Source organism: Raphanus sativus, chromosome 2 (assembly GCF_000801105.2).
Source record: "Raphanus sativus cultivar WK10039 chromosome 2, ASM80110v3, whole genome shotgun sequence".
Classification (NCBI taxonomy): Eukaryota; Viridiplantae; Streptophyta; class Magnoliopsida; order Brassicales; family Brassicaceae; genus Raphanus; species Raphanus sativus.
The window spans coordinates 8,382,065-8,453,028 of record NC_079512.1 but is presented as its reverse complement, the minus strand read 5'-3'; the positions used below and the strand labels follow the sequence as shown (position 1 = coordinate 8,453,028).

Sequence of the window (70,964 nt, the reverse complement as noted above, 5' to 3'; positions counted from 1 at the left end):
TTACGAATATAGCTCCGAAAAAATCGCCTGAGTCTTCTGAGATAATGTAAGTCGTCTAGACGACCTCCAGGGAAGTCTTCTAACATAGTTGATCTTAAAAATAATTTATAAATTTTGTAAAAAATATTTTGATAAGTAAAAACTTAAATTCATGTAATTATTAACAATTTTAAGTGATATAAATTAAGATATAATAAAATTGAATTATTTTCAATGTTGATAAGTAAAAGTGTGAATCATAATATTTTTTGGTTTAGAGTTTGACAACATATGTTGTAGTATTGTATTAGGGTTAGATTTTAGAAAGCTAAATTTTTTTTGAAAAATTAATTTTTTACCTATATGTGTTTATTTCTGTGTATAGTACACACTTTTTTAAATTTAAATTGATTTAATGAAGTGTTTTAATTAGTTAATTTAGTTAAGGAGTTATGTTTAGGGTCTAGAAGACTTACATGGAAGTCGTCTGGTGAATAATTTAAACTAGACAACTTACAAGAAAGCCATTTGGTGAATAATTTAAACTAGACGACTTACAGGGAAGTCGTTCATACATGACCGAACCTTTAATTTAACTAATGTACTTTTAAACCGAACCGGATCATTTACCGGACATATAAATACGATTTTTACTTTTTTCACGACTTCACGAAACCCTAGCGCCGTTTCTCTCCAAGGTCGATTTCGAAGGAGAGTTTCTAATTTCTTCTGTCGTTATCACCGCCGGTAATCTCTCCTCTTACGACGAATCTTGTTTCTCCTTCATGTCGTCAAGTATTTTAGTAGTTTAAACTGACCCTCCGCTTCCTTTTTCAGATCTGAAATCGCATCTCGTTGATCTCCGCTGCCGCTAAGTTATTTCTCTTGTCTTAAGGCGTCTAGCCGCCGAAAAATCCATAAAATTGTAGTCTTGATTCTTCTTTTCCCATAGATTTTTTCAGAACTGCAACCGCTGGTGTCGTTGGCGACCATATCTTTTCCGACTGTAAGTCATCCATCTTTTCTTTAAAAGATGGGTTTTCTATTTATTCATATCTGCATGATTTTGAGATCTGTAAGAGGTCGGTTTTAGTAATGTTCTACTAGGAAGACTTTCCGGTGCACTCCTCTAGGAAATTTTCCAGTAGAAGATTACTAAAACCGACCTCTTACAGATTTCAAAATCTTGTTACGCCTACAGTTGTGACGATTGTTGTAGTGTTCTACTAAAAGAGTACTCAGAAGACTTCCTGGAAGTCTTCCAGAGTGTAAGACTTCGTAGAAGACTTCTTGGAAGTCGTCTGAGTAGTCTTCTCACTAAAATTTACATGAAAGTCTTCCAGTATTTGTATTTAGAATAGTGCGCTTGTTATGTGTTTGAGATGCTTGTTTGTGATTGTTTTGCAGACCGGAAAATGGATTTACCAGAACTCCCGCTAAGGATATATACATTAGGGGAAGAGCCCCCTACAGCCAAGAGCAATTCGTATCATACTCATGACTCGAAGTTGTTTACTGCTTTAAGGAAAGCTCTACATGTTGACGAATATGAGAAGCTGAAGGAGTCGAAGTTGGGAGTGTTCATCAAGTTCAAGGAGCTAAATTTTGGTTGGATTCAAGGCTGGTTCATTATATGCTCGGTATTTAGCTTAACATTAAGAAGAAGTATGAGCTTTGGAGTCTTGTTGGTCCACAACCGCTGAGGTTTTCGCTGATAGTGTTTGAACACCTCACTGGTCTGAAGCGAGGACCTGGAAAATCCAAGGTGTGAGGTTACGAAGGAGATTGCTGATTTCTGGGAGATGATTGGTGTTGATGTCGATGTTGAGCCAACTACTGAACAGATAACAACAACATGTGAGAGATGCCAAGAGTGGTCTCGGGATGATCGCATGCGGCTGAGATACCTTGCCATCTTCACTGGATTCATTAAAAGGAGAAAGTATACTCAACCACTACACAGGCTAATCTTGCAAGGCTAGTGATGGATTTAGAAAAAAAATTGAGAATTATCCAACGGGAGAGTGGCGTTTAAGGTGCTGATGGAATCTGAAAGGAAAAGATTTTGACTTCAGGTTATACTGTTGATAGGTTTATACAAGTTCTCCAGGTGTGAGTGTACTATGCTCTGCCAGAATTGGGTGCTAATTATGGGAAACCCATACCAAACAAACCATCTCCACTGTTGCTGGCTTACAAGGGTGGCAAAGAACGCAAATTTTCTAAAGAGGCTATCTGCAGACAGGTAGTTAAACTTCACTCCCTAAGGATTCACAGACGACTTATAGTTAAGACTTCCAGAAGACTTAACTATAAGTCGTCTGTGAAGTCTTTTCTGGAATTCTTTCATCTTTGTTAATCCGTCAAATATCTTAGTTTATATCTTTTATTTATTGCATACTAGCATGATCAACTTTGTTCAGAAGGACTTTCGTGAAATGTTTCCACAATGAAACTTTGATGTAGAGGACCCGGCCGCAAATAACATAATTAAACTCATGTATAGTGCGGAACCTAAATGGAAGTGGACCATGGATTGCTGGGAAGTAACCGGTACTAACACCGTTGTGAAGAGAGTGCAGCGAAGACAGAGAGCTTTGTGAATGAAGACAGTGGAAGATCTCGGAAGAAAACTTGTAAAGAGGCTTGTTAGGCACTTGCGGAGGCTTATAAAGTGCCTCCTACAAAAGCTCGTTCAGAGGCCTCTACGACTGTTGGTGGGATAACAATATAGCAGATTAAAAAAAGCTTCAGGGACATAGCTGGTGCCATGAGGGATGTGTTTGGGATGTATCTTAGGGAGATCAAGTTGCTGGGGGATAAGATGAAAGTTGTGGAGAAGAAGATGAGAATCACCAAAAAGGGATTGCATCTAATGATCTTCCAATCACAACTTCAAGTTCGCCAAAATGTGTGCACGATCCCGGGGTTAGTGTCAAAATCTCTCTCAAAATCACAGAGAAGAGAATCACTAGGCAAAGTGTTAGGAATCAGAACTGATGTGCTTTGTTTCTTGTGTGTACTTGAATGAACCATTGTATGTCAGAATATGTGTGCTTTGTTTCTAGTGTGCTTGGATCTTTGCTTACGTATGGATTTTGTTTAATGTGTAAATTTAATCTTTGGTTAATATTTTAAACTCATCTTGTATCAAAATTGCAGAGTGAAAGTGTGAATGGAGCGAAAACAGGACATAACGACGGCCAAGAACTGAGTGAGTCCATAGAAGCGAATTCCTCGAAAGAGTTGAGTTTTGTGAAAGCTCCAGAACCGATTTGTGAACCTAGCGTTCTTATATTGGAAAAACAAGTATTTATTGTTTCAGATTTACAGCAGGGGCAAACTATAAGGCATACAAAGAAAGATGCTTCTATGGTAGATGTTCATGGAAAGAGTGAGGCAGCAAGTTTCCTTGCTCTGACTGGTTATCTTACAGCAATCTCCTTTTAAGGGAAATATCATTGCCAAACTGATCATTCCAAACAAAAAGGTTGGCCCATGCTATGATCCTTTTGCACCCGTTGACAAGAAGATGTCGAAGGTGCTCACTGACTGGCTGAAACTTGATCCATAAGTAATGTCCCATAATAGCTTTCTTTAGTCTACAAAAATTGATTGCTTATCTACATTTTGTGTTTGGAGTTATTATAATACACCTCTGGACAAAAAATCACGTAGATGTCCAAGTCGGTTTTATCACGTCCTCCGAATCCCCTTAGCAGGGCTGATCGACTCTGTAAGTCTTTTGCTATTTTCTTACCAGTAAGCCTTCTCTTATGTCTTCAAGAGCAGACCTAAGAGAAGACTTACTGGTAATTCTTCTAACTTGTATTATTTTATATGCAGCATATGAATGCTTTTATTAATTTACTAAGGCAACTGTACCAAAATAATCCACAACATATCAGGAGCGAGAGAATGTGTTTCCTTGATCATGTGTTTTCTTGATCATGTGTTTTCTCGGTAGTGGACGGCCAAGTACCCGAATTTTAAGAGCTCTGAGGGAGATCACAAGATAAGCAAGGTTTGACAAGAATCTCAGAATAAAATTTTGGACGACTTTCGTGTAAGTCGTCGGACGGAAGACTTCCATGTAAGTTGTCTAGAGTAAATTAAATATTTAAGTTTTAGTTTTCAATTGCAAAACTAACCTGAAGCGACTTATATGGAAGTCGTCTAGTTTTAATGAAATATTGATTTTTTAATTTTCTACTTGACGACTTATGTCTAACTCGTCCAGGAAAAATCAAATTTCTGACACAATCCGTCAAATACAAAACTAATATGTTTATCCTAGACGACTTACATGGAAGTCTTCTATAATTTTCTCGAGATCTTTTTAAAAACAAAAATGGACGACTTCCATATAAGTCATCTCTAAAATACATTAAAAAGTCAATTGCAAAACTAACATTTGCATTGACCAGAAGACTTCCATATAAGTCTTCTACAGCTAGAAGACTTACCCGGAAGTCTTCTTGGGCGAATAGATCTGGAAAAAAATATTGATTTCATACTATAAATTAGTGAGATAACTTTCTTAGCACACATAAGTCTTCTCCAAGCACACAAAAGGTCAAATGAAAGTGACCCACCAAGAGTCGTAAGCTTCAATGGCTCTATGAACCATAAAAAACTTAGAATCAAAATCTTGGTTTTTTTATGAATATGGAGAGAAAATGAAAGAGATGTTGTTTTTAGTTCATAAGAATTGAGAAAGAAGGAGAGTAAATCAATTTTAAGTGTATTAAGAGTTTCAAATTGGTTGTTCATGGTGGTTGGTGTATTGATGACAATAACAATCTTGTAGATATTTGAAAATGATTAAGATAAGAGAGTAAAAATGTCATTTTCAGAAAAAAAATTAATGATATTTTCGTGAATAATATGAACTTGTATGGTGAATAAGGCAAATGAAATTTCCAAAAAAAATCATAGGTTAGTTTTGAGTCAATTTTGCAAATATGCCAAGTTTTTTTTCATCAAACTATTATTTTATTTTATTTTTTTTTTGAATTATACAGAGGTATTATGGTCCCACATAAGTGGTCGAGACTACTCACATGTTGCCACATATCGGTCTTCTGTACTTAGCGATACCGAAATGTTAATTTTCCAGTATCCAGGACTCGAACTCTGGTTGCTACATCGTATTGGATTTTTGCCCTCAAATTAATCACCACCAAACTATTATTTCATTACTTAAACTTAAAATATTCTTGCTAAATAAACCGAAACAAACTTTCCATGATTTGTGAATTTTCACTAAAAATCTGCGGCTGATTTACTCTTCCCAAAAATATGGAAGATATAGAAATTCTAAAAGTTCCCCATTGATCTCGATATTTTTATATATTATAGATATTCCACAGAAAAAAAATTATGTCAATTTTCTATAATATGTTGATTCAGCCACGGAATTTTCGGTGGTTATATATTTATTATATACATTATATTATCATATTTGTATGTAGTGTGTATATTTAAACAGTTCGTACATAAATAATAATTTTAGCATTTTTGAGCTGATAGAGGTGGATATCTCGGAAGCCACTTAAGTTCTCTAGGAAAGTTGAATAAGAAGGAGACGAGGTTACGATTGAGATCAAGTATGAATTTTTGTTTAAACATTGCACCTTATGTGGAATGTTAACTCATGAGAAGGGGTATTACCCAACCATGGATATCAAAAATCGGCTTCAAATCCCTGAGACTCGGTCTGGTGTATTCTCGAGGGTACAAGATCTTTATGCGCTGTCGGGTTCACTAACCATAGGCCGACAAAAAAAATCAGATGCCTCATCCTATCATCAGTACTCACGGGCTCTGCCTGAAACTCGACAAGGCCTTCAGGTCACTCGGGATACGATGGAGCGACATCCACGAGTTGGAGAGCACGAGAGGAAAAGTTTTAGCCATCGTTCATGGGAGGATAATAGGCATGGGGGGAGACATACTGATAGGATAATAAGAACCAAGGATAACTACTCGAGGAGTAATAGATATGGAGGAGCTAGAGTTCGTGCTGGTCCATATGATCGCAGAACCGAACAAGCTTGGAGAGAAAAACAGAGACCTGAGCGGGTACTTAATGTACACAATGCTGGAGAGGTGGGTGCTCGACGCGGTGGGCGTTGGAACCGTGAAGATCATAGGCAAGAAACTTCTAAGGAGGAGGATATAAGGAGAGATGTTCGTGTTTCGCAAGAAAAAGAGACGGACATTCAGTTAGTGAAACAGAGTGATGTTGCTTCATATGAGCAACGTCAGGCCTCATCCCGAGCCGCGGAAGTGAGCTCAGAGAAACACATGGTGACGAAGTCTGCATCTTCCCGGAAGCTCGCAAGCGCGATTATTACACCTACACGCCTTGATTTCTCCATGGAGGATAACGTAACTGTGCGGGGGAGAGAAGATGCTATGGCGCTTACTTTTGACAAGGAACCTATGTCTGTTGATGACCAGATTATAGGGGCTCTGGATGATATGGAGATCGTGGAACCACAGGATGGTGATATGCTGGCTGTTGAGGATGATGATGACGATCTCCTGGGCACTGATCTCATGGAGTTGGAGGCCAAGCAAGGGGACAATAGATTGTCAGAGAGGAAGGATTCGAAGCCGGCTTCTAAGGTGATGAAGAATAGGAAAAGTGGCATAAAAAAGAATTCCTCATTGGGTTTTCCAAGCCGTAAATTTGAGATCATCCGTAGGGGATCTCCAAGTCGCCACACGGCCTCATCTGGGTCGCAGGCGCTAGCTGGGAAAGGCAAGTCAAGGCGACAAACTGGTGTAAAGAAGACACTTGAAGGTTCGTCAAAGAATGATGGTTTGATGAGTTCCAAATACTCATCACACAATCATCCATGAGGACACTCAGTTGGAACTGTCGAGGTATTGGGAGCGACCTCACAGTTCGACGCCTTACGGAGATGTGTCAGAAGCATCGCCCAGGACTTGTGTTCCTTTCTGAAACGAAGAATAAGAAGCCGGTGTTGCAAAATATCCAGGCTGATTTAGGATTTGATCGCTTGTTTACCGTTGAGCCACTTGGTCTCAGCGGAGGTTTAGCTTTTTTTTTTTATGGATGAGTTTCAAGTTAATGTTTTATTTTCAAATAACAGAATGATTGACATTGAGGCAGTCATTGATGGAATAAAAGTCTTTATGACGTTTGTTTATGGAGACCCTGTATTAGAACGTAGAGATCAAGTTTGGGAACGTCTTACGCGTTTTTCAACAACAAGAAACGGACCTTGGTTTATGATAGGTGATTTCAATGAGATAACTGATCATAATGAAAAAGAAGGAGGTAATCAACGTACTGATAGCTCCTTTCTACCCTTCAAGCAAATGTTAAGTGATTGTGGGATGTTAGAATTTCCATATACTGGAGATATGCTATCATGGGTTGGTAAAAGAGCAGGGAGAGTAACTGTTAGATGCCGGCTGGACAGAGCAGTAGGAAATGCCGACTGGCATGAAAAGTTCCCTCATTCGAAGATGAAGTATATGAGGTTATGGGGTTGGGATCATCGTCCGATACTTGCTGATATCCTCAAAAAACCATCCAGGAGATCGAGGAAATTTAAGTTTGATAAAAGATGGTTGGATAATGAGGAACTGCGTCAAGTTATTTTGGAGGGATGGAAATCACCTGATCTTCCTCTTAATGCTTCTATAATGGATCATATTTCCAGCTGTAGGAAAGCATTGAGCGAGTGGAGGAGACAAAATAATATAAACTCTGCGAAACTGGTGGAAGAGCTTAAGGAAAAAGTGGAAGGGTTATATGCTGATGATAATGCCACAACTGAAGAGATTGCAGCGGCTTTGAAGGAGCTTTCTGATGCTCTTAAGGTAGAAGAAATGTTCTGGAAACAAAAGAGTCGTGTATTTTGGCTAAGGGAGGGAGATCGCAATACGAAATTTTTTCATGCCTTAACGAAACAAAGGAGAGCAAGGAACAAGATCACTCAGTTACTGGATGAAAATGGAAATATTGTGGACGATGAAGAAGGATTAGTAGCCATTGCTACTAGCTATTTTAGACATACATTTGAGTCGTCTAATCCACATGATATTGAAGAAGCTCTATCTGAAGTCCCTACGACAATTACGGAGCCAATGAATGAAAGTCTTACAGCACCGGTAACAGAGTGGGAGGTTAAATTAGCTCTTTTTGCTATGCATCCAGAAAAAGCTCCGGGACCAGATGGGATGACTGCGCTTTTCTATCAGAAGTTTTGGGATATAGTTAAGGACGATTTAACTCATATGGTTAATAAGTTCCTTACTGAAGGGATAATGCCTGATGGTCTAAATGAAACTAATATTTGCCTCATCCCAAAGACAACAAAACCTAATGATATGGCACAGTTTCGGCCTATTAGTTTGTGTAACGTAAGTTACAAGATTGTCTCTAAGGTCCTATGCCAGAGACTTAAGAAAGTGTTACCAGGCTTGATATCGGAAACCCAGTCAACCTTTGTTGCTGGAAGACAAATTTCTGATAATATAATGATTGCTCAAGAGATGTTCCACGCTCTCAGAACAAAGCCAAGCGGGCGTAACAAAAGAATGGCTATTAAGACAGATATGAGTAAAGCCTATGATAGGATGGAGTGGTCATTTATTGAAGCTGTGATGAGGAAGATGGGTTTTTCAGAAATATGGATCACATGGATAATGAGATGCATCACATCAGTTCAATACAAAGTCCTCATGAATGGGCAACCGAGAGGAAACATTATTCCAGGAAGAGGCCTACGCCAAGGAGATCCTTTGTCTCCTTTCATTTTTATTCTATGCACGGAAGCGCTCGTTAGCCTTCTCAATCACGCAGAGAACCAGGGAAAGATAACAGGGATGCGCGTTACCCGCGCGTGTCCCTCGGTATCCCACCTACTATTTGCTGATGATAGCCTTTTCTTCTGTAAGGCGGAGCCCCGTGAATGTGAAGAAGTAATGAAAGTGATCAGGATCTATGGTAAAGCCTCAGGACAATGTATTAACTTTGACAAATCATCCTTACTCTTTGGTAAGAGGATTAACGCAACCACAAGACAAGAGATCAAAGATGTACTTGGAATACAGAAGGATGGAGGGATGGGGACTTATTTGGGTATCCCAGAAGATATTAGTGGTTCTAAATGCAAGCTCTTTGCCTTCTTAAAAGATAAACTAATGCATAGAGTGAATGGTTGGACAGGGCGCTGGCTCTCGAAAGGAGGAAAGGAGGTTTTGATAAAGTCCATTCTACTTGCTCTCCCGACGTATGTTATGTCTACTTTTCTGCTCCCATTGGAGATTTGTGAAAACCTTGCTAGTGCTATTGCTCAATTCTGGTGGAGCTCGAATCCTCCTAAGAGAGGAATACACTGGTCGAAATGGGAGAAAGTCTGCTTACCAAGAGAAGAAGGAGGGATTGGATTTCGCTTGATTCATGAGTTCAACTTGGCACTACTGGCGAAACAATTATGGAGGCTAACACAAAACCTGGATTCGCTTGTCGCCCGTGTCTTAAGAGGAAGATATTACAGACTAAGCTCGCCCTTGCGAGTAAATTCTATAAGCAGCCCTTCTTATGTTTGGACTAGTATTGCTGCTGCGAGGGAGCTTTTGTTGCTGGGGATAAGGCAGAAAATACACTCTGGTTATGAGGCTAAGGTATGGGAAGACCCCTGGATTCCATTGAATCCTGCTAGGCCAGCTATACCTATAGCGCCAGTTATGCATCCAAATATGAGAGTAAGTGATCTCATTAATCAAGAGTTGAAGGAATGGGATGTTAATCTGTTGGAACAGTATGTCAGCCCTGATGACATACCCCGCATAAGGTGTCTAACCACAAGCACAACTCATAAACCTGACACGTTTTGCTGGAATTTCACAAGACATGAACAATACACGGTCAAGTCTGGATACTGGGTTGCTCAAAACTTACTGAAGGATGCAGACGAAAAGCAAATGTTATAGCCAAGTATTACAAAGCTCCAAGCCTTTGCTTGGAAGATAAAGGCGTCAAAGAAAATTTGTCATCTTATATGGCAATTGTTAACTGGTCATGTGGCAGTAACGAGAAATTTAGTAAGGCGAAATATGAGATGTGACAATTACTGTCCGAGATGTGGAGAACCGGAGGAATCAGTAACACATGCTATATTCGAGTGTCCACCTGCGTTACAAGTTTGGTTACATTCATCGACTCCAACTAAACCTGGTGTTTTTCCAGCTTCAAGTATCTACACGAATATGAACTACCTCTTCTGGGAAAAAGATGGTTCACTTGAACCAGAGCTAGACATGGATCCTTATCCTTGGCTAATTTGGTACATTTGGAAGGCTAGAAATGACAAACTCTTTAGGGGAATAGACAGAGATCCTCTGGAACTAGTCCGATATGCTGAGAGTGAGTGTCAAGCTTGGTTTAATGCAAATGAGATGATACCACGAGTAGTACAAGAGGGAAATGCAATGGAACCCCAAGTCCTAAGCTTGGGAAGTATTTGTTTACTGAATGGATCATGGACAGAGTTTGCTCAATTTAGTGGATGTGGATGGGTCTGGTTGGACAGTGGAGGGAAGACGCAACTTATGGAATCACAAAACCTACCCAGAAGAGAATCAGCTCTACACTCAGAGGTGGAAGCACTGCGATGGGCGATGGAGAACATGCTTCAGCATTCAACATGTCAGAACTTCGGAACAGACTGCAAGAAATTGATTGCGATAATTAAGGAACCTCATGCCTGGCCAAGTTTTTCTACGGAACTGGAGCGGATAGAGATACTACTCATATGCTTCCCGGATTTCAAGATTTCTTACGTTCCAAGAGCGCTTAATCAGATTTCAGATTTCTTAGCTAAGACAGCTAGATCCTTCCATAGGAAGTTACTTTTTGTTGGTTGTTCTATTTCGGTCTGGTTACCCAGACCACCTCAAGTTTGAGCAATAGAATAGCCGTTTGCCGTCAAAAAAAAAAAAAAATTTTTTAGCATTTTTCAAATAATAACTAAAGACTCTAATGGTATACACTTTTTTTTAGAAGTGTGGAATCAACCTTTTTTAATATAAACGCATTTCCCTACATTCAATAAAAATTTAACAACATAATTTTTTAAAAAATACTTTAACATTATTGTTTTACATAGGGTTGGGCAAATAAACTGAATCTGAAAATCCGTACTGAACCCGATGGGATAAAAATGAATCCAAACCGAACCGAAAATATCGAATGGATCTTATTTTATGGTATTTTGGGTTATGAGTATTATCCTAACCGAAATCGAATCTAAATAGATATCCGATAGAATCCAAAACATTTAAAACCTCAAAAATGTCTTGTACCATATTATTTCAACTCCTAATATGTATCCAAAATACACTAAGATATATTGAACATCTAAAATAATTATCTATTAGATGAAAGTTGGTGGTTATATTTCATGAAGGTTGATGATGGATGGTTGAAGGTATCAGTTGAAGTTTGAAGTCTTTAGTTTTGGTTTTATTTTCATTGAATAATGTTTCTCATTTCATGAGAACTTAATTTTTGTTTAGACTTTCATTTATTTGCTTTTATTTCTATCAACAAATATGTTTACTTTTCGTCTAATTTTGAAATAATCACAATTGATGTTCCTTTCTTGTTTTTGAATCGATTTTTACTTATATTTTGGTTACAAAAATATGTACAAATTAGAAATTTTAAAACCGAAAAACTGATTTTACTTATGTTTTGGTTACAAAATAAGTACAAATAAAGTACTTTTAAATCGAAGAACCGATCGGGTTGCGGACCGGAAAGTACATCGAGTTATACCGGTTCTTTGAAGATTTACTAACCCCGACCCGAACTTGAACCGATACCAAACCGTACTTTCGTATTATCCGAATGAGACTGATTTGTACATATTTTGTAACCAAAACATAATGTTAGTTTTGTAACCAATGTTAGTTTTTTTCTTCATTTTTACCCAATTGGACAAAATTAGAAGAAAAAAAAAAATATATATATATATATATATTTTGGTTAAAATATATTAAATAAATTTGTATAAAAAAAGAGAAAAAATTTGATATAAAATTAAATAATTATTAAAAATAAAATAAATAGTATTTCTAAAATTTAGATATCAAAAAGAAATTAGTGGTATTATGACTAAAATCTACAATTATTTTTTCAAAATACATAATTTTTTTTGAGTAACTTGTTAACAATGAAACTGTATAATTATAAAAATTAGAATTAAGTAATGTTTTGAAATTGGTAAAATATTGTTATAATCCTATCATTATATTATTTAATATTATATTTGATTGTATTTACTTATAATCTAATTGTCCATATCACAACTAAACATAAATTATGTCATAATTATTAGTGTGTCATGTTATTTTTAGTGAAAATGACAAATAAGAAAAAATTGAAAACTTATTTTTCAAATAATGTCTAGTCGATTATTAATATGTATAAACTAATAAGATTAGTAGCGTTTCAGTTCTGTAAACATATTTATAAAAGTAATCAAATCTAGTGTTGATATATAAAAATTCATTTTTGAACGCTATCAGAATGTGTTATGTTAGATATACAAATATCAAATGCAAAATACTGTCCTAATAATCTGTTTATACGGCAAATTGAGTTCAGACTAAACGATGCTTAAACAATTTTATTTTAAATTAGTCTAGATATCCACCTAATCAATAATTATATATAAATCTTATAACTATTGCCAACTGATTTTTTAAACATCACAAAATATCAAAGCAAATATAAAAAATGCTGCAATTTTTGGAAAATGGCAAATATAAAAAATGCTGCAAAAATTGGAAAATGGGTGGCCACCATAAATTAGGGTGACAAACATTGCATACGACGAAAAAAAGTCAAAAGACCATTTTGCATTCTATTAAAACTAAAATAAAATACTTACTAAAAGTACTTACATCAGACCCAAACCAGAGACATGGACAACACCACGAATTTTGTTAATTTTGTACTTTTATATATAATTGAATAATGCCTCTGTTCAATAGTCAAATATGTAAAGATATTAAAAATTGTTTATGGTTTTGTTCTGGATAAAAACTATTTTTAGTCTTTTAGATCAGCCACCGGACATGAAAGTTAATAAATGGAGACGATCAATTACAACAAGCTGATGGCTTGATTACTCTGGTTAATTGATTTGGCGTTAAATATAGTTAAAAACACATTACTAAATTAAAAGATTTGAGACTTGTTGAGGTAAGAAAATTTCAACAAAATTAAAGAAAGAAAGAAAACTCGTTGCTAACAAAAAGCAGTAATTTTTAAACTGGACCGGTTATCGAATCAGAAATATTTTGACTCATGGGTTATTTGTAGTTTGATCGGGTTCGAAATAGATTTGATCGGGTTTGATTGAATTAAATTAAATTTAATGATATTCTGTAAATAATATGTATATTCTTACAAAAATATATCATATCAAATAAAATGTTTCAATAGCCAATTTTCGAGCCCCGCTGTTGTCTGCTACACAATCCAATTAAGTCCGTAGCGTCTACCAATTCCGCCATATCCCCCTTTTTGCTTTGAGATTAGGATCTCATTATGATGTCTTTCCACTTTTTCTTATGCCGAAACCTTGGAATTCATTACATAAATAACAACGAAAATGTAACAAAAGTAATAAAATAAATTAATATTTAAATCTAAAATCAATACGAAAATCACATTTAAACTTTAGTCTCCAGATTTTTATCATTCCAAATATGAATCACTTTTTAAAAAAAATTATCTACACATTAGGGAAAATTATATTTAAAATAGAACAAGTGTTTTGTCCTTTTATAAATGAAACAAATTTCACAAACGTAAATGTTTCAATTATTAAATTCTTCTATAAAAGTGATCACGAAATAAATTTGAACAATATGAGAAGAAGACAAAAAAATATTATGATACAAAAATTAAACATTGTGAATCTTCTAATTTGTGAGTTTAGGGACGCTAAAAGAAAAAGACGAGAGTGATATTGTATTAATTTTTCATAAATTCTATTTTTACTTTTAAAAAAAAAGAAATACTAATTTTTTATTAACAAATTTTTGGTTTATATAAACCATGGTTTTGCTGATTTGTTGGATCGCTGGTTCCCGGATTTTTTACGGTTAGATATAGATTTTTATCGGTTTTACTTTACTTAGATTCTGGTATTAATTCAATCTGGATTATTATCTGGTTCATGATTCAATCCGGTCTGATCGTCGGTCTGATTCGAGTTTAAAAACACTGTTAAAAAGTAAACATTTATCGGATAGACGAGAAGACGTAAAATCAAAAGGTTTGGAAAATAAAAGACAAGTGGGGGACAATCCATCTTTCTCCCTGAAGCGAACAATTAATCTTGTCTGCAATCGAACTTTCTCTAACACAAGAAATTCTTTCGGTTCTTATGTAAATTAAATTTAGTGCAATTTATTTTCTACAGGTACTGAATGCAATGTACATGCATGACTTCTGTATCATTTCAGTTTGTATAATATTGCTAAAGTTGTAACCAAACAGAATAATATTATCGAGATATTCATTCTACAGATTAAAAAACAAATATATGCTACATGCCATGGTTCAATTCTTTTATATATTAGAAATATAAGCTCAATATTATGTGAACTTGATAAATTAAAATTGTAAATATAGTGTACCAATAATATAATACTACTATGAAATATTTCAAAACCTGCTATTTCAATACCAGGAACGCATAAAATCAATACACACGCGTCACTAAATAAACCCCTCAATTGTTGGGTTATGGTTATGAATTCATCTTCGAGGAGGTCAATATATGCTCTAATTAGTGGCAATGGACCAATATCAATATCTATCTATATATTAAAACCAAAATCTCCCAAATTAGCAAGTTTGTTCATAGACGCATGTATCACCTGGTGAGAACAAATGGATGGTCGATATTTCACAATTTATAGATATCAAATTTCAGAAGTAGGCATCAGCTTTTAACTTTTAGTAGTTAAAATAATTAACAGTATTGAATAATGATTTTATTTACAAGTGTTCTCAGTTTATTGGTTTCAATGCTAGATTGACATATGATATATTTATTCTTTCTATCTCAAGTCACCTCACAGATAAATATGCCAGATGTGTGTCTGCTATTGGAACTTGGTATTAATAGTTAAGAAGTTCACGGAAACAACTTGGAATTAAGAACACCAAATCACATTTTACAACTTGCTTCTCTCGCTATAAGTCACTGTATGTAACGATTAGTCCATGATATTGGTTATAAACAAACAATCAATTAAAACATGATATCACTGAGAACCTTTTCTAGTCATTAGTACATTATATTGGTCTGTCTACACCATCAGAAGTTCTCTTCCGTAACATCAACAAACTAGTCAAGAACAGGGTAATGTCGCTGACCTCTCCTCATGATAAGAGATTCACTACGGCGTTTTAAACATGGATTGGAGCAGTGAGTTAGTTTAGCAACTGTTTTCATATTTTTGTGAGAAAATAAAATCATGAAAAAGTGGTTTTTGCTGTAAAAAAGTATATATTCTTTTGAATCAAATTTAACATTTTATTCAAAAATAACAATCAAACAAACAAAATTATAACATGAATGCTACACCTAAGCCCTTTTAAATCGTTAGCTAGCAGTTTCTATATACTACCTCCGTTTCCGAAAGTAGGATTTTCTAGATTTAATTTTTGGTTCACAAAGATAGATTTTCTATATTTTTAAGGTACTTTTGTATACTTTTAAGAAACATTAATTGTGAATATTTGAATTGATTAAATTTCACTGGTGGATAGTTATTAGAAAATGTATAAAAATAAATAGTAAATTAAAAAGTAAATATTTATTATGTTCTTAATAAACGTGAAAACTCTAAAAAATCCTACTTTCGGGAACAGAGGTAGTATTATATTCATATTCTCGATCACATATATATTTTACCAAATAAATGGCTTACGTGTAATTTTACTATTATTTAATACCATTGAAATGACCAATATATCTATATACTATTAAAACATATTAAAAAAAGATATTTCGCCACTACATGTTATATTACTGAGAATGTTTTAACATAATATTAATTCATTAAAGATACTTAACACAATATATATTTAAATACAAAATCATGTAATAAATCTTATATTAGTTATTAAAAATTCCTTATATTAATATATATATATATATATATATATATTTCCTCTTTATATTTATCTTTTATTTTAATAACCAGAATAATTACATACTGCATATAATAAAATCTAAATTACGAAACAATTATGAATAAGAAACCATAAGTAAAAATATGACTTAACTGGCATTCAAATTTAAAATATTTGTCGATTTTCAAATTATATAAATGTGAGACAAATTGAATATGGATTTACAGAAAAAAACATTACAAACATAGGTCACCTATGAGATGAGTTAATTAAACATGCGGCCGACCTAATATATAATTACAAACTTCCAATTCTCAAAAAAAATAATAATATACTAAATATATTTATATATAGTAGATAAAAATTATTATAAAAACATTGAACATAAATATAGATTTCCCAATACTATAACATATATTGTTCCACATAAAAATACAATATTGGTTCATTTATATCACATATATTTTACAATGGTTATTTTATTAAAATTAAGTATCATTATATTATTTTAAAATTATGATCACGGATCCGAACCAAGCTGGGTAATACTTCATACTTTTGTTGGGTGTATTTGCACTGATTTTATTTGCACTACTGATTTGCGAAAATAACATACTAGCAAGTATATCGTCGAGAGAGGTCTTTTTCTTTTAGGTTACAAGTCAGAGAGGTAGTTAGTCGAAGGAAATGAATCAAATATTATTAGCTTACCTAGTGGGTGAGATAAATTTGGAATATTATCAGTCTAGCTATTAGAGTGGTGGCTTTGGACGAATACCACAAACATAAAAAAAAAAAAAAGAGAAATATGAAATAAGAAATAAGAAGACAATATGTGATGCACATAGAATCAGTTTTAGATTCTCGTACATCACTATAGACACGACAAATATTGTGGTGATGAGTTCACCTACCCGTGCTAATTCAACTCCCAAGACACTATATATATCACTTACAAGTAGAGGGTTAGTTCATAAGATACGAAGAATAAGAAACAATTAAATCAGAAACCTCCTGTTTGTTTTAGATCAAAGATGTCTCTAAGTAATAGAGATCCTCTTGTGGTAGGGAGAGTTGTAGGAGACGTTCTTGAGTGTTTTACAAGATCAATCGATCTAAAGGTTACTTATGGCCAACGAGAGGTGACAAATGGGTTGGATCTAAGGCCTTCTCAAGTTCTGAACAAGCCAAGAGTTGAGATTGGTGGAGAAGACCTAAGGAACTTCTACACTTTGGTTCTTACATTTAAACTCTCTTTTCTCTCATTTCTTCGTTATTCTTCTCTTTCTACCAATATACCCCGGCCATGCAGACCCACCAGGAGACTTTTAGATAAATATTTCCCTTGTTCACGTTTCTTACGATTTATTGGTTGAACTTCTAGATACCCATGTTAAGAAGTATTTATTTTTCCCTTTTTACCATGAGATGATTCCATGAATCATTTCATCAAATACCAAACTAAATGTAAACAATTATATTCTTTAACAATTCTTTTCTTTCTACTTCTTCTTGTTAGCAAAAAAAAAACAATTTTTTTCTTTCTTTGTCTTATCCGAATCGCAGATGTTTTCCTTATGAACCTTTTGCATACTTATTCTTTTATATTGGGTAATAATCTTGGTTTTCTCTTTGTTCGTCCAAAAATTTAGATTGTATCTTTATTTTTTATTTTTAATTCTTCGATGCTTTGACAAAATATCTGGGTTCGTAATAATAATAATAACAATAACAATAATAATAATAATAATAATAATAATAATAATAATAATAATAATACTAATAATAATAAAGAAACAGAATGGTCATTTACATAAATATATAATGTTGATTTTTTATCCCTATTGTATGACTGTTTGAATAGGTACGTACATTAAAGCCAGTCTTTAAGATACCTGCTATACATAGACATGTAGCTAGGAGCTACCTTTTTCTATTCATCTTTTTTTTTTGTGTTCTCATTTCTCAAACTTCAAAAAAAATATTTTCTGCTTTCTTGATAAGTTTGAGAATGATATTCTTATATTTTCATTCTTCTTCGGCTTATTTGTAACGTATTTTAGTGGTCATGGGTTTAATGTAGGTTATGGTGGATCCAGATGTTCCAAGTCCTAGCAACCCTCACCTCCGAGAATATCTTCACTGGTTTGTGCACTAATTTACCACTTTTATTCAATTTTAGTTTATCCTCAAACATGTTTGATATGTATATCAATCGGAGACTTCGAAAATTTGTAAATCACTGATAATAAAAGTCAAACGTTTTCCGTTTGTTAGTAGACCAGGACGTGTATAATCAGCTTTAAGAAAGCGGTTTATCACTTTGTTTCCGAACAAAGCCCATACACCAATGATAAACTCAAGAGACTTCAAAAGCTTTAGATGTCCATATAAGATATGTATAAATGTTTTTTTTAACAGAGCTACACAATGATTCTGTTGAAATATGGGGCGTGACTAATACTAAGATTCGGTTTTTCACTTTAAAGTTATATGTACGAACATTCTTAGCCTGATGACATATCTTTGTGAATCGAAGGGGCTAGGACTAGCCGACTAGGTTTTCTGTTATATCACAGCTATTACACACACACACACACACATATATATAGTATCGTCTCACTTTTATATATGCATGCACAATGTAAAACTTTCAGAGACTCGATTTGAATGTTTTGGAGTCACTTACACCGACAATCTATTGGTTGGAAATTACAATAAAACCATGGATCTCATTAGCACCAATAGTCTATTGGTTACGTTATTATCATCTAAAAATAGTTCTTATGTTTAAGTGCAATATCTTAAAATTTTATATGGGTACTCTTATTACAGGTTGGTGACTGATATCCCAGCGACAACTGGAACAAACTTTGGTGAGTTTTATTCTATAGATTGATTGCTAGACAGTCGATAGAACGAATTTTGATGCGTTTCATGTTGTATTGCAGGAAATGAGATTGTGTCTTACGAGAGTCCAAGGCCCAACTCGGGTATTCATCGCATCGTGCTGGTATTGTTCCGACAGCTCGGTAGGCAGACAGTGTATGAACCCGGGTGGCGCCAACAATTCAACACTCGTGAGTTTGCTTCCCTATACAATCTCGGCCTTCCCGTGGCTGCGGTTTTCTACAATTGTCAGAGGGAGAGTGGCTGCGGAGGACGAAGAAGTTAGATGAGCCTCTTCTTTTAATAACCATGATTGCACACTCATAATGAGATTTATGCATCTACAGTCTTATAAGAAGCCTTTTACTATACGAGCAATGAACGGTGATAATAAATATAGTAGTTTTATATGTATTAAATAAATCCGAGGGGGAGTGTTTTTATTTATATGGTATGTGATGCAATATTTTATATCATTCTACATGAAATAAAAGTGTTATATATAGCATGTTACGTATGTTTTACTCATTTTGATGCAACAGTATCTTAACATTCGGAAAGAGGGACTATGAGTACAGTAGTGGCATTGGAATCTGCTTTTTGTTATACTTTTGAGTTCATCATATGATGTCACATAATACACATTTTAGCTAGTCAATCATCATATTTATAACAATAAACTTGTTGGAGAATATTTCTTTGTTTCTAAGTCAAGGCTCAAAAGATTAGTATGGGCTTAATCCAAATATATGCTATTTACAAAATGTTACATTTTTATTTGAGAAAGAAAACGAAAGGTGAAAAATATTATTTAATCTAAAATTATAGTAAAATATATCTTAACATGCTTTATTTCAAAGTTATTTATTTTTAAAAATTAAAAATTTAAATAAGGACTTTTTGTTTAATGATAACAAATTATAATCATTTAAATATTAACTAATTCTTGATAAGGAAGTAAATAATAAAGAACATATTCTAAAACTTAATTAGTAGCATCAATTTGGAAACTTGTATGGTTTACTTAATCTTGTAACACAATAACAAATAAAGATTCATTAATCTATTCTATTATTTAAGAGGTGAATTTTCTGTTTGTCATGTTTCCCATAATTTTAAGCTTAGTAATATTTTATGTTCAATTATTAATTTTAATAAATAATTTTAATTATTTAGCTAATAATTTATCACATCTTGAGAGTAATTACAAAATGTAAAGATAATATCATAATTAAATTTATATTATATTTACTTTCATAATATTAATATTATATATATATATCTCTATAATATTATTTGAGAAGTCAGTTTCATATGTGTCGCGCTTACATTGATTCTCACAGTGGTTGATTACACGAATACCCTTAATGAATTAATTTTAGTTATACATAATTATCTTTACTAAAAAATTGTTTAGTTTCCTTTTTGTTAATGAAGCTTTAGTTATCTTTATTTATTATAGTTTATTTATTTCATAAACCCATATATAATAAAAAGGAAATATCTATAAAATATATAGATTTTGTATATACAAAAAACGGATTTATTTTTTCTTACTTTATATTTTCCCTAAAAACACAAATAAAAAGTGAATATTGAATAATTTTCAAAATATATAGGTTTATATATATAATTTACAAAAGAAAATAGTTAAGATAAATTTTAAGAAAACATATTTTATAATAATTATATTTTTGATTAAATGATTTAAATAAAATTAATTTCAAACAACATAAAGTGATCATTTAATATCATTAAGAAAAATTATAAATTAAAATTAAAATTTTACCTAATTTTCATTGATAAAATTATAAAATGTATTCACAATTCTAAAGAAGTGATGATTTACAAATTATTAGGATTTAGTTGTTTTATAAATATTCAGATATGTACATGAATTTTAAAATATTATAAATTATGTTCATGAATGCAACTACAGTGTGTTTCTATCTTTTTAAAAATAAACTTACCAAATTTTATAATATTTATAAAATATGTTTCGAAATATAAAAGGATGAACTGAACTAAGTTAAGCTAAAAGTAGTAATCCAATTTTAATCTTATTAAAGTAAAAAAAATAGTTGTTCAATTTGAAATAATAGATGGGAAAACATACCTAACAATAAACACTTGAACTGTCTAAAATATTATGTTTGAAATAAGATACCTAATTAAGATGAAAACATACATATAAATACAACCTTTTGAATTTCTGGATGTAACTACCTTATGAATTCGAAATTAATCAATGAAGTTTTGAAATATTTCTGAACTGGTTTACTTATTCAATTATCAATCTCCTAGCACATTAATTTATTTTATATAATTTTATCCAAAATAACATATATTAAATTTTTAAAATATTAGAAGTATTTATTAATGCAATTCCACCTTTATATTTCTTTTTCTCAGAAAACATATATAAAATTATAAAAACTTGGATAAATATATTTACAAATCTAATAAAATGAACCAAACTAAATGAAATTAAAATAACAATTTAATTTTAAACTAATGAAAAATTGTTGTTTATTTTGAAACCAAATATGGAGCTCAACAATACCATACATGAATTGATCCAAATTACTGTATATGGAATCACATATCTAATTAAGATGAAAACATATTGATACTTAATATTTTTTTCATGATATAAATTAAGATAACTTAAAAGTTATGAACAAATGTATAGATATTTATATTCATATAATGATACTTAATACAATTCCTTTTTTCATCATATATATAAGTTATAAAATTATTTGAAAGTTATAAAAACATATGTAAATGTTTAACAATTATTATGTTTTGATTATTTTATAAGTATTTGTTCCCGTGCATGAGCACGGGAGAATCACCTAGTATTTATGTTATATTTGGTTTAGTAATATTAAACTGACTTTCTTTTAAGAGATTTTTTAATATACATGCATATATATATGATAAAATGAATCATCTCTCTTGTAAGATAAATTTTTTAAGGCAATCAAAATTACTCATTGTGAATTTGTTTTTGAAAAAATTGGAAAATAATTCAAAAATATTTATATTATTATTTACCGATTGATTTTTTCTCTCTCACTTTAAAATTTAGAGCGTTTAAAGTCTTTATTATCATTAATAAAAAATAGATTATATTTGTTACTAATATATAATTATCTATTAACTAAAAATAAAATTCATTAATTTGATAATCATCATTATTTAAAAAGATTATACAGTATATTATCTTATCCAAATATATTTCTCATCATAATATTTTAAAAATAAAAATAAATCTCTGTATATAGAGTTTTATGTATATATGAATGATTTCAAGTTTATTTTACGTAATAAAAGCTATATTATTAAAATAAAGAAAATTATTGTATATAAAAATAATATTTAATTAATTATTAAGTATTTCAGAAGCATGAAAATAAATTTAATGATTTTAATTGATAATATATCTATTTATAAATTTTATAAAATTATTAAATCTGCAAGTGTTGGCAAATCACCTAGTTTTATTTTTTAAATGTAACGATAAGAAGAATAATAAAAATATAAATATAAATGTTACAAGAGTACATTTTGTTTGTAAATAATCATCAAAACTATTTTTCAAAAAAAAAAATCATCAAAACTTAAATTTTTTTTATATATTATTTCTTTGTTTATTTATCAGTTCATAGGGTGGATTAACTCTTAGTATTTTACATATGCTAAACATCAAATGTCTTGTAACTGTTTATTCTTTAAGTATTCAAACAGCAGCCTTACAAGAATTTTATTCTCGTAAACATCCGTGATAATCCAAACCAGAAATAGTATCATAAGAATAATTTGCATCCCAAAAACCTGGAAGGGACTTGGTTTAAAAAGCAAAGTAATTTACGGATAAAAAGCAATAGAAGATAACAAAAAAAAAAGGAGAGGGTGGCATGAATTTTTGGAAAAGAAACGGGATAAAAGAAGAGAATATTGTCATAAAGACAGATCGATTGTAGTTTGATTGGTGCACGAGTTCCACCTCTTGAGAGTTGATCATCCGCATGTGATAACTATACTCAATAACAGCTCACAATGTCAGAAATAACCATTGGTCCATTTTTGTAAGATTTTCTCCATCATACGAAGAGTCTTGTCAAACCAATCAATACACTCCTCGTGTATGTTATGTCCACCCAATTATTTACAAGTTTGAATAGAACACAAGAGCATCTCTGATGTAAAACTCAATTTTTCTCTAAAAATGAATAAAAATGAATACGGAATAAAAATACTCAAACCTAACTCTATTCTTTCTCCATAATGAAATGATGAACAAATGAAAATAGATTACTCTGATTATGGAGTAAACTTTATTATAAAATGAAAAAATAGAATAGGATTTAAGCATCTTGCTCTTTTTAAGCTTTTTTTTTCTTCGATTGAGTCATTTGATTTCTGATGCTTCATGCTGTTGAGTGCATGCTCTGGTTTATGGAAGTGTAGTGCTTCAGACTCATGGGAAATGGAAGATACTCGAGAGCATGAATGGAGAAAATGCAGTGTGGGTGATTAATACAGCGGCGTTTACGGCTTTGGGAATGGAATTTTGTGGACTGCCTCGAGCATCGTCATCTCTATATCAATTCCGCTTGGTATCATCTTTCATTTAAACCCCAATAGGGACATATAATTCATTTCTCTAGATTTATTGTCATTTACATAGCTATTTCTTTTATTTTTTTATTACATCCTTTTTGGTTTCTTCTGTAGGATGGAAGTTTAACAATAAAGTAAGTGGATCTCGAAATCTGTTTTCAAGATCAAAGAAAACATAAACATGAATGTTGCTCAAGAACCAAAGACAACAATGTCAAGATTGAAGCCAATGTTGCCAAAACTCTTGCAAAAAAAGCACAAGGAAACCTCCAGCAACAGCTTCTTGTAAAGTTCAAGAGAGTAAGAAGGATGAATTGGTGGAGTGGACATACATCACGACTAAACTGAGAAGTGAGACGCATGAAAAACAGAAGGAAAATAATATTTGCACAAGAGAAGTATCCAGCTGGTTAGATACAAAGCCTTCTCTCTCGTGATGCTTGTGTATCAGGTAAACTGTCAGTTTATAATGTGTTTTGGGGTAGTATGCAAGTCCAGAAGAGAGAAGAAAGGAAGCTGAAGATATCCCATGTAGTGCTTTCATATAGAAAGAATGGGAGCGTTAAAGAATGACATACCATGTAACTGGGGTCGTAAGATATATGTTCAGCTTGGTGATATCTTTTTTGATGCAAACATGGAGACCATGAAGTTATGACTGATAAAAAAGGTAATGCAAGCATCATATACCAACTATGTTGTGTGTGATTCTCTTATTTGTAAATTATATGGCTTTCTTTTAGCGAGTCTGAAATAGTTTTGTCTAAGGTTAACGGAGCTATTTGCGAGAAAAGTTTGAAGAAAAAAAAGACGATGATAAGCACTCAAGATTTTGAATGTTTACAGTCAAATCACCTTTAGCTATGACAAGCAATCCCAAGAGAATTCTAAACCTGAGAAATTTACCACTTTAGAGAGTATTGGACAACAGTGAAGCTGATTTTACACTGAACCAAAAGAAAATGTAATCTTATGTTAACTTATCAGGAATTTGAAGTTATATGTATTTTTTTTTTCAAAACTACTAAATTCTTGCTAATCACCCTCTAAAAATTTGTTCAAATCCCAGATTTTTTAAAAAACTCTTCTGATTTTATAAATACCGAAACTCTTTCAAATCACCGATCCAATAAGCCCCTCTTAGTTTTTATATTAATTTTGTTTTGCCTAAAGTTGCTTATAAAGAGTAACCAATGCACATGCCTAATGTCATGCCTCGACTGCTTTTGTTGATGGGTTCATAAAGTTTTAGGCTACATCCATCAAAAATGTAGATCAAATTGATAACATAAATTAAACAGAACACCTACAAATTAGATTATGCAAAACAAATATAGATCAAGTAAATTATGTAAAACAAATGTATATTTAACTAATCAAACTAATTTACCAACTCATCATGTTTGACTGAATCTTGAAAATAATCTAAGTTAGATATTTAAAACAAAATAAATAATTATAACTAAAAATACATGCATATGCTGTAATATATTTATTGAGAACAAATAAACTTTTTACTGAATATTATTAAACATAAGTTCCAACTTATTTGTAACATTAAAATTTTCATTCATTGAAATATAACTGATTCAAAACATACTTTGATTTGTAGAATTCATTTGAATGAATGTAGATACAAGATAACCTAAAAATATAAAATGATTAACTAAACAAAAGATAAAAATGCATGCATGTGTTTTGATACATATATAAGAACAAAAAAACTATATCTGATATTTTATTGCGTAAAGATATGAAGTGATTATAATATAAATTTTTAACTTTATAAATATTTTCAATTAAAATTTAGTTATTAAATAACATGCATGAATTATTATACTTAATTTATATGAAAATATTATAACACATTTTGGTTTGGTTTGGAACCTGTCTAAAATTTTCTTTAACGGAACAAAATAAAACAACATCCTTTGATATTTTCTTAAAAATTTTATGTTAAAAAATTGCGTCTATGTTGAGTTGAATCCAAGATCAAACTTATATGGGAGAATTCTAATTTTATTACAAATTTGATACTCTTTTGAAATTTACCTTTAAAAATAATCATTTTCATAAATACCTAAAGTTTGTGATGAAAAAACTAAACCAGACCTCATGAATTATTTATAAATGTTTAAAATTACTTACAAGAGTTTATAAACTTAATCCAACCCTTAAATAATAAATCCTAAACAATAATCGTTAAACACTAAACACAAAAGTTCAGGTATTTTTTAAAAATGATATCCAACTTATGGTGTGTCAATCAATTTCTCAACGTATATCTCAATAACACTCGACCACTACAATACTTTGACATTTACATTTCTTTTTCATAATAACTCTAATACATAATTCGAGCAGCAAACACATCAACTCGTCTTCTTCTTCGTTATCAAACATGAAAATGATTGTTCGATATTAATTTCATATGTGATTTATGTCTATCCACCCAACCAAACTGTTCAGATGCTCAGAGAAGCAAGCAATTTGTTAAAATTCTTTTTAAGTCATTTTTAACAGGATTGAGGGGCAAGCCAATGGCCATCATTGACTATTTGATTCGAGTATGATTTTTTTCTGGTTTTTGCCTTGAAGGGTTTTCTAAAGAAGCTAACGGCATTTTAGAGTTCGTACATAACAATGGTGAAAGAGATAAAACTGGAACAGTCTATGACAACAGAGATAAACGATGGTGAAAGCGATAATATTCGTTCACCAAATCTATTATTAGTTTGAAATGAAATTGCTATAAGAAGAAGTAGTTCAGTGTTGACCTGTGTAACTTATGACTGTGAATTGTTCTAAGCGGAACTATGATTCTATGATTGCTAATGGTTCCAGGCAGAATTATGATTGCGAATGGTACATGTATTACGATTTTGAAATGAAATTGTTAAAAAAAGAGTTTGTGAATAAATAACAAACGATGTTGTTTAAATATGATATAGACTTTTACAAAAATGAAACTGGTTCGGTTTAGCTTAAACCTAACCAATCAATCACAGAAATATTTTATGCGTCAAAGATAAAATTTCATTTAGTTTATAGGGAAATTTGCTAAAAAACACTGGAAAACAGGGAAACTAATCATTTGCCAAAAAATCGAAACAGGGGAGGTAAGTGTGTAAGTGGTGATGTTGATAAGTCGATAGTACCCTTTCGATCATATAATCTTGTAGAGTAATAGGTTATAGGGCAAGTACAGGAAACAATCTTATAATATCTAGAGAAGTACAATAATATCTAAACTAGATTTGTAAGATGTACCTCGTTAAAGGCAGACGAATAGTAAACTCCCGCAGGTGTAAACTTCTCAAGTGACGACCTGACACATTCGGCGTCCTGAAGAAAGAGAAGGGATCAAGGAAGAAGATTTACCTCGATAACACACAAAGCTTGGGTAATGCAAAACTTGTACTGTTCGGAAATCTTTGGGCGTCTATAAAACATGGTATCTGGTAAGTAAAACTCAAAGAAACTCAGAGCAAGTTGTAGAGAATAAATCGGTAGAGAAAGGTTTGCTTCTATTTCTCTTAGTTATTTCCTTGGTCTGTAATACAGTTATATATTAGCAGAGTATTTATTAGGTCGGTTAACGTTCTCAGATTGATTGTTTGGGATCTTCGTCTATTCATCAAGTATTTAATGTTTTGATCCATTAAATGTTAGGTAGTAAAACCCGAATCCAAAATCCATGTTTTACAGCATTAAATTAGCAGTAGCCGTCTTCTAAATAAAAAACATTCGGCTCCATGTTTAAGGTTCTGATGATTTTTAACTTGAAACGCAGAACATGGGGAGAATGTTGCGTCTGTGGCTAGGCGAGTGGAGGAAGAATGATACCGGGTACTGGCATTTCCTTCCGGAACCAACCGACACCGGAATGACCTTGTACATGGAGGGGGGTGAGAGCTTCGCTACTGTTGAGAGTATTGTGAGAGGCCATTATGGGGTTTGTGAGAGCAAACTGATGGTTATCACCTATGGTTTGCCGGACTGGATGGTTGTCCCTAGTGGCCATACTCCACCACTTACCATAGGGAGTACCAGCGAGCTACTGGAGCTGATGACTTCAAGGCCTTGGATGGTGGAGTTCACGTTATTGGTCACAATGGGGGCAAAGAATGTGGTGCGCTATCATTTCAACCGCCGGTCGCCGTTTTACATCGATTCAACATCTTTCGTTGTTGACAACACTCAGAGTGCTTGCGCAAAGGCAGCTTACGAAAGTGAGTATAAGTAACAAAATCCATTACATTAGATAAATTTGTGTAACAAAATATGAGTTGGCTAACAAAGTGTGTATGGGAAATTAAATGTCTCAGAGTTGGTTTTTGGCAAGAAGATGATTGCAAGTGAGGGAGTCATGAAGGAAATATTTGGTGAGCAAGAAATGGCTTTGTTTTACTGAGTTGCAATGGAAATGGATAAAGCTGACAAGGAGAAGAATCGCGAGAGGTATGAGCTTGGAGGGCCTGGGACTGAGATAATTAGCCTAGACGATGACTCTCAGATGGAAGACGCCAGCAGATTTGTTGCGCGTATGGATTCAACTAGGGGAGTTATTCAGAGTAAGTTTCTGGTAAAAAGTTATTGTTTTAGGTTATATCTTGTTTTGCCCGGTTATTTCAAATATAATTATCTATTTACAATACTTTATATTTAGCTAAATATTGTGACAAACTTATATGTATATTCGTGTAATATGGATCACTAAAACATTTAGTATACTAATAATTAGCTAGAAAGCTGGATAAAATGGAAGTAAATTTATTCATAAAATTTAAAGTTGTAACCGGTTAATAATGTTTAGAGCTGTTTAGTCTAAATGTTATTTAGCTAATAATAGTTATTATATGGGCATTGGATTCATATGAAATAAAATTATAATACTGTTAATATGTGAATCTGACTGATTAACATATTCATATCTAGGGTTGGTCATCATTAGGTGATGGTTTCAATATATGTTGTCGGTAAAATAATTGATAAATTTAGACAGCTATAACTTATGTGTAACATTGATATGAATAGTTTATAAAATTTTATTATCGGGTTATAGTGTCCTTCTGTTTCTAATACAGACTTAATTATTAATCTTTTGGACAGGCGGAGAAGGCTCGGGTGATAAAGGAAATGGTATATCTCTGGACTCTGTGGTTCAGAACAAAGCACCAGCTGTGCTTTGGGATGTTGGGATTGATTTCATGGGTTACCCAGAGATTAGCCTACGCGAGCAAGCGGATGCACTGGAGGCTAGTGAAAATGCATTTTGGGACGGTGTTCTGCATGAGCAAACAATGTCAACAGGTGACGATTCTGACAGCGATGATGATATGACTGTTCTTACTGGAACCACAAAGACTATCCCTCTCATGAACGAAGGAGGTGTTGGCTTGGTTGATGACGATGGGTTCTCTTCCGCAAACAACACTCCTGTGAATCCCGTACAGAGTGTTGGTAAGAACACATCAGCATGCATGGAAGCTGGGGTTGTGATTAGAGCTGCTTTGGGTATAGGATCAGTTGTTGTGGTTCCAATTGAGAAGACATGTATAGAGAAAGTTATTTTCTCAGAGAAAACTTATTAAACTGGTAGGAGTAATATATTGATACATTTGATGGTGTGTTGCACTAGCAGGTGGGTTCACCGCAGAGGAAGGAACAACTAAAGGTGAATCTCACGGACCCCCACCAGAGGCACTAACACTAACCTTAACATGCGGGGGAGGAGGTCCAACTGTGGAGACCATCCCTACTAAGGAAAACAAGGGATCAGCTTCTGCAACTGATAAGGATGGTGGGTCTGGAAAAGCTTAGTAACATCACCAACTGAAATAAGCCACTTTTATATTGCTATGTCTTATGTTTTATGTATTTCAATCTTGGCTAAGTATCTTGGGATGCGGTTAACACAAAGTTTAACCAGTGTGGTAGGCTTTTGGGTGGGTAAACTTTTGGGTAACCGGTTATGTTAAATATGACTCTGTGTAAGAAATGATGTCCCTTAAAATAATGCATGAGTGGAAATGCAAAATATTATTTTTAATTAATCTTTGTGTAAGTTTAATTTTATCTGTTTTATTCTAAGCATAGCGATATAATAGAGAATCAAGACATGATTATCTCATAAATTAATTTGAATTCTAAGTAGGATAAATTTGATTTCTTCGCTTTGTTTATGATGTTTTGTTGTAAAAAAGATGGGATTGAAAGGATAATATAACTTGAAATATTTCTCCGCTAACATAGATTTCATTTGACTCTTATGTATTATATGTGAACTTGTTTGGCATGAGCAATATATGTTACTAAAATTGACTAACTTACAAATGGTAATTAACTAATGATAAATCCATATATTTTCAGGACACATGCGTGATGATGAAGAGAAGTTGCATGTTGGGATGATTTTCAATACAAGGAATGTTTTCAAACAGCAGATGGCAGCAGATGGCTTTGCATGCAATCACCAAGAAGTTTCATTTCAAGAATGAAAAGTCAGATCCCACAATGATGATCCTAAAGTGTTGTGGAATCGGATGCCCATGGCGCGTGTATGCGGTTATGTTAAAGGATTCCGACGTGTTCCAGATAAGAACCTACGAAGGTAAACACACATGTACAATAGACGTCCGTGGAGGTTACCAGCAGCAAGCAACAGCATCCGTTGTTGGGGAGCTGATGCGAACAAAGTTTGCAGGCGTCGGGGCTGGTCCAAAACCAGGAGAAATAAGACATATGATGCGGGCAGACCATGGCGTTAATATCTCTTATTGGAAGGCTTGGAGATCGAGGGAGATGGCAATAGCTAATGTACATGGGTCTTGCAATGCTTCGTACGTTGATCTTCCGTCATATTTAAACAAGCTTGTAACTGTCAATCCAGGAACAATAGCAAACCTATGCACGGAGCCCACAGATGATGGAGGTCAACGATTCAAATACATGTTTGTGTCGTTAGGTGCTTCAGTTAAAGGTTATCGATATATGAGGAAGGTGGTTGTTGTTGATGGGACACACTTAAAAGGCAAGTACGCCGGTTGCTTGTTAACAGCCTCGGTCCAAGACGGTAGTTATCAAATTTTCCCGCTGGCTATCGCGGTGGTTGACAGCGAGAACGATGCATCGTGGGAATGGTTTTTCCAACAACTAAAAGCTTTGGTACCAGACGAGGAGGGTCTAGTGTTTGTGTCTGACATGAATTCATCTATTTACAAAGGCATAAGCAAGGTAATGTGGGAACATTAGCTGTAGATACATTCGATTGGTGGGTTTCATATTTTATTATCCGGTTAATTTATTTCATGGTGTCCAACTAAGCATGTTATATATTAGATTGCTCGATTTCGAAGTTTATTGGCAGGTTAAGTTACATTACATCCGTGCTAAACAAATGTATGGCAGGGTAGAGTATGAATTATAGAAATTAAAATTGGTAAGTAGAGGTCTAATCTTCACTTTATGGCTTCTATCTATAGGTTTACGAAGGTGTTGCGCACTGTATATACATCGTCCACCTGAAGAGAAACATCAGAACGAATTTCAAGGTTAGTCACCTCACTTACTTGGTTGCGAAGGCAGCGAGGTCGTACCGGGTAGAGGACTTCAACAAAACTTTCAACGGGATAAGGACATGGATGCGAGATGCGCAAAATACCTATTGGATACAGGGTTTGAGCAGTGGGCACGATCTCATTTTCCTGGGAATAGATTTGACATAATGACAAGCAATTTAGCAGAGTCTTGGAATGCAGTCTTGACCGAGGCGAGGGAGTTTCCTGTAATCCGTTTGGTTGATTACATAAGAGCAAAGCTGAGTGAGTGGTTTGCAACCAGGAGAGCTTCTGCAAATTCAAATACAAACGTGTTGTCTCCCCGTGTGCTGAAGATTGTTACAAGAAACTTTGAGATGACCGGGGGATACGGTGTCAATATGATTGGTGAGGGCGAGTTCGAGGTGAAGGACAAGAATGGGAATAACTACCATGTGAGACTTGCTAACAGAACATGTAGCTGTTTTGCGTTTCAGATGCTCTGTATCCCGTGTCCACACGCAATAGCTGCGGCTCTGCATTCTGGTGTGTTGGTTGATACTCTAGCGCTAGAAGCTTACAACGTAAGTATGCTCAGGGGTGCCTATAAGGAAATGGTGATACCTGTTGGTGACTACAAGGGATACCCAGCTAATGATGCTATCTTCAGTGGCCGAAGACTAAGTCCCCCAGCTACGAGGCGCCCGCCAGGAAGGCCAAAGAAACAACGGTTCTTCTCGAGTGGGGAAAAACTGGTAATGACTAACATCCTAATTTCCCTTACTACATTCATATAAAAGTAAGATGAAATAATGTGACCGTCTTGTTGGAACTGACAGATGAAAAGAATCCGTAGAAGGATTGTATGCAGCAGGTGCAAGGGTCTGAACCATAACAAGGCCACCTGCAAAAGACCAATATAAATATGGGCAATGAAAAATGGGAGTGAGAGGATTGATTGCGTGGGAGTAATGTACGGAAAGAGGAAGGTTAAAGAGCAGGGCTAGAATAAAAAATGTTATGTATAATAATCTAGCTTTACTGTTTTCAAAGGGGTGTTGGCTTAGTGGTATTATCGCAATGTTATGATAAATAAAGGTTCTCTCCAAGAAAAAATTGCATGCCAATGTTTGTTGATAATGCGTGAAACTAATTGGTAGTTATAGTTCTGAATGTAAAAACTAGATAAAGCGGATACAAATAAGTGATACATGCTAATTTTATCAGTGGATATTATGATAAAATATTAAACGAATAATAAATTGTTTAGACGAGTAAATTAAAGCTTAGCTTAAAAGAAGTGTTTAAACGTTAGCGTAATGTTGAGGACGGATAATTCAGAGTAATATTATTTTAGTAAATGTTTCAATTATAAGTATATAAACGAATTGTTTGATGATAGTGGTTGACTCACTATCAGTAAGTTGTAGAGGGTGAACTAACTATCGAGAACCTAAAAATGTGTAGACTGAAAGAAGTTTCAGAGTAGAAATACAGATTTATAACTTTAAATAGTGTCAAAGACAGACTAATAGAGAAACACTGGTAAACAAATCAAAAGAACACAACAACCATACCGAATACAGACAGTTAGTATAAAATTCAGTTTCTCGTTAGACATAGAATTCTCATCATACAGACAAGGCTCAAGCTCCCGATCACAACCACAAACATAGTGTGCTTCATGTTGGCATTTTGTGCATTCAATGCATCTTCAACCCTAGCCATTATATGTGTTTCAGAACTCTCGGTGACAATCTTTGATGAAATATTGTTAGTCACTTCTTCAAGTCTTGCATTTTTGAGTGAAAGTGTCTCAACCTCGTTCAATAAAGCCTCATCCACCCACTTAAAGATGTGGTTATCATTTTCAAGCTACAACTGTTCAATTTAAAAAATAAGTAAATAAATCCAAAACCTAAACCAAATCAGGAATTGAACCCTTATTTCATTACCTTGTTCTCTGCCGCAAATGAACACCGCAAGTATCTCCGATATGGATTCTGGTCAGAATTGGACGTCAAGGTCACCATTAGCTCACCACACCAACATTTCTTAGGAACGCCAAAAAATCTTCCAGCACCTCTTGAGGGTCGACGACCGACAGATGATGAACCCCTCGACTGTGCAGACGCGGTGCTCCGACCTCCAGCCATCACCTTGAAGAAATAAAAAATCGATTTCAAAATTTAGGGATTGTGGTGATTTTCGGGATTTGGGGATTTTAGAGAGAGAGCTTTGACGTTTTAAACGGTCGGGTTCTGGTTACTTAGTTATAGTGTGTTTTGGTTTATATCGGACCTGGTTAATATCACATATCGGATTTAGTGATTAAACCGTCTATTCCGAAGACATTTGAATTTTGACCGGTTATACTATTCAAATCGCGGCTAAAATAGAATATACGGCTAATGTGGATAGTAGACATGTAATATAATATGTTAGCTGGATAACGGTTGCACAACTATTAATACAAAAGCGGGCAACAAATAAAATGATGATAAAATACATCGGAGAAGAAAATGTGTTCAAACCAATTTAGACAAGAGTTTTGAAGGGTGAAAACAGAGGATGATAAGTTGTGGAAAAAACACATTACAAGACTCCGATAAAATTGTTAAGTTTAGATAGTTAAAGACATCAAGCGTCAAGAAATACACATAAACATTAGATAAGAGATTGACGGTACAGAGAGTTACAGCATTCCAACTGTTGCTTCGTAGAACATAACTGAAAGCCTCTCAACTTCACTACCAATGACATCAGGGGTGATACATTGGCAAACGTCGACACCGGCAACTGCGTGAGCTTGGATGAGAAGCACTGCTGAGACAGCAGAGTCAGCAAGACATGGGTTTTGCAGAATGCTACGAGGTCTTACAATGGACAATGCTCTCCCGTCTTTGTGGACAAGCTGCTTACGGCATAGTTTCAGAAGGAACGGAAACATATCGGCGATGGGGCTAAGCTCTCTCGACATCAAGTTGTCATTCCTGAGTGCAATGTTGCAGTCCATCACAACAATAGACCAGCTTGCAGAGTCAACGCAGACACCGACCCAGTGTAGCTTGTCGAGATTGAAAGGAAAATAGAAACGCTCTGCCTGTGGATTACTGGTGAATCGCTCTGTTATGTTGGTGGAAAAACGGAATGTATCTTTCTTGGACAACTTAGAAAACTTGGGGAACATTTTTGTGAGGTCTGCGACAAACTGGGTGTCGAAGAAGAGAGGTTGGTTAGACTGGTCTACGGGTGTGTTGAGTGTGAACTGAGATCTGATGTGGCCCATGAGAACGTCAACAACCTGATTTTCGAGAAATAAAATTAGTAATATCACTGATAATACTAAAAGTCAGATAGATGGGGATTTAAGTAGGGGACATACAAACCTTTGGTTGCAGCGGGTTAGCTCTAAGAACGATCTCGTTTAGGTCATTGCTGGCTAATGTTGACTGACCAATGCGGATTGTACTGAACAAGAACATATTATATAATTATTTACTTACGTCTAGCAATATAACAATACGGTTATGGTGAAAATGATACACTTAGATCTATAACAAATATACTCAGTGGTACAGGATATACACATTGCGCAAGAACAGTGAAATGAAACCTAAAAGAATGCACATATCTCTGTAACAATAAACTTTATTTATTTGATGTATAACAATACATTTTGATAAAATATTTTCCGTGGACGGCTAAGTTTATAAACTAATTGATATAATAGTTTTGACATATAGTTAGACGGTTTACTATATTGTTGGATATACATTAATAAACTTAGCGGTTTGTCAATACACTTATCTTTACACCTAATATACTTAGCCCTATAAAACTACACTTACTGCTATACAATTATACACTTACAGGTAAAACAGTTCCCTAATGGCTCGAAACACCCAACATAACTTTATAACAACAATATATATTTGATTGATCTATAACAATACACAAAACGATGTAACCATGTCCTAATCCGCCTAGGTTTTTAAATTTACAATGGGGACTTAAGTTTGTCAATCAGGGCAGAGAACTTGGCAGAATAGTCAATGCTTCCGCTTGTGTTGTTGGGATCTACGAGTGCTTCCCGGGCCCGATTAAGGAGACGCTTGTCGCATGCATACTGTCCTACCAGTGTTAGGTAAGGTTTTTAGTCTCTTGCTTTTCCGGCAATCTTCGTTGCCAGCCACGCCTTCAGACTTACGGTCCACTTCAGAGAGAGACGGTTTAGGAAGCGGTGGTTCCTCTTGTAAGTCCGAGAGAGAAAGTGGGTTTAGGGAATACCAAAGCAGGGTCCAGCTCCTAAAAATAACTTGTGGTCAAAATAAATGGAGAGAATATAAATAACAACTAAGAAGATACGGCCTATTAGAACATTACCGTATCTGGTGCTTCAGCGCTTTGGCTACGAACAGGAGAAACGGGTGGGTTACTTGAAAGCTATAGAGAACAAAAATATAAGTTAAGGCATTTAGAAAAGAGGAATATAGAAAATTTTGACAGTAAACATTACCATTTCTTCGAGACCAGTATCATTAGCCATTTCCTCAGAGGCAATGTTAAGTGCCTGAACTTGGTGATCTATAGGTGACTGAATATGTCCTTCTCCATTTGATGCCTGCGTGGAATCAGCGTTTTAGGTAGCCGTCTTGTAATTAGGCGGTTAATGTTAACCATAACCGGACATTACTAAACTTACTTCTTGGCAGTTTGACTTGTCTTCATTCATGACTCGGGTGGAGTTAATGGTGTCGTCAATTTCCATCTCTTCGGAGAGCTCAGCTTCGGTCTGACCTTCAGACTGAACAAGTGACTGATGGTCTTGTGACCCATTTAGTGCCTACATCGCAGAAAAAAAAACAACACATATTGAAAACAGCCTATCATGTTAAAAAGTGGCGAGGTTTCGAAACTAACATTATCAGCAGCTGTAGTGGCGTTCTTTGATGGTGGAAGATGGTCTGCAATGTCATCAGTTACAAAGACGGCGTCCATGATAAGTGATATCTCCGGCTCGGTGTGAACCATCTTCTGATTGACAGGTTCTCCATTCAAAACCTGCGACTGAAAAAGGGACATGAATCTGTATTCTGGAAAGAGAAACAAAAAGGGGCAAAGGTGTAGTTTGGAAGATTATAGGTACATACATCAACCTTGTCTTCTGTTGTTTGGTTTGGGAATATGGTCGCCTCGTCAACTGCAGATGGAGTCTCTGCTTCTGAAGGTACCCCCACGTTCGGTACCTGCGTTTTTATATCGTTATTATGAAAGTAAGATAGTTATCCGGCTAAAAAATTTATATACATATCTAAAGAAATACTTACACCTACTGAGACATTGGTTGACTGGTCAGCGAATCTTATAGCCTCCGATATTATATCATTTTCGAAGGAGGGAGTGCTAGTGCCCACGGGATGGCAAGGTTGGCGGCTTATCTCGGCGTGCTGAACATCTGCATTGCCATTGGAACAAGTGCCAGGCTGCGGAGATGATGGCGCTTCAGATCTCTTATTAGAATCCTCTAGTTTGCGAAGCAAAAGTTGAAACTGGTCTAGGACGTTTTTTTGGAAAATGATAAATGTCTCTCTAAGCGTGGTAATTTGCCTCTCGATCCTCGAGAAATCGCCTGACATTTTTTCTTTCACAACAGCAGCTACAGATTCGAAATCTATGACCTCTGATGTTGCTGTGTGTTTTGTCTGCTTCGGCTTCACCTTCTTACGGTTAGTGGCCTCTGATTTTGCCTCCTCACGCATCTTAATGACGTCGAGTGTTGTGGCTCCTCCAACGAAACTAGAATTCTTGAAAGGATACTTCTGGTCAACAAGAGTCAACAAATTGTCCACGACGGAAACATCTTCATCGTCTGACCATGAGTATTCAGGGGAATCATGAAAGTGTTCTTTCTCTTCCACTATAACGAACCGAACTTGGACCTAACAGTAAAGATATTGAGGAAAAAAAAGCATTGGTGCTAGGAACATGAGATTGTATACATAAAAAATAAGAGTTGGTATCAAATCCAAATAAAAAGATTAGAAAAAATTAACAGCTGATACCTTTCCTGATGCGTCTGAGTCGCGGGCATGTCATGGGCTGATGGTTCTCTTTGCGTTTTTGTCTTCATCTGCTATGTCATCATCCTCACCACCGTCGCCTTCAGAGCCAGAAGAAGAGCCGTCGTTATCGACCTCTGTTAGAGCGGGTATGGCTTCAACCATTACAAGTTGCAGTGAAAGCACAAATCCTTTCAAGGCAATGGTGTTTTGGGAGAGAGAGACCTCATTCCTCTCTTTGATACTAGTCATGAGCATATCAAAAGACAGCCTGCCCCAAGGATATGAGAAGAAATCATCTAAATTTTTGATACGCTCAGCAAAAACTTGAGATATGCGCGGTGTGTGAGTGGTGGGTAAAATGACAGCAGATAGAAGAGCCAGTAGAGCATATTTGATGTGAATGTCTCTGTCCGTGACCGTCCTTTTTTGAGCATTTTCAGCACTGAGGTCACTGGGACGTCTTTCATGGTGCCGAACAACTCACCCCAGTAAGGTTTTTCCGAAAGAAATTTCTCTGAATTTTTTTTTTGGTGTTTGGGAAGCTTGCCGCAATTCAGCCCGGTGACGTAGGCAAATTCTCGGAGTGAGAATCTTACAGGTTTGCCGGAGAAAATGAACCAAGCTTCGTGTTTCTTGTCGACTTTAAGCTGCCGGGAGATGATGAAACGACCAAATCGACCAGAAAAAGATGGTTTGTCCGCGATTTCAACGAGCTTTCCGAAGGGTGAGCTTCTGATAGTATCCACTTCATCGGGGTTTAGAGCGTTCAGAATTTGCCGAATTGCATGTGGTTTGTGATAAGGAGTGACTCTAACTCCAACCGGTTCACTCCCAACCGCGAATATTCTTGGGGGTAGGGTAAGCGGCGAAGGTGAATCATCTTCTCCTTCCATTCGATCAGTTGATTTGCTGAAAGCGATTTAGGCGAAGTTGATGAATAGAGAAGATAGAGAGAGCGATGAGGATAATCTTGAAATTATATTGTACTTTAGTATATGATTCCCGTGATTTAAACTCGCGAATAAAGTAGTTCTCGATAGAAACAATATTTAGAAGATCTGGTAAGATATGTTTAGATTTTGGTACTGAGCAAATCTAGTGATTTGTATTTTGGATCTTTTGTACAATTTTCTAGACGAAAACCGATAGAAACGATTTAAGGGTAAAGTAGTCTAACAACACGATGAACAGTCGACTAAAAGTTGTGGTTTGGTAAGTTGTTAAATATGGCATAATGCCTTGGTATGGATACTAATTTCCCTAGTTTATAATGTTTTTTTTAACTGACAAAAAAAAAAGACGTACGACCTCTGGGCCATTTCATATTTACTCGAGAATAAGAGTCATGACTCTAGTTTATAATGTTTTACTCTTGTTTCAAACAGTCGTGAATATAAAAACAATGGAAGAGTCAAGTATCGGTGATATTGACCATTTCCCCCGTTAGATAAAGTCGTGTGATTTAGATTGAACGTCATTGTTTTATTGCAATAGAATAACATAAGGATAAGTGGCTGGCTAATGAAGAAATAGTCAAAGTAAGAAGCAAGATAGTATGGTGACAACATCCATGTCGTAGTTAGTGGGAAACTAAAAGTCAACTTTTGAAGAATATGTATTCAAACCTATCAGTCGGAGTCTCGGACTAAAGGCTAGTCATGACTTTTTTTTTTTGGTTAGTCATGAGTCATGACTCTTATTCTCGAGTAAATATGAAACGGCAAAGACGTCGTATGTCTTTTTTTTTTGTTTTGTAAAAGGAAGTTATATTTGTTTGTATAAAAAAATATTTTCTTAAGTTTCTTCAAGTATCTCAAACTTTCATTCTAATATTAAATAAAAAATTTGTAGATAACTTAAGTCTAGTGAACAAAAAAAAAGATAACTCAAGTCTAAGCCGCGTTTTTCCTAATTTTTAAAATATTGCCTTGAAAAGGAAGTAAACAGGACAAAAAAATTATTAAATTTGGGTTTGGTCTATATATTTATCATAAGGCTTATAGTTATCAAAGCATAACGAAAAAAACAAACAATATGGGTCCAAAAACATCAAATAAGGTTGCTCTCCTTTTATCTCTTCTCCTTTTGATTTTAACACTTTCCTCTCAAGTTAGAGTCATCGAGGCTACAAGCCGAAAACTTGGTAAGCATCTTTAAATCTTGATTGCCGACAATCATCGATCAAGCCCAAAAATAAATCATATGTTAACGGTGGTTGTTTTTCTTTTTAAAATAAATTATTAATGTGGTTTTGTTTTATATGAGATTTAAATAGATTAATTAAATTCCTTCAACATAAACTGATCACTTGAACTCGCTTTGATACTTGATGTCGCAGCATCCGGAAGGAACATCGTGTATACTCCATCCTCAAAATCTTGCGGAGCGACCCACGCAACGTGGAAGAAGAAGAAACGCGGACCATGCAGACGTCCTCCAAGAACTGCTCCAGCTTCTTACCAATCACCATAATTAAGACCATAAGACAGTTCTCTCAAAGACAGGAAAGATCATAAGACAGTCTTTCATGATTGTGATTGAGTCCAATCTTGGAACAACACAATAATATTTTCAGTTATTTTCTTTGTTTTTGTTTGGGATCCTAAACAAGAAATCAAATGTTTGATCGTTTTCTTGATTTGGTTTCTCTTTCTAATTCAATGAATGTTCGTCATATGTGCGCTGTACTTTAAATTAATAAAAGAAACATGGTCTAGTTCTTAATTAGTAAGAAAATAGATTGGTAAGGCTTTGGAGTAAACAACAAGAATTGTTTATTTACAGAGATAAATAGTAAGATCTACTGAGCTAAAAGATTAACAAATATCCTGAAGTTCATTGTATTATTATTGTGTAGATAATCAAATTTGAAGAAATATTACTAGGGTTATGTACAAGTTTTATTTTTTTTTATTTTTTTTTTCTTTTTTCTTCTGGTGGTAGAGAAACCAAATATAAACTGTTTGTAATTTGAACATAAATCTAAAATCTAAATAAAATAAATTTTGTTTATTACATTATTTCATCTTTTACTGTTACAAACCTGCAATGTGTAAAAAGAATCTAGCAAATCTGCCGTGGTCCTTATTTATAATATTTTATTTTCTCGTACAAATAATAGACTGTAAACAGACTGTATCAGTGAGTGGTTGAACAACCTACAGTTTAGATCCACTGTTTCGCACTCCACTGGAAGCGGTCTCATCTGAACCAATCGTATACAGAACCTCTCTTAAAAGAGTCTCCCTCATCCTACCGTACACGTGTCCATCAGCTCCACGTCGAACTATCTCCTCTCCCAACTTTACGGCGGCTACAACCGTCTCCGCCGCACTACCATAACTAGAATCCACGATTCCCATCTCCAAACCCCGATCCGCCGTAATTTTCTCCGCCGCCAACGCCACGTCTCTCCTCGCCGCCGGAGAACCGACCTTCGCCCGGATCATCGCCACAAACCACGCGGGAAGCACGAGCCCGATATCAAGCTCACTCATATAAAGAAACCCTCTGTCGCGACGCATCAACACATAGTCGTGGCTCATCGCGAGGAGGAACCCCGCGGCGGCGGCGTGGCCGGTTACGGCGGCGATCGTCGGCATTGGGAGGGAGATGAGATCGGCGACTAAGGATCGGAGTTTGGCGGACATGACGGCGCGGAGAGGAGGATGCGTTTCGGCTAAGGCGAGATCGTAGCCGTTGGAGAAGAATTTTCCATGAGAGGTTGTGATGAGGACCGATTGTGAAGACGATGGATCGGAGCGGATCTGTGTGATGGCGGAGCGGATGGTGTCGAGTAAGGTAGGGTTGAGACGGTGTTCGCCGTCGCCGGTGAGTGTCAGCAAGAAAAGTCGACCACGCTTCTCCAGTGTACACATCTTTGTCTGTGACTATAGTAGTGGCAGATTAGCAATTATGCGTATTAGATTAGTAATATACTGTATAGCTAGGTAGGTTTGTGATAATAGTGTCACGTGAGATTTACAGACAACCAAAGTTTAAGTTCTACTATTTTACTTACACTGGTTTAAAATGCGATTTTCCGATTTATATTTTGATACAAATATAGTTATACGATACCTTAAAATGTTATCAAATTAAAGTTCTAATTCAAAATCAACCATTAAGTCTAATTTCTCTACAATTACAATTTCATATTCTGGTTTATATGATATATATTAAAACTTTTAGAAAATTAATTTTGTTATCTATGTCATTATTTCGTGACAAAAAAAAAAGTTATCTATGTCATTAAACCAGTGTTGTTAAAACTGGACCGGCAAGTGAACCGGATTTTTTCTGGGTCATGGGTCAATGTGGTTCGACCAGGTTCGATCCGGTTCGATCCAGATTTGATTAGACTAAACTAAATTTAATGATATTTTGAATATGTATATTTTTACAAAGATAAAGATCATATCAAATAAAATATTTCAATAACCATAATGTTTAGAAATTTTTAAAAAGTAACAAACTAAAAATGTAATAAAAGTAATAGAACAATGTAATAGTCCAAATCTCAAATCAATAGAAAAACATATTTAATTTTTATTCTCCGGGGTTTTGTCACTCCAAATCTTCATCACCTTTACAAAAATTATAGACACATTAGTTAAAAATTTATACTATGAAATAAAATTAAAAATTATACCACTTCAAATCTAAGTTTTCAATTCTTAAAATCTTCGAAACAAAAACAATACCTTGAGAAGTAGATATCTTGTGAGTTGCAGTCATGCATAAACGTCAAAGACTCAAGAGAAAAATATAAGATGGCTTTACCTTATTAATCTGAATCCTATTTTTATTTTAAAAAGGAAATTTTAATTGTTTTATTAATAAATTTTTGATTTAATACAAGAACCAGGGTTTAGCCGGTTCGTTGGGTCGCCGGTTCACGAGTTTTTAACGGTTTAATAGGGGTTTTTAACCGGTTCAATTAACCCAACCCGCATTTGTGTCCGGTTCATGGTTGAACCTGGTCCGACCGCCTGTTCGGTCCAGATTTAATAACACTGGTCATGGGTCAATGTGGTTCGACCAGGTTCGATCCGGTTCGATCCGGGTTTGATTAGACTAAACTAAATTTAATGATGTTTTGAATATGTATATTTTTACAAAGATAAAGATCATATCAAATAAAATATTTCAATAACCATAATGTTTAGAAATTTTTAAAAAGTAACAAACTAAAAATGTAATAAAAGTAATAGAAACAATGTAATAGTCCAAATCTCAAATCAATAGAAAAACATATTTAATTTTTATTCTCCGGGTTTTTGTCACTCCAAATCTTCATCACCTTTACAAAAATTATAGACACATTAGTTAAAAATTTATACTATGAAATAAAATTAAAAATTATACCATGATTGAGTTCTTCAAATCTAAGTTTTCAATTCTTAAAATCTTCGAAACAAAAATAGTACCTTGAGAAGTAAATATCTTGTGAGTTGCAGTCATGCATAGACGTCAAGGACTCAAGAGAAAAATATGAGATGGTTTTACCTTATTAATCTGAATCCTATTTTTATTTTAAAAAGGAAATTTTAATTGTTTTATTAATAAATTTTTGATTTAATACAAGAACCATGGTTTAGCCGGTTCGTTGGGTCGCCGGTTCACGGGTTTTTAACGGTTTAATAGGGGTTTTTAACCGGTTCAATTATAGTTGGGTTTTGGCATTAAACCAACCCGCATTTGTATCCGGTTCATGGTTGAACCTGGTCCGACCATCAGTTTGGTCCGGGTTTAATAACACTGCATTAAACACAATTTTGTTGGCCTTCGAGGATCTACACTTAGGTAGTTGCCGCAGCAGAGAATTGGATAACTTGGATAAGTGACAATTGAATTTGAGTTGTAAAATTGAACCTAATAACCTTTAACAACTATTAATCTTATTTTTGATTGTCTGTTTGATTTCTCTGGATCTAGCGGTTATATATTAACTATTAAAAATTTATAAATACATACAACTAAAATATGTTTTATCAAATAACATGTGAGAATTCACTAAACTAATGGAAAAATTCAATAAAACTCCCAACTAAATTTCATGACACTTTTTAATACCCAAAATTTTGGTTTAATATCCAAACTAATTTATTTTGGTCTAATAGGATTTGAGAGTACAAAAAATAGTGTTAAATTGAATTTAGTTAGTTTGGGAAAATATGAAATCATATATTAAAATTATTAGAAGAATAAAAACAAAAATTTAATTTTGTATATTAACTTTTCTTAAACAATAATGAACAAAAAATTATAGTAGACTTATTTGTAATTCTAACAAACCGGACAAAATTTAGTTTAAGAAATTAAAGTAATTTTGATTAACTTTTTTTGTATGAAAATTTTAAAATGATAATCTTCATAAAATATTCAAGATCATGAAAGCAATAAAGAATAAATAACAATTATAAAATTATGATAGTAGACTTAAAAATATACCATAGACAAAGATCTTACAATGAAGTCTACCCCAGAATTTTAATGTTAGGAGACTTCTACTGTGTCGTAAATTTTAACCTACTTAAAATTTTATCTCCTCATTTTAATGAAATTTACACAATTTTTCTCTAAAATGACTTTATAAGTTTCTAAAACTCTCTCTCTTCTCAAAACAACTCTCTCATTTAATTTTTTAATTTTTTTTTCTTGTATCCTTCTCACAATATTATGTTGTTTTTGTTGGTATTATCATTCTTGGTTTCATCTTCCCCTCTAAAATGTAAGTTTTAGATTTAAAGATTTTAAATGACTATTTTTACATTTGTATTCAAATAAAGTTATAGATTCAAACTATGTGCATTTACTTTGCTAATATTTTATCTAATAAATTATATTTTTAATCTTTCAGATATATAAATATTTTTAAAATTTCTAAGTGTATAGAATTTTTCAGATCTGAAAAATTTATCTGATATATTATGGTTCTAATAAAGTATGATTAAAAGTTAATGCTAGTAGACTTGAAATGAAGTATACCAAACAACAAAATTTAAGCAGATTTCATTAGAAATCTACAAAATTTGACTTTAACTTTTTTTTTTCTCTCATAATTTTATCTAATTTTGCAGGTATTTTTTCCATAGTTTTTATCTCCTCCTCCCAAAATATAATATTTACATCAGTAGATTTTAAATGTGTATTTGTATTGATATTTAAATAAAGTTACATATATAAACTCTATGTTTTTAATTTACTACTATTTTATATTATATTTCCTAATTTTTTCAGATTTAAAGTTATTATCATGTTTTTAATGTACATATTTTCAGATTTAAAAATTATCCGATAGAGTAGATTTTAATTGAACTTTACTCAAATATGATTTTAATTTTTTGTCTTATATTTTTCTCATAATTTTATCCTATTTTGCTGATATTCTCTTCCAAATTTTTCAAATTATTTTCCCAAAAATGTAAGATTTACATCTATTGATTTTAATTTTAGATCTGCAATTTTGTGTTTATATAAACTAAATTGATAGATTCAAACTTTATTTTTTACTTTGCTAATATTGAAGCTAAAAACTATTTTGAAATATTTTTCAGAACAAACTATTTTCAAGTTTTCTAAATGTACATTTTTCAGATATCATTTTTTAGTTAGTTTAGACTTTTAATGAAGTCTACTTAAAAATTAAGGTTAGTAGACTTCAAATAAAATCTACTAAACCATAAAATTTAAGTAGACTTCATAAGAAGTCTACTACAATATGGTTAATCTATAAACTATAATTATTGTTAAATAATTATTTTGATGCATAATCTATAAACATTATATAATTTTTAATTGTGTTTCACGTGTATGATATTATTAACTTTTGTTATCTATCAATATTTTCACAAGATACTCTAAGTAACCAAACAATTTAAGTCACCATAATCTAAAACAATACCTAACACACATGTGAGAAGAAGAAACTCTATACAAATATCCCAAGTATTTCAAGAGTAAAATTAATCACAAAGCTTTCCAATATGTATGCATACTTCAAAAAATAAAAATACAGAAGCAAACGTCAAAGTAAGTTTACACTAATTAGTTAACAATCTAATCAAACAAGAAATTTGTTAGTTCCATAATTATTATACATTAACTTTTGAAATTCATTCAAGAACTCTAAAATTCATTGACACACATTATAAAAAATAAATCGTGTAAAACATGATGAATAATAGATAAGTGTTCTTATAATAGAATTTTCAGCCTAGATTTCAACTGCAGTCTACATTTTTAGACTATCAAGGAAATCTACACTTATTAGTTAACAACAGAATCAAACCAAAAAAATTGATAATTACATAACTATAACATATTTACTTTTGAAATTCATTCAAGACCACTAGAATTCACTGCAGACCGAATATGAAGTCTACACTTTAATGAAATTTTGGTCAAATGCAAAAATAGTATACTTGAAGCAGATTTCCGATGAAGTCTACTATGAAAAGTCAAAAATTTCGGTCAATTGCCAAACTAGCTTCTTTTAGGTAAATTTCTTCCTAGGTATACCAATTTGTTTTTCATAGGTAAAGTCGTAGACTTATATTGAAGTCTGTGTAGCAAAAAAAGTTTGGTCAATTGCAAAACTAACATATGCGTTGAGAAAAAGAATATAATACATCTACATATAAACGTAGACATAAAAAACATTCTACTATCAAATAATTACATTTTCCAGTGTAAGTTCGTTTCCAACATTTTCCACCGCCCAAACTAATATGAAAAAGAAGCTGTTTTGAGTCTTTGACTATTCTTTGTGGATAATCATGAAAATATGAAACTTTTGTTTGTGAAAATTGAAGTTTATAGAGTTTTTAGATGAAAGTGGAGAGGAAATGAGAAGAAATGAAGCTCTATTGGTGTAGAATGAGGAAACAATAGATGAAAATTGAATTCCTGAACTTTAAGAGCTAAAAATGATTGTTCATGGTGGTCGGAAAAAATTGATGTTATTGGCATATTATAAATAAGGAAAAATGTTAAGGGTGTCTTTTGTTTTTTGTCATTTTCGAAATTAAATTAAATTAAATTATAACGACAATTTTGTAAATATTTGAAAAACTTAAGGAGGGATGATGTGAATATCATGGCTAAATAGTATTGAAAAAAATGGGCTTAATTTTGTATTTGACTTCAATTCTTGAGTCATTTAAAAAAAAATATTTTGTAAACAAGTATTTATATTTTATGTTCATTTTTAGTAACAAAAAAAGATAAACTATAACTTATAGGTTTTGCTATCTATCAATCAAAATATTATATACAATTATTCAATAAAGCTACATATTTTTAGATGATATTAAAATAACATGCATAATATATTTTATTGGTTTTATATATATTCATCTAAATTAAATTATTACATAATAAATAAATAAATATTAAATTATATTTTGAAGATTATTTTATTTGAAAGTGAAAAATGAGGTAAGCAAAACTAATTATGTGTAAAAACTAGAAACGTTCTTGAATCTTGGTTTCTTCCTTTCCTTTTGGCTATTTGCTTTTGATTCGAGTGGGAGGTGATTTTCGTCGTTTCCCATTTTGCTTTTGATGTACTTGTGGATTCGGTCCATGAATGGAGCGTAGAGGGCGAGGTCATCTCCTATTTGTTTGAGAATATAGTCTGAAATCGCCTTTGAGCAGGGAGGTAGGTTGTCGTAAGTCTCGATCTCTTCAGCAGTTAGCTGTGCGCTGAAATCTATGGACGGAGATGGTAGTGTGAGAGATGGAGAGGCCGGCTTTGGTATATAAATCAAAAGATCGTCTGGGTGAGGTGAAGAATCCGTTGAGCTCATGGTATTCTTTTTCGAGGTTGAAGTCTTTAGAAGATCTTCGGGTTTTTATAAAGGCTGAGACTCCATAATGTTGAAATGCTTTAATTCGCATATTAATGGCAGATCCTTTCCATGATATGCTGGGATCATGGTTTAACTTTTTATTGGAGTGTATATATGTGTGTGTGTATATATATATGCATGCATCCTTCATTTCTCCTTTCTTTTCATGCAGATCACTAAATCAAATGCATTGAACTAATATGCATGCATATATTTATTATTTTAAACATTTAACTAGATCTTGACCCGCTCAACTGGGTGAGTCTTTATTTTTATGATATATATAAAATTTCAAAACTTTAAACTAATTTTTAAAAACTGTATTATTTTAGTTTACTGTTTAAACTTTGTATTTCGTCACTGTATAGTGTAATCATGGACTTCTTTGAAATGTTAGAAACAAACAATCGGTAGTTACTAGTTTTAGAAATTGTGGTCCATGTTATAAAATACAGCTTGATAATTATTATATTGGATGTATTTGTAACACACATAAATGAGTACTAATACAGTCGTGTATTTTTATTTCATTGTTAATAAAAAAATGTTCTCAAATCCTATCATTGTAAATGTAAAAATGTAAAAATTACTAATTATATAGCTATATTATTAATGGATATCTTATTTATACAGAAATCATAATGGTTTTAAATCTTACCATGCATATTAAATGTGTTTTAGTCCGTTTAGAATATTTTAGAAATACAAAAGTATAATAATACGAAAAATTTGATTCTTTTAGTTGAAATCTATGTTATTAGTAAAAAATTCTATTACTATTGTATGCATTTAGTTATTTAATAATAAGAAAATGTACAATTTTTGTACATGGGCCATTGACCTCTTTATAGTAAAATTTTAAGATATGATTTATATTAATTTAGATAAATCAAATATAAATTGAGTATGGTCTTGATATAAAATCTACAGAATAAATAAGAGCAACTACAATGGCCCAATTATAAATCTAATAATCAAAATGGACCATAATAAAAAAAACGTGGCCCAGTTCTTTACTAACACTTTCTTTCAGGAAAAAATAGTTCTTTACTGAAACCTAGCTTATTAATGTGTTGCTCTCTCTCTCTCTCTCTCTCTCTCTCTCTCTCTCTCTCTCTCTCTCTCTCTCTCTCTCTCTCTTTAAAATTGTATTTATGTTTCCAAACAAAATTAATGGATATTTCAACTTTAATAAGATATATTTTGTTCTATTACTAAATAGATGAATGGTGACAGAATGCAGTAAAATCTGTGTTATTAATGGACTGCATTTATTAATCTGAATTTGTTCGATATACCTATTCAAATCTTTAAGTCTTCTTCGGGGCTTTGGATGTTGTGTAAATATTCTAACTATTTTGTAGTGTTCACATACGTTGTTTTTGGTTTTCGGTGTCCACAAGGCGCATACAAAATATCAAGGATTGGACTGACTTTAATTTTTTAATCAACCGCTTTTGGCTCGATTTGGTCTTGATTGGAAAGTGAAATGTTCTATAGTAAATGTGAATGTGAAGGATGAATCCACGTATGCATGATGCATCATCCTTCACGTTCACATTCCTATCAAGACCAAATTGAGCCATCGGTGGTTGCTTAAATTCAGTCCAATCCTTGATATTTTGTATGCACCTTGTCCCATATAAATAGGTACGTACACAGGGCCGGCTTAATATAAAGAGGGGCCCTTGGGCAAATTTTTTTTTTTTTGATAACTCTGGTATCTGGGCAGCCACATTCCCAACTATCCCCTCGAAAGGGGTCCATCGTCCCAATGGAAAGGATGTTAAATCCATTGTGGCCAAAGCTCGAACCCGGGTGGCGGGCAGTACAGCTGTACCTCCTTTACCACCAAGCTACGAGCTCTTGGTTTGAGCAAATTTCTTTTTGAAGACCCTATGATAGTTTAGTTTTTAGGCGTTGATAGAAAAGTAAATTATTTTTCTTTGAGTTTTTCCCTTGAACATCGAACATAAATGTTTACTTGACATTTTAGCTATAAAACTTTTTGATACTCTGTCTCAACGCTGTCTAAGTCTACTGGGTATGGAGCGGGCCTTGGGGCGGTCGCACTGACCGCCCTCCCTGTTCAGCTGGCCCTGACGTACAACTCCACTTAAATTCAAAAATACCAAGTTCAATTTATAGTCATCGTTGTGACAAAATAGATAATCAGGTCATAGAAGCCACAATGTTTTCCGTTATCGTACCCCGTTCTGGTGTCGAGTTAATGGATTAAAAGTGCTGTGATGGAGGAAGGGCCTGGGGTTATCAGCAATATCTCTTCAAGCCTAGCAGCTATAAAGCCCAACATGCTATGTCAAGCAGTAAGGACTGCGACAAGGCCCAGCAACACAAACGAATTGAAGTCCAGAACGCAAAGTTTGTCTTCAAAGTTTCAACGGTCTCTAACGTCCGGAAAAGAGGACAGAACAGAGCTCCGTACTCTGCAAATGCAATCCCCAGCTGTACAGTCCCAGACTGTCAAGACACACAATCATTACTCAGCGTTAGTAGTTAACGGAGACCAAAGTTGAAAGTCCTAGAATCTCAAGTCTCAACCACTATAAATGTAACTCTTGCATTGTAATAAAGAACTAAGCTTGAAATATAAAACAAATAACTTATTTTTTTCTCTTCTTTGCTCCTGCTTTCAGGGGTCACGGTCCGTGACTCACGGATACGATTACGTGGACATGACAGGAGATACACATGAAGACCAATTATAATTGCATTCCGTACCTCCAATTCAAGTATGTCAAAACTAATTATAACGAGGATCCCTACATGCTGTGTACTCTAGGTTCATTACATTTGGTAAGCTACTAGCTATCGAATTGTTTATGGAAAGGTAGTGACATTGTGAAGCTAGTGATACTAAGTTTACTCTTCAGGTTGAAGGCAAAAAAATCATCTGACTTCATGGTTCCTCTAGGGGTAATCTCAACTCCATTGGATCTTATTTAGTTCCAATAGCCGACCCGTCTGCAACCGAAAATGCCAAAGGGAATCTTCTTTTTGATTTTGAGAGGTTTGAACCGGTCTACATTGTTTCGGGATTGTTATAAAACCCTAACCCACGTCTGCAACCGAAAATGCCAAAGGGAATCTTCTTTTTGATTTTGAGAGGTTTGAACCGGTCTACATTGTTTCGGGATTGTTATAAAACCCTAACCCACAAACTCTTGTTCACCCATTTCTTATTCCTGCGTGGGTTATTTAATTTCACAAATTTCACGCAATTCACTACAAAAAATTATGAATACATTTTCAGTTTATTGAGCCCACCATTTTGTTTATTTGCAAAGCAAGCTCATTAAAGTCTACAATACCACATTCATGAAACACTTTTCTTCAGCTAGCAGGATATCGCAAGACCTTTTTACCGTGATCACTGATCGGCAAGAAGTGTTAGGCACAACACCGCTTTATTCATAAAATGTCTGTTCTGAACGTAACAGTGTTACTGACACTGCAATATACTTCTAAAAATAATCACTCATTAGCAACCCTAACGACCTGTTTACCAACATTTTTCCCAGAAAACAATCCGACAAGTGCAGCAGGAGCAAGCTCGAGGCCTTCTGACATATCTTCGATGTACACAATCTTCCCTTCCTTGTAATATTCTTTGACATGTTCAAGAAATTGCGGGAAAATATTGACGTAATCGCTTTGCAAGAACCCTTCTAATCTTACTCGTTTGGGGATCGCGTTGTACAGGTTGTTGATTCCTTGTGATGAGCTTGAGAGGCTTTGTAAAGACACCATTCCACAGAGCGCGATTCTTCCACGGACCTTCATGTTAAGGAGCGCTGCATCAAGCATGGATCCACCCACGTTGTCAAAGTAGATATTGATCCCCTCCGGGAAATACCTGTTAATAAGAAGAAACAATTCAGCTGATCTCATCTTCTACAATAGGCAATCCCCACATACGCTTACTATTACACATATGCTATGTATCCTACTATTCATGTTCCTGATGGGAGATTTTAAGAACATAGTTGTGACCAGTTCTAAAAATTGGTCTAGACGGTGCCTAGACGCCCACCTGGTCAGCAAATCGAACCTAAACGAAATGATTTTTCTAGACCCTTTTTGAAGAAATCAGTCTAGGCACTTAAAAAATAAGTATAGGTGCCTGCCTAATCAAAAATTTCATATAAAGTGCCTAACGGTCACCTATTGATTTCTTGAATATTGGTTGAGACCATAAGGGGATATGGAATGTGAACTTCCTGAGACAACCTTTTAAGAAGAGTAACTTTTTAATTTGAGCTGAATGTAAAAAATGTATTTACCTCTTCAAAGCAGCATCAAGATCATCCTCTTCCTTGTAGTTAAAAGCTCCATCAAACCCAAACTTGTTTTTAAGAAGATCAACCTGAAATATGCCCCATCCTTTTATATAAGAGACAATAATGAGCAGAACAGTTACTGAAGAGAATAATGAACAATTACCTTTTGTTTGCTACCAGCACTCCCAACAACGAAGCAGCCATGCAACTTAGCTAGCTGACCAACAAGTTGTCCTACTGCTCCTGAAGCTGCAGACACAAAAACACTCTCCCCTTTTTTCGGAGAGCATATCTCATAGAACCCTGCATACGCTGTAAATCCAGCCATTCCTGCAAAAAAAGTTGAAAATTATACATATCATTAAAACACTGGACTCTGTAAATAGTGTGATTCGAATTGAATCTTTTTTTGCCAAAAAACAGAAGATGTGTGACATACATACCAAGAAGGCCAAGATGATAAGAAAGTGGAATGTCATCGTCTAGCTGAATCTTTCTCAACTGTAACTCATTTGAGCTGCGAAGCAAACTGTATTCTTCCCAACCAGTAATCCCGCAGATTACCTCGCCGGGCGTGTAGTTGGGATCATCAGAATCTATCACCCTTGCTAAACCGAACCCTTCAATACGCTGCATCAAGATTAGAAAACAAGTTGAGAGTCCAAATAAATAAATAAAAAACTTGGAGAAGATCAGAGACAATCGCCTCGTTCTCTGAAAAAAAAAAAACAAGACAAATCTTATGAACTAAGCAGCAGATCTGTACACAATCACACAAAAAGTATTAAACAAAAATCACAGATTCAATTGCCAAAAAAAAAAAAAAATTAAAGAGGTCGTGTAATAACAATTTATGAACTGCCCGGCAGGTTTGTCTACATTCACAAGTTCCGACATAACATCAAAAAGATTTTTTTTTTTTTTTTTGCTAAATAACATCGATAAGATGGTCGGCGTAATATCTCAATTACCAAAAAAAAAACATTTTTCTGGTTGCTAGGCACAAAAGTCAGGTGAAATCTGAGTTTGAGTAATATACTTGACCAGGAAGAAAAGGAGGGAGGTATGAGCCGTGAAAATCGCGCATACGACCTCTCATGTAAGGATCGCAAGACAAGTAGAGATTTTTGACGAGGAAGCAAGAGGATCCTTTTGGTGCCTTAAGCTCAATTGTGTCTCCAATCTTCACTTCCATGTCTGTTTCTGTAGGAATACCATCTACGTAATTCTTTAGTATCACTTTCTTGTTCTCCACCACTGTAACTTCTTCCATTTTTCTTTTCTTTTCCAGAAATCGTTTGTAATTTCGAGTTGGTGGTGGAGAAGAAGAAGAAAAGTTAGGGGAGAGTGTTAGGTAAGTCGAGTGTTTCTCGTTTTTGTGGGCCGTTGAGGGTTTTTACTTGGTTGAAGTCATTCAATGTACAACTTGTTGTGAAAGATGATTATCCAAAGACACGTGTGATTTACTTTGTATTCATCATCAGTACGTGTTATTGTGTCTTTCATTATGAGATTGACTAAGTAATATATTCTCTACTATAAATAGTAGTACGTGAGAAGAAGAGTACATAATAATAAGATCACAATTCACTTACATCATTCTCTTTCTCTTGTTGCTGTGACCAAACACATAAACATATATAAAATAAATATTTATATATTCTCTTTTAATAATTTACAACACGTTATCTGCACGATGAGCTCTCTTATACCGACCGTTCTTAAACCAAGCAAGCGAGATAAGTTTTTAATTTTATGTCTTTTAATATATTTAATTTATTTATTATTTCGGAGTGAGAGGCTAGGCCTTCTCAGTTGATTTTCCGGGATGATAGGCGTTGCCTTTCCCGACTGATCGTTAAAATAGGCTAGGCCTTCACGATCAGAGAAACACGTGGTAGGTTTTACCTCCGTGAATAAAAGGTCAAAAATGGAAGGCTAAGCCTCCTCGGACCTTGATTAAAAGAAAATGTTAATATGGCTGACTATGTCGCCTCGAACCTTTGAAAATGATCAAATATGGAAGTCTGAGACTCCTGGATCATATGATGGGCTGGACCCCCAATTTTTATTTATGCGATTTAAATTTCTGCAATTTAAGTTTACGCAATTTAATTTTTGCATTTATTTTATGCTTTTAATTTCTGCATTTAAATTATGCATTTATTCTCGTCTATATTTATATTATTATGAATTCATTAATCATGTCGAATTTAACAAATCTCGAATCTAATGCCCTAGATATTACGAAAAAATAATTATATGATCTGGGCACTCGGTGTATAGATGCACCTGAGAGAAAATGAGCTTTGAGAAATCATCGATAAATTAATCAGATGAGAAAAGAAAAGCCATGATATCTTACACCAATTTGATGGTTTATAAGATGAGGTGTATCATGAAAAGATCTAGAAGATCTTTGAAAAACTAAATATTTGAAAGAAAGGATTCACTAAATAGTTGGAGTTGATGTAAATCCTCCATGAAAACTGAAAAGTTGGATATCATGATACTAAACCATCAAGTTGATCCTACTAGAAAAGGACCAAAGTGTAGATGCGGTTGAAACCGCTATCGTGGTCGTGGAAGAGGGCGAGGAAGAATATACCGTCCCAAATGAAAAGAACTTCCACGTAAAATGAAAATGGTCGGGTGATAAAAAGCAAATAGAAAAGGTTTGCTACAGATTTGGCAAGACAGAACGTTGGGTACATATTTGTTGTACGCCAAAATATTAGCCTATCTGTATTGATGGTCAATAAGAAAAGAGAAAGGAAGTGTGATATACTTCATCTCTTATGGACCCGGACCATCTTTTATAGATTGAATACTCATCTTGATGTTTTAAGATTTTCTGAATGATTCAGAAAATAAAAATGGAAATATCGATGCGACATGAAAATTATTCTCCTAAATAATATTTTGAGATTTCAGGATGGAGATAGATATACTTGACAGATATTGGGTCATCATACATGGCTATTAAAGGTAACAAATATCTATCCTCTCTCAAAATAAATAAGTATAGTATCTAGTAATATATATAAAATTACTATTGGTTCTATAAGAGCTTATGATGAAAAGACATGCATAAGAGAAGGATGGCAAAAATTATAAATGAGTAGTAAACCTGAAGTTTACTGATATATAGCCATCCCCAATAATGTTATTGACATTATTGTGAAATGTTGAAAAACTAAAGGTTTTTCACATATAGCATGTCTTAAGAAAATAAAGAAACCATCATGGGTGTTGAATCATCAAACAAGTTCAATAGATGTGATCTCTTTAAACAGTCCCAAATCAGGATCTCACTCTAAAAGATTTGAAACATAATTCATCCCAAATAGGAAATCTGAATATGTTATTGGTTCTAGAGTGGGATTCAGTACGAGATTTTAGACATGGAGTGTCATCATCTCGAGGGGGAGAATTAAAGAATCCTATTGAGTGAAACAATGAGAATATTCTGTTCACTCGAAAAAGAACTTGATAAAGTATATTCAAATAAGATGATCCCCATGATTAGGTGTAAACATGCAGTTATGCATGTAATAGAGCCATATACAATCCAAAAGGGATGAAGTATATGGACTAATCAGAAATATGCTCGCAAGGTTGCTGGAAGCATATAAGCAGCTGATGGAATGAGATATGAGAAATGGATTATCATGAAAGTTATATAAGACAATCCATTCATAAAATGCATGCCAGACATTTTGATAAAATAATGATCTCATATTCCAGCTGAAAAGGCTCCAATAAGAAAATGTGTCCTAAAAGGACGATATATGAGTCTATGACACGCTAGAGACGTGATAGACCACTTTGGTTCCAAAGAGTCCTCAAAATGGAGCAAAAATATGAATAGAGGAGATATGGGTTAATGTGTAGTCAGGTACCTGGATAATCATCGATGATTATAAAGAGATCTCGATTAACCATATCAGTACGAGTAAAAAGATGGAACCAAAGTAAATAGATTGTCGACAATAAATAAATGAAAAAGCGTTATATAAATGATGATCATGATCATGAATATACCTCTATGTATGAGGTTAGAGTGAATTGATTAGCCAAAGAGTGAATGAGGCAATCAATTCGATATAAAGCTCGTTAGAAAAACGAGAGATTCTTGGACAAAAGGTCCAAGGTATATATTTCTCCAGAAAATGAAATAAAAAATAACCTTGAGGTATGAAAAACGGCTTGTTCCGAGGTAACTGGAGAAAATTTATAGTAGATGCAATATTAATATGTCTGGCAGGACACAAATGACTTGAGTTGCATCTTAGTAGTCCCTGGAGAATTAATGATATTCTCGGGAATGATAAAACTCTGAAAGAGTTAGAACAAGCCGTAAACGAGATATCTGGAACCAGTAACTGGTGATATGTTTACGGCACGGTTTGCCGATTGCCATTTTAATAAAAATGGATTCCAGCGTTAGGGGGAGGAATTAGAGGAATTCCTAAAAGAGATTACATGGTGTACACATTTGTTGTTACACTTTGATCCCCCTAAAAATTAAAGAGAACTGGAAGTTTAGAAAATTGTGTATTTTCATAATTTGGCAAACCAGTTACCAGGTGTATTCACATATACGAGAAGGATGATGAAATCATATATACTCTTTGAAAATGTTCCATCAAGAGTGGTTGTTCCTGGGGAACAAACTGATGGAAACAAAACGAATGAACCTAGGGTTCAATTAAAGAGGGAGAGACTAGCTAATTCGAAAGATAAAATCCCCGAAAAATGTCTGAAAGAAGACATAAGTAAAAAGGTTCCAAAAGAACCTGTATTGAAAAAGATATTGTTTAAAAGATCTTGATAAGATCTTATATAAATAAGTGCTTTGGAGATGCTAATGGTAATAAAGCATATGTGAGCTTATATATCTTGCGAATTGTATTTGATTAAATATACTTTTAGACACTAATGTCTATGCAAGATATATCTCGTTTTCTATTAAAACGGCGTCAAGAACGAATATGTTCTCTCCAAAGTACGTATTGATTTAGGGTTGATTTATTTTAGAAAACCCGAGTTTGGTATGGTTTTGCAGATATACTCTATATATAAAGTTGAACGCAAACCGGCTATGGTTTTACAATTGGTGAAACCGGGATTTTGTGCGTTCCGAGAAACAATGGTTTCGACTTTTTCAAAGCATGCCAAGAATGTGTATGACTGAGGTTAATGAGTCAACACATAGAAGAAGCAAGTGGAAACAAGAAAGAGCCGATAAAAATATTTGAAGATAATCCGGCGTGTGTCGCTCAACTCAGAGAAAATTATATATCAAAAGCGACGAATAAGCATATCTCTCCAAGATTTTTCTCATACATCCGAGAGTTCGAGAAAAATAAAGTACGGTCATGTGACAATCCGGCTGACTTGTTCACCAAGTCTCTTCCTATTACAACATTCCGGAAACACGTCGATGGTATCGGGATGCGATGTTTGCGTGACTTGTGAAGAGAAAGCTATGACCATTATTCTCAGGGGGAGATTACGTTAGTGTACTCTTTTTCCCTTGTCATGGTTTTTATCCCATTGGGTTTTTCCGTGACTAGGTTTTTAACGAGGCACCACCTAATACAAAATTGGATAATCAAGGGGGAGTGTTGTGAAAGATGATTATCCAAAGACACGTGTGATTTACTTTGTCCTCATCATCAGTACGTGTCATTGTGTCTTTCATTATGAGATTGACTAAGCAATGTATTCTCTACTATAAATAGTAGTACGTGAGAAGAAGAGTACATAATAATAAGATCACAATTCACTTACATCATTCTCTCTCTCGTTGCTGTGACCAAACACATAAACATATATAAAATAAATATTTATATATTCTCTTTTAATAATTTACAACACAACTCTATTTAGCTAATAAATATTAGAAATTTTTTCTTACACATTCCTTGCTCTGTTTCAAATTAATCTAGTTTTGTTTTTTCATACTTATTTGTATCGTTTTTTTGTGATTAACACTTTTCAATAACTTTCAACCAATCAAAATTTAGTAAATACAATCAGTTTTCTTGAAATCTACAATTTATCATTATTATCTATTAAAAATTGCATTGAAAATATAAAAAAATACTTCTTTTTGAAACAATTTATTTTTCTAAACGGATGGAATATTTGAGAAGTAATTTGACATATGTATTATTTACAATTATTAATACTATTAAAACAGAAGAGTTATTTATCTAATTACAAGTAGTCTATGTTTTACCATTACATCTATTTAATTTCTTATTTATTCTCCTACAATTAATTTAGGTATTATTACATACTATACCTAACGAATTTTTTAATATTTTCAAAATAAAGTATCTAAAATATATCTTAAGTATTTTTTTCTTAGATTACATTTTAATAATATCTTTTAATATCTTTTATTTAAAATGTAAATATACATTTTTGTTAATATTTATTTTATATAATAAACTATAATTAAAAAATGAATATTAATTCATTTTTCATTTATATAATAAGAAAAAAGTACATAATATTTATTATACATAATTTATATTCATAATTAAATTACTGCACCAAGTAAAAAATATAAATTAACTTAATCCATTTATTGAATATTTTACAAATTATAAATAACAGAATAAAATATATTCATTAATTTTAAACATATTAAACTTATTAAAACAAATAATAAATTACGATATATAAACTAATAAATAATTTTATATATATGTGTGTGTGTGTGTGTGTGTCAATTAAAATATTACAAATAATTTAATATATTTATCAAGTATAAGATGGGTTGAATGACAACAGTTAATTTGTATAATAATGAAAATATAATAATAAAATAGATTTTACAAATATAAAGTTAAAAAATACTAATAGAATTTGAAGTTAAGTAAAAAGGATATGAGGCGGGTTCTATAAATAAATTATCTTATTTTCACAAAATTATTTTCATGTAACTTTAATTTTATTATATATACTTTAAAGTAATATTAAAAATATAATGATATAATACTTTTTTACAAGTATAAAAATTTAAAATAAATTTGTACTATAGTTTAAATTTTTAAAATATAATTAAAATTGATACAAGGCGGGTTATATAAATGAATTGTCTTATTTTTATAAAATATATTCATGTAAATTTTAATTTTGTTATATATACTTTAAAAAATTATAAGAAAATACATTTGTATAAGATATCTAATTTTCAGTAAATAAGTGTTTGAATAAAAAATAATCTCTCGCTTTAAAGCGCGGATCAAAATCTAATAATAAATATTATTATTAGATATATATACATATATTAAATTAAAATTAATAAATATTAAAATTTCTAGTATGAATAATGAAATTAAATTAACAATTTAGATTATCCAAAAACAAAACATTGAAAAATTCTGATAACATGTGAACAATAAAAAGGAAACTAAAAAAATAAGTAAGCAATTATATTATTTTCATACTTAAATCACTAAACTTTAATAACCGTATACGAATCATTAGTGTTCAAATCTATTTCTGTTTAGTACACATCATCACAACTATTGATCCATTCTACTTACAATAAAATGATAAATTAATTTTACTAAAAAAATTGTATAGCAAACTTTTGTTAAATTGGAACATCAAATTCATAGTATATTTAGAGTTAATTTGCTTAAAATCCATAAAGAAGTAGGAGTTTAGTAATCCATGCGCAACAGAGCAGAGCATGTAAAAGAAAAGTAAAGATTTTTGATATCTTTCATCTTTTTCACGATAATTAAATTTGCATTCCAGAGAAAATCAACTATGTTATTTTTCATTAATTGATAAACAAATCGATTTTACTAGAAAATATATTTATGAGTTTTAAACGCTTGGAATCTAATGCTACATGTGAGATTTTAAACTTTAAACAAGCTTGTTGACCAAAAAAAAAAAAAACTTTAAACAAGCTTAGTCCAAAAATATTTTTATACCCGCCTCATATCCTTTTTATAGAACCCGCCACATATCAAAAAAAATTATAGTACCCGCCTCATATCCTCTTTTTTTCAATTTGTCTTTGTACTCATCTTCATTAACCTCTTAATCATCTTGTCAAAAAGACCAGAAGAGAGAGAATAAAAGATTCATCGAAGACTTAACTATATAATAAAAAGAAAAAAAGTTGATGGATTACACCAGACCACCAACGATTTTGAATCTACTCTTTTCTATCTTGATCTAGCTTCTTCTATTACAGCCTGTAAATTTCACAAATTAAAGTGATTTAATCACCGGTGGTTTCCGAAAAATATGATGGTTAATTTCTTTGGACCATCGTCAGCTCGTCTCCACCAGGCTTTAGGCTTTAGCTGCTCATGCGTTTGAAGATCCCTAAGTCAGATCTTCGGCAGATGAACATAAAGATGCAGTCGATGAGGATAACTATGAAATTTGTTTTAGTTTATGAAATTATGTAAAATTCAGATAAATTACTTTCTTTTTATGGTGATGTAAAGAGACAGAGAGAAAGACATAAACAAAGATGGGGATGAAGTAGAAAATATCTGAATTATATTTCACATGTGATAGCGTAACATAAAATGTATTGTAGGGATTGTGTTGAGAACAGATATATAGGGGTATAATTGTATTCAAAAAAATCTAAACAGTGCATAACAGTGTTTTTGTGTAGTTAGTTAAATATCAAGTAATGTGTTTGGTAGAGAGTGCAAATACTTTTATTTTTTTATAACATTGCCAATATCATCCAAAAATAAAGATGGAAAAACACAAGAACGGAGTTTATAGAACATGATCCAAAAAGCTACAACCAAATAATATATTAGAAATTCTTGAGAAGATTCCACTGATGTATCTTACGATGTTCAAGAAGAAGAAGAAGAGCTAGGCATAGAAATAACCTTTTCAAGAAGAACCGCGATCTCGCTTTTTAGTTTCTCCCTCGTCTCCCTTGATATTCGATCCCTGGACTTGTCCAGCATTTCAGTCATCCTCAACAAATTCTGCTTCATCGAATCCACATTCGTTGGATAAAATTTTGAGATTACTAGGGGTATGTTCCCTAGAGTGCTAATCACTTTCGGCTGTAACCCAAATCTCACTAAGGTCTGACCAAATGGGTTAGCTTTCTTCAAGCTTTTAACTGCTTCTACCGCGTCATCACTACACACAAAGGCGATCATCGCGTATCTAAACTCTTCCGAAACATGTGTTTCAGAAGAATCTAAAGGGCCAAACACTGAGAACATCGATATTAGGTAGTCCCTTGAAGGGATTGACACTTGGGAGGAAAATTTCAAGATGAGAAACACAATTGCTCTGAGTAAACCAGTAGGTGCTATTGGTGAAACCTCTTCTGCATTATTTCTCCTCTCCGAACTAGTTACATTAGTGAAATAAACATAAAAATAAATAGAAAGATGAAATTTTTTATATAAATAGAAAAGCTTAGGATGTTTAATCTGAGAGTCCTTGATGTTGATTAATATTGCAAATCTTATGGATTGCCTGGACTAAATTCCTTTGAAAGTTATTTCATAGTGATATATCAGAGATTTCTCAATAGTAGACTCGTGCTTACTGTTGTAAAAATTAGGCATGAGCGTCAGGTACCCTATTTTTTAGTCAAATTTAAGGGCCCTGCTTAGACATAGAACACACTAGTTGATGAGTTAAGCTTATGCATATTTATTTATAGAGTGATTTTTCATATATCTTCTTCGTTTTTACATTTTGGTTTATGTGCTTTTGTGAGATTTTCAATTATGGTTTTCATCTCTTTTATGCTCGACAAATAACCACAATGTATATGCGTGACTTTCTTTAGTTGAAAGGATACTTTAAAAGTTCCACTACTACAGCTACAAGTAAGACTAGGCGTAAGTAGGACCCATTTAATAATTTGCGCTTCAAGCTAACATAATTTGAAGTAGCACAAAGTTGTGAATCTACTGTTTTAGTTGTCTTGTAAAATACAGACAAAAAATCATGAAAAATTTTACCAGAAAAATCATGAAAAGAGCCGAATCGTAACAGTAGATTCACAAACTTACTAGATAATGCACGGCACTGCTCGTTGGTCATGGATTTTGAAGAAACCATTAAACCATTTTTTTCATTAAACTTTATCTATTAGCAACCTAATTTATACGTCATCAAGTAAATTATGGTGAAGATACTTACTTATTGTGTGATGACATGCTTCAAAATGGATAACAGAGAATATGGTACTTGAATTGTAGGTGTGCCACGACCTGCCAAAATATCAAAGGTCAGGGGAAGAGAAAATAGGAGAATATATAAGGTGATGTAGAGGACCACGTACAAATTTTTGAAGAAGTATACAAACACAACAGAAGTAGCAACTATATATAAAAGCCCTTTCTCAAAAAAAAAAGTAGCAACTATACCAAGAAAAAAATTGAGTGCAAAATTTGAAAAGAAAAAATAAATGGTGGAAAAAGTGACTGAAATGACCTGAAAGAGAAAAATGATCATTACATGATACCTAATTACCTAGATATTTATTATTTTGCAAACAATGATTGTTTTCAACAATTTATCATCTAACAAATACATAAAACACTAAAAGTGTAACAAACACATACAAGTTGCTTAAACATTTACAAAACATAATATAACACAAGAATACTTTTTAACTTTTTAATTTTGTAGGATAAATTGATTTATATTCCTTTAGTTATAATAAACTCAAATTTATTTATTTGATTAAACTTCTATGCATGTCTTTTGACATTTGTTAAAACAAAACTTTTATTGATATTTTTTTGTCAAAAACAACCACCTTCTCTAAGTTAGACGTAAAAATAATAAATAATTTTTACAGTTTATTGATTCTATTGTATTGTATATGTCAGAAATATTTTTTAAGTGATATATTCTTTCTATTTTATGTGTTAACTTTTATTTATATTTAATATTCTTTAAATATTAATTATTATTTAAATTTCCCAAAAACTTCATACAGTTTTATATCTACTTATAAGAAAAAACATTGTTATTGTATTAATTTGAAATTTGAACAATTAAATTTTAAAAATTTCAGTTATCTTGTATAGTTTTGTCTTTTAGATTTTTACAAATTATTTTTAATATAAAATAGTAACACACATATGTATAAATTAATAAATTTATTAGTGTTAGTATTGTTTGGCTAATATGAAAGATGGAGAGAAAACTCACTAACTATATAATAGATTTTACCTAACAATTCCGAGAAAATCATCTATATGCTCATTACGCAGACCACAACATGGAATCTCTTAGATTATAGGGATTCATGATTGGAGCAGAAGAAGCTAGTAGCCTAGGAGTTTGATGAAAAACTCTTAAAATTCAACCTCAATTACAATTTTTGATAACAGCATTAAGTAGGAAAAATATATTAAAACTCACAAAGGAAATAAGAAACACAAAGTTCAGAATAGATGAGCAACACAAAAAAAAAAAAACAAAAAATAATGGATCACAAAGAAAACCTCTATAAAGCAAAAATAGTTTTCCCACTTAAGTGGATTTATCATAGGCGATCAAAATCCGATCCAAATCCATTCCGAAAAATCAAATATCTAGAGTTGGAAGCAAATCTAGATATCTTGACTTTTACGTTCGAATGTTCGGATTTATATTCATATTTTAAATATATATCAATATTTTATCAAGAAGTATTTAACATATGAATATTTATTTTATAAAATATTGTATAAATTTTTATTTTTTAAATTCTTTATTTATTTGTTACAAATCTGAATCTAGATATCCACAAATATGTTGATGTATCTGGATCTGGGTAGTAAAAACCCTAATCTGGATCCGTACCATCTCTAGAACCAAAACATTAAAAAAATGTTCAAACACAAACATTTTTCATCAAAATTTTCCAATATTAGTATTAGAAAAACATTTCATATGAAAAAATAAACAAATACCACACACATAAATAAAAACAGTTTATTGAACAAACCAAGAATGAAAAAACAATAGATATGAGAGAGAATAAAGAGGATCTCCAATATACTTTCTAAGGAAAACACACATAAATCATATAAAAATACAAACTAATCCATGAGCATGTTGAGAGGATACTCCCTAGTGAATATCAAAATCGTATAATTTATTTTTGATAAAACATACCTTTTGCGAATGATCAACTAGATCTAAATTGTAGTCTTTCACGCAATAAGAATATCACATATTTTCATAAGGTAGAACTGTTTTTTTTATTGCGGCGGAAATGAAAGCTTTTGAGAAAATTAGAATATATGAGATTCTTATATACAAATCTAAATACCTAAATCAAAATATAAAACGATGTCGTATAAATTATGGATTTATTATATAATAAAATACTGATTTAAACAAGAAATCAAAGATATCTTACTATCTAAATTAAGTTTTCCCTCACTCCTTATGAAGACACCTCAGTAAATAGGATCTTCATATTTGGTTTTCACCTTTATTTTGTATGGGCCTGCATTGTACTGAAAGTTAGGCCCTTTGTAGACGATCCGCCGCCTCAAACGCTGATTCTTTTTCATCAATTTTGCTGTTTGAAGAAGATTAATCGGGTATTATATTGAAGATAAGCAATAACACTCCTACTTCCTCCACCATGCTCAATAATTAATGCCCTATGCTAAGCATAAACGATGACCTCTTTAAACAATATGCTGGAGAGTTCCCAGAAAGAGTTTGGCACCCGTGAGTCAGATATCTATTCGATTGATTGATTCAAACAATGAATTGGTTACGAATTAAGTAATACTTATTTTGTAGTCGCAACATTTTAAGCAAACCTGAATTTGGTGCTTCTTATAAGTGTTTGTGAAAGAAAATAATAGAAAAATCTAAAAAAACTTATAAGTGAAAATAGATCGTGTTATAAACAACATAGAGTAGATAGTTCTAATATTTTGAATCTTCTTATTCTAGATTTACGAGTCCATCATGTATCGTATCTTCTTCAATTGTTTATTTTTATTTGTTAAAATTCCCAAAAGCTTTATGTTCACAATTTCAATTATGTTTCTGTAAAAAGAAAATGTTTCAGTTATTCGAAGGAACTGCAAGAAACACAAGGACCTGAAAGAGATCATTCGACGGTGACGTTGCTTCCCTTAGGAATTTCCTTGAAACCTAGAAGGAACCTCCGCCCAACGCTTCTCGCTCTTCATCCTATGGTTTTCTCTTTGCTTCCTTCATCTTGTGCTCTGGCAAAAACCAATGATAAAATTGCAATACCGTAGGCGAAAATGATGAACAGATACATCAGAGCTTCAAAGAAGCCATCTTCTTCGTCGTCGTTTCTAAGAATTTCTCTTAAAGGTAATTTATTATTTTGTTTCAGAATGTATACGATAATTCTATTAAAAATATAGATAGTTGCAACAAAACACATGTTTTTTCAAAAGGATACGAGTTAATAACAACGTTAACAGAGTTTATTATTTAGTTATCTTAACATCACATAAAACACGTTAGTCATTTTGAAGGTTTTTGTTAAGAATATCTTTAATTTCAAGGTTTATTATAGAAACATAAAATTTGAAGGTTTAAAGTGGAAGTACTTGGCACTTTGAAGGTTTTTCATGGGATTAAACCTTATTCTTAGTCTTTCAACTTATTAACTAGATAGAAACTTATAAGATGTTTTAATGGAGGGGTCTATATAATACTTCATCTGTTTCATTTTAATTCTCGTTAATATTTTATAAATAAAATCATCATCATCTATACATCTAATCACATTGAAAACAATAAAATAAAATAGAAAATATAAAGAATCATATAATATAGAGTTAATAATATTTGCATTGAAATGAAAATTTTATTGTACAAAATTAATAAAAATGAAACGGATGGAGTATAATCTACACAATTTTTGTTTATATAAATGAAAAATGAAAACAAAACAGTAATGATATATATATATATATATATATATATATATTAATATATTATATATATAATATATATATATATATGTGTGTGTCTGTGTATTATATGTTCATTTATATATTATGTAATAATTAATGTATATTGAATAATTAAAATCAGGAACTATTATGTATATAATTAAATTGGTGCAACACATAAATAAATTTTATTAATCCAAACAATCAGATTTCTATTTTATATGATAGATAATTAAATTTAAATGATATTAGTAAATATAGTTTATTTAAATATTGATATCTATTAAATGATGCTTTCTACTCATATGTTTCTTTTATCATTTTTATATTTTTATAACAAAAGTTTTAATCACTGATAACAAAATTTTGATTGTGAGATGAATGGTTTTAGTAATTTGTATTTTTTTAAAAATTCAATGCAAAGTTTAAAATTTATATATTAAGTTGCCAATATTTGTTCAAAGCTTTTATCAAAAAAAAATTTGTTCAGAGCAAATTTTGAGATTAAAATCTTATGTCTTTTTATATGGTATATATATATTGTGGGAACCAAAATTTGACTGTCGATTTCTGTTGATGGATCTAAGGGCGACCAGGAGGAGGTGTGGCCGCCCTGAGGCAGGGAGAAAGAGGAGACGATGGCTCGTGCCCGCCCTAGGGAGGGAGGAGAGGATACGAGGGATCGTGCCCGCCCTAGGGCGGAGAGGAGAGGAGAGGAGACGAAGGCTCTTGCCCTAGGGCGGAGAGGAGATGATGGCTCGTGCCCTCCCTAGGGCAGCAGGAGAGGAGACGAGGGCTCGTGTCCGCCCTAGGGTGGGGAGGAGAGGAAAAGATGGCTTGTGCCCGCCCTAGGGCGGGGAGGAGAGGAAATGAGGGCGTATGTCCTACTAGGGCGGGGAGGGACAAGGCATGGGTGTCGTTCCCGTTGTTTATAGCTTCATGTACTTTTGAAACCAATTTATTTGTTTTACGAGAGCTTTTCCGTAATTTTTTCTGAAATTTTTTTTACGGAAGATTACCTCATAGAATCTCCTAACGATGTTTTTCCTTGCAGAAGATTGTTTAGTAAAGATCGTCATTAGTCGCAAAAACCTTTCACAATAACGTTTTCTGATCTTTTCATGTGTGGATAAAGATTGATTATATTCCTTTTCTGGAATGAAATATACAAAGTTTTTTTTCGTATCCTTATGCAAATTGGTTTGGCTTATGCCGTATAGTTTATTTGACATTTACAGTTCATATTTGCTTAAGGCACAATTTCTCGGAAATTTTTAGCCGTTGATTTTGCCATGACGGATTTTGACCCAGACAGATATATATATATCTTTAGTCTTGATACTTATTAAATGAAATTTCCTACTTATACGATCTTGTAATTATTTGTATTTTGTCATAACAAAACAATTTCAACCATGAATCGCAAAAATTTGAATGTGAGACTTTTAGCAGTTTTAGTAATTTATAGTCGTCTAAAAAATCAAAATATAACATATACTGAAAAAATTAGATTTTTATTATATGGTTAAAAATGGTGTTTAATTTATTTTAATATTTTAAAATTAAACAAATATGATAGAAGAAAGACTAAAACTGTATCAAATCTTTATTATTCAAACTCATTAATTTTCATATATACTTTAGCAATATTAGGCAATTCCATAATTTTTATTTAGGAAAAGAATGAAGAACATTAATAATAATTATATGGTTAGTTTAATAAAAAGTTTATTACATATTTAGATAGATCAACCTATTTCTCCAAAAAATTTAAGACTCATTGTGGTGATGACACATCACTATCTCAAATATTATAATGTTTATGTTTTAATATACAGTATAACCTTTATAAATTAATGATATTGATACTTTGGAATTTTATTAATTTATAAAGATATTAATTTTCAAAAGTTTCCTTATTTAGATTTCTTATTTTTAGATATATTTATTCTAAGATAAGAAAAATATTTGATTTTATTGTATACATATTAATTTTTATTTTTTAAATTTGACATTTATATTAATTTTATTATATTGTGTATATAATATATATTGTAAAGAACTTAAATAATTTTTAAATAAAATATTACTAAATCTCATCAAATGATATTAAGTGTTAAGAAAATTCCTGAATATAAAACAAACAATATAATAATAGGTTCTTACTTATATAAAATATGTGTACATATAAATTATTAATTTATAATTTTAATAGGACCATATATTTACATAGAATTTTCTAAACAGTTATTATTATCTTATTATTTTATCGATTATTGTCAAATTTTGAATCGGTCCAAGTTGCGACAGACTAAATTTATTAATTTATAAAAATTATTATTTTATATTATATTAATTTATAGATGATTCATTTAATCAAGAAAATAATAAGATATGAGATTTTAGGTTTTTAGAAAACAAAATTATTGGAAGTGTCAATTAAACATATTATTTAAATTAAACTCAGCCACATTATGAAATATATGAATCGTTTGAAAAAGATGAAATATATGAATCGTTCCTTAAGGCTTCCAAGTTTTTGGAGGTGGTGGGGCAGGAGGGTAAAGAGGAGGAACACTATTGAACATTGTATTCTTATCGATTTGGTAGCCTCCACTGCTGGTTAATGAAATGAGAGCAGCCACGATACCTGCGTTTCCGGACATAGTAGGCTCACTCGCATTGTAATTGCTTCGTATGTCATGGAACTGATCGGATTTGTTTGGTCCACCAACCATAGCTCCGGTGATATTGTTTGGGTTAGGATTTTTTGTGTCTCTATACTTCAATCCTTCTCTACAGCTTCTTCTCTTCTTGTCATTTGGGATGGTGGCTCCGCGGTGGTAAACGTGTCTTGGAAATTTCTTGCCGAACCCAACAATATAGCTCATTTTTAAAGGGTTATCTCCAAGAATGTAATCAATCTGATAATAAATGCAAAACCAAAAAACAAAAAAGCAATTAGTAACAAACAAACTTAAATCATATCTACTATTTGTTTCAGGATTATTGTCATTTTAACACTTTTCACATACATTAAAAGGGTAATTAAAACTTCATAGAAACAAATTAAGAGACAAATTCGTAATCTTGTACTATAGTGTTTCACAACCGAGATTTTGGTTTTAATAATGTTTGGAAGAAACAAGATCATAATCTTGCAATTTTATATAGCTAGACAAATATATAAGAAATGTGTTAAGTTTAGGATTTATTATGTTACAACTTTTGTCTAGTTTACATGTTGAGTTGAGGAACTTATAAGAAATTTGTGCTTAAAATTTTGGATAAATACACTTAGAGTTCTATAAGCATTTTTGACACATTTCAAAATCAATTAGCGTGAATAAACTTCTGAAAAGAAAACCGTTTTAAGTTTTAACCTCTATTTAGATTGTTTTACATAAACTACGAAAATTGATTACATGTGTGCGTGTATGTACAATATGAATGTGAAAAAGTAGCTTTATTCTTACCTGAGACTTAGCAAAATCCTTTAGAACCTGAGTCGAGACAAAGGTAGGACCACAATACCATCCAGGAACTCCAGTTGAATTCAGATAATCCGCAAACAAAGAAGCTAAGAAAGAAGCATGAGCCACATATTCCAGTGGTCTTGGTTTCCCCATGTTCAATTGTATAAGTCCTCCTGCAAAATCTCTCAAAAGTGAAATCATTTTCATGAGAGACACAGAGATACTAAATAATCACCTGAAGTCCGGTTAAAAACATTGTACTGCTTTAGATAAGCACACATGGTGACACCAGTAGCGTTATGGTACCTACTGAGCATGTTTTCATAAGGAAAACCAGGATTCAAGAACAATCTATATCGAGTCATCAACAACATAGCCCCAGGCAATTTGTTGTTCCAGCTCGGTACCATCAATTCTGGTTGATTAGCAAAAGCTTTAGCCGTTTGAGGCACGCTTGGGGTTGTGGCGAATTGTATATAAGTCTGGTTCCCAGTGGCGTAGTAAAGCCACGCGCCAGCCCACATAAGTTCGTCGAACATACTTGTTGAGTTGTAGAAGGCTTGAATCATTGGTTGTCCGTCTGAGTAGCGCTTGCGTCTGTTCTTGTTTCTAAAGAAAGGCCATAGAGTTTCTGCTCCTTTTTTTAGCTTTTTGGCGTAGGTTGGTTTGTCGTTGAAGACGATTGAGGCGGCAGCTAAGGCAGAGGCAACTTCGGCACCAAGGTCAGTGGCGGTAGTTAAAGAGATTACAGGACGGTCGTAGGACATGTCTTCTGGTCTTTGCCAACAGTAGATATCATCTGGTGATTCTGAGTCTCTTAGTCCTCCACCAACCTACAAGTCATGGAAACAGGGGTTTGATCAAAATGGTTTAGTTTTAAGTTCTTTTTGTGGTGCGCAAGAACGAATTGAAATAGATTAACTGTATAGTTAGTATATGGGACAAATTTTTTATCGTATAGTTTTTACCTAAGCTGTTTAGCAAACTGACCTGTACTGAATCATATTTTACAGTTTCTAACAGTTAATTTTTATATTTTCAAAGTATCAAATATCAAACAATACAAAGCTAATGAGTTGATTTTCTTCCAATAAAATTAACAGAAAAATTGAAATGATTATGCAAATGAACTACGAAATCAAACGAAATGAAGAAACAAAGTAGGAGAACAAAAACCTGAGCGTAGATATGATCAAGGCGAGTTGCAGAATTGTTGAAAGTGAGGAGCAGATAGTCAGTTCCCCATTTGAGAACATCTCTCATGTGATCATACTCATTGATGGCTTTGAATTTTTCACTATACTCAATAAGACTCCAACTTAGCATTGTCATTGAGAATGCCATCGGAAAATGGAACTTGGTGTTACTTCCACCGTCGTAGTACCCTCCCACCAATCCTCCGACCACGTCTGGCAATCCATCCTTCAACCCCGAATCTCCCCTCCATGAAACTCGATCTTTCTTCGGTAATTTACCCGCTGCATCATGTTTTCATTATTCATCTTTCTTGTTTTTCTATATCATCTATGATTAGATTTTCTATATTCAATCACCGACCAATCCTTGTTATATTGCTACTATAATCAAGTGATTCCTTTAACTTGCTTTAGTTTTTTTTCTCTTGATCAAAAACTTGCTTTAGTTTTTGTCATCATTTTCGTGTGAATATTTTTTTTTGTGTGAATATTGTTTGATGAGCTTTTATTTCTTTAAAATATGAATTAAGAAACTGAACTGAAAATAGCTTTTCTTCTTTGTTATTAACAAAAAAATATATTTTGTTTTGTTATGAATTTCTTTTTTTTTTCTCAAACACTAAAACCGCGTTAAGCATTTCTAGTCCTTGGAAAGCAAACGAAGATGTGAGCATTAGCAAAAGCCAGCTCACAAGAACAAAATGGGAAAATGCGACGTTACGAGTAGTTAGTCGGATAAACGTGTTAGTAAGATTTAAATATTATCGGAATGTCAACGTAATTATGTAATAGTCTTTTGAAAGCTTATCACCACCTAACAATGTTCGTTTTTCTACTATTTATCCTTTAATAAATTAATTAATACGATGGTGAACTTGGAACTATTCAAAGTTTTCTTGCAT

At 32.9% G+C, this 70,964-nt stretch overlaps 11 protein-coding genes across 12 annotated transcripts in view; 4 read left to right on the top strand and 7 right to left on the bottom strand.

Moving 5' to 3' along the window:
- Positions 1-17,179: 17,179 nt before the first annotated feature.
- LOC108841987 (protein FLOWERING LOCUS T) lies at positions 17,180-19,551 on the top strand. Its single transcript, XM_018614776.2, has 4 exons — positions 17,180-17,421; positions 18,270-18,331; positions 19,022-19,062; positions 19,138-19,551. The coding sequence occupies exons 1-4, from the start codon at positions 17,221-17,223 to the stop codon at positions 19,359-19,361; spliced, it is 528 nt and encodes a 175-aa protein (XP_018470278.1). The 5' UTR covers positions 17,180-17,220; the 3' UTR covers positions 19,362-19,551.
- A 10,609-nt stretch (positions 19,552-30,160) lies between these two features.
- LOC108832956 (uncharacterized) lies at positions 30,161-31,431 on the top strand. Its single transcript, XM_018606409.2, has 2 exons — positions 30,161-30,940; positions 31,189-31,431. Exons 1-2 carry the CDS (start codon positions 30,161-30,163, stop codon positions 31,429-31,431), a joined length of 1,023 nt encoding a protein of 340 aa, XP_018461911.2.
- LOC108832947 (uncharacterized) lies at positions 31,431-32,165 on the top strand. The gene is made up of 2 exons (XM_018606401.1): positions 31,431-31,997; positions 32,082-32,165. Exons 1-2 carry the CDS (start codon positions 31,431-31,433, stop codon positions 32,163-32,165), a joined length of 651 nt encoding a protein of 216 aa, XP_018461903.1.
- Positions 32,166-32,844: 679 nt separating this feature from the next.
- On the bottom strand, positions 32,845-33,398 carry LOC108832939 (uncharacterized protein At4g04775-like). Its single transcript, XM_057004050.1, has 2 exons — positions 33,198-33,398; positions 32,845-33,090 (listed from the first exon to the last, which is right to left on the bottom strand). The coding sequence occupies exons 1-2, from the start codon at positions 33,396-33,398 to the stop codon at positions 32,845-32,847; spliced, it is 447 nt and encodes a 148-aa protein (XP_056860030.1).
- Positions 33,399-33,902: 504 nt separating this feature from the next.
- Positions 33,903-34,727, bottom strand: LOC130494600 (uncharacterized). The gene is made up of 2 exons (XM_057004049.1): positions 34,632-34,727; positions 33,903-34,546 (listed from the first exon to the last, which is right to left on the bottom strand). Exons 1-2 carry the CDS (start codon positions 34,725-34,727, stop codon positions 33,938-33,940), a joined length of 705 nt encoding a protein of 234 aa, XP_056860029.1. The 3' UTR covers positions 33,903-33,937.
- Positions 34,728-36,081: 1,354 nt separating this feature from the next.
- On the bottom strand, positions 36,082-38,200 carry LOC108832931 (uncharacterized). Its single transcript, XM_057004048.1, has 5 exons — positions 37,671-38,200; positions 37,362-37,575; positions 36,573-37,184; positions 36,396-36,491; positions 36,082-36,312 (listed from the first exon to the last, which is right to left on the bottom strand). The coding sequence occupies exons 1-5, from the start codon at positions 38,198-38,200 to the stop codon at positions 36,082-36,084; spliced, it is 1,683 nt and encodes a 560-aa protein (XP_056860028.1).
- A 1,092-nt stretch (positions 38,201-39,292) lies between these two features.
- On the top strand, positions 39,293-39,945 carry LOC108824552 (precursor of secreted transmembrane peptide 7). Its single transcript, XM_018597980.2, has 2 exons — positions 39,293-39,450; positions 39,646-39,945. The coding sequence occupies exons 1-2, from the start codon at positions 39,342-39,344 to the stop codon at positions 39,777-39,779; spliced, it is 243 nt and encodes an 80-aa protein (XP_018453482.1). The 5' UTR covers positions 39,293-39,341; the 3' UTR covers positions 39,780-39,945.
- Positions 39,946-40,286: 341 nt separating this feature from the next.
- Positions 40,287-41,270, bottom strand: LOC108824541 (enoyl-CoA delta isomerase 1, peroxisomal). The gene has a single exon (XM_018597975.2). The coding sequence runs from the start codon at positions 41,183-41,185 to the stop codon at positions 40,466-40,468; it is 720 nt and encodes a 239-aa protein (XP_018453477.2). The 5' UTR covers positions 41,186-41,270; the 3' UTR covers positions 40,287-40,465.
- A 7,815-nt stretch (positions 41,271-49,085) lies between these two features.
- On the bottom strand, positions 49,086-52,852 carry LOC108822499 (2-alkenal reductase (NADP(+)-dependent)). 2 transcript variants are annotated; one of them, XM_056996993.1, is made up of 5 exons: positions 52,502-52,852; positions 51,906-52,092; positions 51,626-51,792; positions 51,466-51,548; positions 49,086-49,642 (listed from the first exon to the last, which is right to left on the bottom strand). In XM_056996993.1, exons 1-5 carry the CDS (start codon positions 52,733-52,735, stop codon positions 49,570-49,572), a joined length of 744 nt encoding a protein of 247 aa, XP_056852973.1. In that variant the 5' UTR covers positions 52,736-52,852; the 3' UTR covers positions 49,086-49,569. The 2 variants fall into 2 exon arrangements, with proteins under 2 accessions (XP_056852973.1, XP_018451104.2); XM_018595602.2 differs by lacking the exon at positions 49,086-49,642 and adding an exon at positions 50,557-51,038 and having other exon boundaries at positions 52,502-52,851.
- Positions 52,853-60,170: 7,318 nt separating this feature from the next.
- On the bottom strand, positions 60,171-63,712 carry LOC108841323 (serine/threonine-protein kinase ATM-like). The gene is made up of 3 exons (XM_018614092.2): positions 63,610-63,712; positions 61,639-61,709; positions 60,171-60,834 (listed from the first exon to the last, which is right to left on the bottom strand). Exons 2-3 carry the CDS (start codon positions 61,653-61,655, stop codon positions 60,321-60,323), a joined length of 531 nt encoding a protein of 176 aa, XP_018469594.1. The 5' UTR covers positions 61,656-61,709; positions 63,610-63,712; the 3' UTR covers positions 60,171-60,320.
- Positions 63,713-67,821: 4,109 nt separating this feature from the next.
- The window catches only part of LOC108828386 (endoglucanase 7), a 4,291-nt gene continuing 1,148 nt past the window's right edge, over positions 67,822-70,964 (bottom strand). The window contains exons 2-5 of the mRNA XM_018602061.2: positions 70,043-70,344; positions 69,102-69,699; positions 68,867-69,039; positions 67,822-68,314 (exon numbers count right to left, since the gene is read on the bottom strand). Coding sequence (XP_018457563.1) covers positions 67,913-68,314; positions 68,867-69,039; positions 69,102-69,699; positions 70,043-70,344 — 1,475 coding nt within the window. The 3' untranslated portion in view covers positions 67,822-67,912. The remainder of the gene's footprint in view (positions 68,315-68,866; positions 69,040-69,101; positions 69,700-70,042; positions 70,345-70,964) is intronic.

Coding starts and splice junctions, on each gene's coding strand:
- LOC108841987 (XM_018614776.2), top strand. CDS start 17,221: ATGTCTCTAAGTAATAGAGATCCTCTTGTGGTAGGGAGAGTTGTAGGA. Junction 17,422..18,269: donor TAAGGAACTTCTACACTTTG/GTTCTTACATTT, acceptor GGTTTAATGTAG/GTTATGGTGGATCCAGATGT. Junction 19,063..19,137: donor GACAACTGGAACAAACTTTG/GTGAGTTTTATT, acceptor GTTGTATTGCAG/GAAATGAGATTGTGTCTTAC.
- LOC108832947 (XM_018606401.1), top strand. CDS start 31,431: ATGACAAGCAATTTAGCAGAGTCTTGGAATGCAGTCTTGACCGAGGCG. Junction 31,998..32,081: donor TCTCGAGTGGGGAAAAACTG/GTAATGACTAAC, acceptor TGGAACTGACAG/ATGAAAAGAATCCGTAGAAG.
- LOC108832956 (XM_018606409.2), top strand. CDS start 30,161: ATGGCTTTGCATGCAATCACCAAGAAGTTTCATTTCAAGAATGAAAAG. Junction 30,941..31,188: donor TTTACAAAGGCATAAGCAAG/GTAATGTGGGAA, acceptor TTCTATCTATAG/GTTTACGAAGGTGTTGCGCA.
- LOC108824552 (XM_018597980.2), top strand. CDS start 39,342: ATGGGTCCAAAAACATCAAATAAGGTTGCTCTCCTTTTATCTCTTCTC. Junction 39,451..39,645: donor GGCTACAAGCCGAAAACTTG/GTAAGCATCTTT, acceptor TTGATGTCGCAG/CATCCGGAAGGAACATCGTG.
- LOC108832931 (XM_057004048.1), bottom strand. CDS start 38,200: ATGGAAGGAGAAGATGATTCACCTTCGCCGCTTACCCTACCCCCAAGA. Junction 36,492..36,572: donor CAACCAATGTCTCAGTAGGT/GTAAGTATTTCT, acceptor ATAAAAACGCAG/GTACCGAACGTGGGGGTACC. Junction 36,313..36,395: donor CAACAGAAGACAAGGTTGAT/GTATGTACCTAT, acceptor TCCCTTTTTCAG/TCGCAGGTTTTGAATGGAGA.
- LOC108832939 (XM_057004050.1), bottom strand. CDS start 33,398: ATGGCTGGAGGTCGGAGCACCGCGTCTGCACAGTCGAGGGGTTCATCA. Junction 33,091..33,197: donor CATTTGCGGCAGAGAACAAG/GTAATGAAATAA, acceptor CACATCTTTAAG/TGGGTGGATGAGGCTTTATT.
- LOC130494600 (XM_057004049.1), bottom strand. CDS start 34,727: ATGTTCTTGTTCAGTACAATCCGCATTGGTCAGTCAACATTAGCCAGC. Junction 34,547..34,631: donor CTAACCCGCTGCAACCAAAG/GTTTGTATGTCC, acceptor CTCGAAAATCAG/GTTGTTGACGTTCTCATGGG.
- LOC108822499 (XM_018595602.2), bottom strand. CDS start 52,735: ATGGAAGAAGTTACAGTGGTGGAGAACAAGAAAGTGATACTAAAGAAT. Junction 52,093..52,501: donor CTCCTTTTCTTCCTGGTCAA/GTATATTACTCA, acceptor ATCTTGATGCAG/CGTATTGAAGGGTTCGGTTT. Junction 51,039..51,465: donor CTTGATGCTGCTTTGAAGAG/GTAAATACATTT, acceptor TCTTATTAACAG/GTATTTCCCGGAGGGGATCA.
- LOC108824541 (XM_018597975.2), bottom strand. CDS start 41,185: ATGTGTACACTGGAGAAGCGTGGTCGACTTTTCTTGCTGACACTCACC.